Source organism: Emys orbicularis, chromosome 1 (genome assembly GCF_028017835.1).
Source record: "Emys orbicularis isolate rEmyOrb1 chromosome 1, rEmyOrb1.hap1, whole genome shotgun sequence".
NCBI classification, from domain to species: Eukaryota; Metazoa; Chordata; order Testudines; family Emydidae; genus Emys; species Emys orbicularis.
Window position 1 is genome coordinate 64,969,330 of NC_088683.1, and position 72,089 is coordinate 65,041,418.

At 45.5% G+C, this 72,089-nt stretch overlaps 1 protein-coding gene across 1 annotated transcript; it reads right to left on the reverse strand.

Moving 5' to 3' along the window:
* Positions 1 to 8,218: 8,218 nt before the first annotated feature.
* Positions 8,219 to 20,148, reverse strand: AVPR1A (arginine vasopressin receptor 1A). The gene is made up of 2 exons (XM_065422327.1): positions 19,131 to 20,148; positions 8,219 to 8,505 (listed from the first exon to the last, which is right to left on the reverse strand). The coding sequence occupies exons 1-2, from the start codon at positions 20,146 to 20,148 to the stop codon at positions 8,219 to 8,221; spliced, it is 1,305 nt and encodes a 434-aa protein (XP_065278399.1).
* Positions 20,149 to 72,089: the final 51,941 nt, after the last annotated feature.

Consider the following 72,089-nt stretch of genomic DNA (forward strand, 5'->3'; position numbering starts at 1 on the left):
GATAGATATATGACCTTCATCACTGTAGCCTCTGAGTACCTACTAGTGTATGGGAGTTTTGCCTCCTAAGGGCTGAAAGTCACAGTCCTGCTCCAAACCCACTTCTAGGCACAGAGGTAATGAAGCTTGTGTAAGTACTGAAAAGACCAACATTCACAGAAGAGAGAGCAGAGACACATATGCATGGGTTTAGATATGCTCAGAGCATGTCTGCTGGATTAGGCCCCACAGGCGAGACAGCTGTGGGAATCCCTAGTTTGTGAATCTGCTGGGGTTTAGGTGTGAGTTAGGCACCAAATTGCTGGGCACTGTCAGAACTGAGGCAGCAGTGCCCATTCCCTGCCACCGAAATTCTGGCACCTCAGGGACATTAACGGAAGAAACTTAGGTGCTTAGGGACTTTAGGTGCCTCCAAGATTAGGCAGCAGCTGAGCAGGGGGTTGTGAATGACAGTGGTGCCTAAATGTTGGACTTAGGCACTTAGAGTGGCAGCTGGGCACCTGCATCCACCTTGGTGTCTAATGTGAAATGAGTTGGTAGTCTCATCTCAGTTTCTAATGGACAGGGACCCACACGTCTAAAAAACGCCTTAAAAATCAGTGCCCTTGATGACAGTCGCATAAGAAAAGCCAAGGACAAAATGGACTTAAGCACTAACTTACCCTTTCAGACTCCTACAGGTGATCCCTGGAGATCAAGACTGAGGCACATTGACAGAGTAATGTGGAAAAACTGCCCAAGCTGTACCTGTTCTGTAGCTAGAGAACTTCATTCTTCATGGCCATTGAGCCAGCACTTTGCATAGTTTTTTGGGAATGTATTAGTTAAAATATTCAAGATTGGAGCTATAACTGGTTAGAGTTTTATCTGTAGTCTCACACTCTTTTTGCAGCTGCACAAATAAGAAATGTTACTAAGTCTGCTTGTTTTTCTGACTTTTAGTTAATTAACAATAACTTATTAATTGATAAGCTTCATGTCTGTTATTTTAAGAAAACACCCATAGGGATATCACAGCACTTCTGGTACTTGACTCCCTAAAAAAAAAAAAAAAATCTATTTCCTGGTGAACCACCATTATGAATGAAATACATATCTAAATCCCTTCTTACTTTCTCTTGAAAATCAGGCACAGCTTACTTTAGAAAATAAGACAAGACTACATATAAAAAAGGCCAATGTACCTGCTCCTTTTCTTTATCTTCTTTTCTCTATATACATCTCTGTTTCCCTTCACTGCCATACACGTACGCTTTGAAGCAGCAAAGCACTTAAAACATGTAATTGAAGACAATGGGCTTGCTCAGGTGTCTAAAGCTATGCACATGTTTCAGTGCTTTACTGGATCAGCGCCTTAATTCTGATATTAATTCTGCACCGATATATATTTTTTGCTTCATTGGCTTTTTGTGATACCTAGGACCCTCTCTTGCCCCCACTGAAGTAAATGGAAGTACAATCAGGTGATTATTCTATAATTTTACCTATTATAAGGAGAGAGTTGCTTAAATGTGGCTTACTCCTAATCATTCTGAGTGGATTGTTCTCTTTTTTGTGATCTTAGCCAAATAATGCTTTGGATGAATCATTAATAGCAATTTTCTTCATAATTCTTCAAACTTGAATTACCACAAAGACTTAATTTGCCTGTGACTGGGACATAACCTAAACCTTTTACAGATAGTATTGAATGACTCTTCCCTTTTGTAATGTGTTACACTACCTCAAGGACAATGAGGGCATTTGCTCTTAAATTGCATTAATTCCATGTTTATTCTCTCTAGAGTCTTCTACAGCTAATATTAGTATATCCTGAATGATGAGGGAGCATTTGAATTGCGTGCACACAAGTTCCTCGCTAGAATAATGATCGTTTAAATTTAAAAAGGCTGCTGACTCTTTTGGCTCCCTACTTCATCAGCTGCTCCCCGTTGCCACAATGATTATTGCTTCGGAATAGAAGTCTTCCAACACTATTTTTGCCAATGAGAGGGGTGTTAAATCCTGGGATTCGGTCAAATCCAGGCATATCTCTGGAGAAACACATTAGAAAAGAAAAGATTGGCATGCTATTTACAGGGCATTGAGACATGGGGGGGGGGGGAGGGTCTTTTTTAAATACAAGGAAAATACCCCATATTTACAAACTAGCAGATTGTACTGATATCCCTCCATGTTAGTGTTATTCTGTTGCTATTAACCTTTATAATAATGAGCATTTTTTCTCTTTCCACTTGGTTTAATTTTTCAGTAGATTTAAACTTGGATAAGGTCATGGAGGATGTCTATCAATGGCTATTAGCCAAGATGGTCAGGGATGCAACCCTATGCTCCTGGTGTCCCTAGATCTCCAAATGCCAGAAGCTGGGACTAGATGGCAGTAGATGGATCATTCAATAAATTGCCCCATTCTGTTCATTCTCTCTGAGGCATCCAGCACTGGCTGCTGTCAAAGACAGGATACTGGGCTAGATGGACCATTGGTCTGACCCAGTATGGCTGTTCTTATGTTCTTATTTGTAATGACAATCTTCTATTTTATACCTAAGTGTATAAAAAAAGTGACTGGGAAGTGCCCTCTTTGCCTGTACATTTCAGTCGAATGTTGGGTGCTTTAGCAAATTAGGGTAGACTATTATGACAGAGAGAAAGCTGAGCAAGAAAAAAAAATTGCTTGAGATTGTGGTCTGTATTTTGCATCACTGATACTTAACCCTTACACAGCACTTTTCATCCATAGATCTCACAACAGTGTACAAAAGAAAGTATCATGACCCCATTTTACAGATGGGAAAACTGCGGCACACGGAGCGGTGAAGGGACTTGCTTAAGGTCAAATAGTCATTGTCAGCTGGGAATATAATCCAGGCCTCCTATCTCCGAATCAGAACCCTAGACACGCTGATTTAGATTTCTTTGGGAGGAGGGTTGTGAAACTGTTGTCTGTGTATATGTGCTGTATAGTGTTATAAAGCCTAACCGCCTTCTTGCTGTGTGCCAGAATCTGGTGAGGGAGACTCGTACTAATTATTGAGCCGCATTAACTTTCCTTCTGTGTCTTCCAGACTCATTGGAGAGGACAAGTAGGGCAGTCATTGAGTGGAAGACCAGTGACAGCATGGCTACTGATGCAAACTAATGTTAACACGTTGTCACTCTTTTGTTTACACATATCTGTTGGATGTGTAATGTTTTCTAGATCTATTATGTGGCTCAGCTGTATTGGCTTACTAATTTAGATTGAAAGTTTCTTGGGTCAAAGCCCAGGTCTTCCTTTATGGATTTGCTCAGTGCTGAGCAAATAAATAAACCAGCATAAAGACATAAGTCATGTGCACAGCAATGTAAATCACTCGTATCAAAGAGTAACACAGAGTAAAATGTTCAAGAGAGTTTGGAAAAGAAATGTGCTCTAATAAGTGGTTCAGAGACAAAAGTAGAAGCCAAAATTCCTGGGTTCTTTTTTCCCAGCACTGCCAATGTTATATTGTTTAACCTAAGGTAGAAGTGTTTCAAATAATTTCATAGGACTGAGCATCTAAAAAAATTACCAGATAAAGGAGGAGAATGTTGTCTTCAATAGCATTGCGTCTTTTTGAAGTATCTGAGCACAATCTATTTAATAACTAATGATGATAACCCTGCAGCCCTTATTCAGAGAAACTCCTATTGAAGGCAATGTTAGTACTAAATCCTGAGTCCTGCTTATGCACCTGTTAGTACTGTTAGCCCCTTACAGCAAATATTATACTTCCACAGCAGCACAATTGATCTGTGGAATGATTTAATGTATGGTTGAAGGAAGGTAAAAGGGCTCTGAATGTGACCTATGAGCAGGTGGTACAGGACTGCTCAGGGGAAGAGTTAGGATTTTTGTGCAGATTACATCCCCAGTGCCCCTGAAAAACATTCCTCAGACATTGAACAGCCCTTCTCTTCTTTCCCATGCACAGGGAGAGTGAGGCTCCCATATACATCTGCTACTTTGGGGTTGGAAATGGAAGGGCTTATTGGGAGGCTGTTTTCTTCCCTCTCTGAATACTAGAAAATAAAATGAGTTAGACCCTATTCCACCCATAGATGACAGCTCCATTACTTGCCTTGGGCTACATTGCCAGTCAGTCTCCACAGAATACTAATAGACAGGAATGAACCCACCTTCTTATTGGGATGCTGAGGAAGAATTCTGCATGCTCAATACCTCCTCGCATCATCATTCAGGCCCCGGCTGAGGTAGAGGAGAAGACTGGGCATCTGCAAAAATCTTATGCAATCACCCTGAAAAAGTGGAAGGAGGCTCCAGGATTTCATTAGTCCTCCCCAGCTGTGGAGCCCAGCCAAGGACAATTCCAGTGAGCTCTCTGTTATGGAAACAAGTAAGGCCAGGATTTGTCTCCGAGTCAGTGCTGCAGGATTGGGTCCAAATTGGGTTTTGCATGTGTGAGCACTGCAGAACGTAGTCCTAGCTTGGTAGAAAGTAAAAACATCTTCCAAGTACGTATACTATTTACTCACAAATTAGGAAGTGACTAGTGGGGGGGAAGGGGAAGAAGGGAGCTTCTTGCCAACATACCTGTTTCTTATCAAGAAATCAGATCCAAGTCCTTGCTGATTCTTGCATCATGCCACTTATTCCAGTGGTGCCGTCTAAAAACTGCTGTAATCCCAATATCACCACATGAATAGTAGAGTGCAGGGACACCAGTCTGGTCTCACTTCAGATTAAAGGCTCCTGCTCCCACTGAAATCAATGGCAAAACTCCAAATGACTTCAATAGAGCAGAAGTTAGTGCTATGTCACACTTGAGTGATGATATTTATAATATTTAATGGAAAGCAAACTGCATATTCTTTGTATTATTATGATATACACCTCTACCCCGATGTAACGCGACCCGATATAACACGAATTCGGATATAACAGGGTAAAGCAGTGCTCCAGGGGGGCAGATCAAAGCAAAGTTTGATATAACGCGGTTTCACCTATAACACGGTAAGATTTTTTGGCTCCCAAGGACAGCGTTATATCAGGGTAGAGGTGTACATCCCACATGCATTATACATAATATGAAGTCATTTAAAATTTGTTCAGTCCTGAAAACCTTATGTGTACGTAACATTAAAAATCAATGCAGAGTTTGCCTGACCCTGCAGTCAGAGTTTACTGACCCTGACTCTGCAGACCCTGGTATTTATTAATGGTCTTCTATATTTGTTTTTGAAAAAACCAACCACTGTATAATGCTTCTCACACAAATCCAGAAGTTTATTGGAGCAAGTTTATACATTTTAAATGAGCAATTATTTCATCATTGGTTGAAAACAGGAAGAAGAAGAAATTGTTCATTAGCACATGAAAATCTTATCCTGCCATTAACTTCAACCAACTATTAAGAAGCACTTTTGTATCTGTACAGAACACATTAATTTTCACTTTGAAAAAAAATGTTTTTAAGCAATAGAAGAAACTCAAAGTAATAATTACAAAACGTTTGGAATCTCAAATACTGTCCTATGCAGTTTTAACAAATCAGTCACAAGAACTACATAGCACTTATGAAATACAGCTGCATGGGAAATCACCACAATGTAGGCATAGATTTTGTAGCATACTTGGAAAACAACTAAAAGACTCTGCTAACATTTTGAGCCATAATTTATTTATATTTCATTGCCCAACTTCTTTCATTAAGATAATTTCAAAATTTTTATTTGTCTTATCTATTTTAATGTATATCATTATAGAAAAATTCAGGCTAATAACCTTTGATAAAAATACTATAAGCACACCTAGTTGGATAGATGTCATGTACAAAGATAGTAATATTAACAAAAATATAAAATTAGTCAAAGAATAGCATCTTCATATGAGACATGCAACCTAAATATGTATCTGATGCTTATGCAGTATACACTGTGTGTATATATACACATTTTACACACACACACACACACAGTCCCCCAATACATACATCTATAGATTTGGACCAAATTTTATCAACAGGTTCACATACATTTACTCATATCTATATGTTTTATGTACATTTGTGTTAAAACTTTGGTCCTTTAGAGTTTTAAATGCACATAAAAAAACTCATAAAAAGTACAATGTACCATTTTAATGCTCTATGCTTTTTCCCCATATTTTTGTTCCTGAAGAAATAGCTATTATTTTCTATGGGGCTAGCAATGCATGAAATCACTCTTCTCTCTGTCAGGACATAGTCTGCCCTCATTCTTTGCACAAAACAGTTACTGAAATGGATGGGAGCGCTATTAGTACTATGGAGGCAGAATATAGCCTAATTAGAATGCAGTTCCAATTATTTCTACTATTTCCCCATTGGATTCTTAGAGGGATATTGGTCCCAATATCGCTCTGAATGAAAAGCGTATTTAGGGTCGACGTGCCCAATATTTAACTAGCCAAACAATAACTAGGGTTCCAATCTTGTTAAATCCCAAATCCTCGTTATAGTGACCTACCAACAAGAAACAGAGGGAGTTTGTTTCTGATCATAGGTATGAGCATGCATGTGATGCAAGTATATTTATAAATATACCACTGCTCTTCCACTCTGCTTGACTTTTCATTCTCAAGAGCATGCCAGAAATTCAAATAGGAGTCCTGCATATCACCAGCAAAATTATTTAAAACTTCCATACCTGATGTGCTCAAAAGGATGGAGCAGACAGGTAGAACAGCGTGACAGTGTGATAGATGTGCCTGCAAAACCACACTAAAATGATAGGTCTCATTTGAGGCTCACTAGCCTCAATGTTGTCATTTTAAGAGATTCCTAGGACTTCTAACAAACAGCAAAATTTGTTCAAGGAGCTTCAAAACCAAGCTTTCAGGACAATGTGTTATTAAAGTACTCAGATGCTGTAGGAATAACTCAGAGCAAGGCATAAGCTGTAGTGGGATACTGGAACACTTTAAGAGTAGTTATGATTATAAATTATGGTTAGATGTCAGCACACTTCAGTTGGCAACCACAATGCACTTAAAGTCTATGTAGTCACATGAATGCCCCTTCACATCTTTGCATTCAGTGAGCAATTCATTTAGGATTGCCAAAAAGCTGCAATCCTTGCATGTTCTCAGAACAATTGTAAGATTAGCTCTGAAATTCACATCTTGGAATGCTTGACCCTGAAGCTGCTAGGCAATAGTGTCATTCCATTGAACTCAGTGGGACTGTTTGCATAAGTAAGGACTAACTGTGGATTGCAAGGATTGGGCCCTAGCTGTCCTATCAAGAAAACAAAACAAGAGCAGTTTCTACTCTTAAACCAGATGGTTTTTTTGTATTGGTGTTGGTCTGGTTGTGGCTTTCAGTAGCACTTTACCAAGAGCTGGGGAGCAACTAAGTTTGACTTGTAATGTTTTTGTCACTCTGTCTCTGCTTTTTAATTAAAAAGCAGGTGCTTGATCCAGCATCTAATGAAAAAAATCCATCAATATTTATGGGAGCAGGAGTCAGCCCCAAAAATCCAGTCGTGAAGTCCATACCTAGACACGGACATCAATGGAAGATTTGCCAGCATAAAGACTGCACAACTGGGCCCTCAATGAGAAATGTTGGCCAGGTTCAGTTCATTTCATGGTGGTGTTGAATGGTAAAGCAATACGAATAATTAAATTTCCAATAACTCTTATGTGCCTGGTTAACCAAGCTATTCAGAATGTTCGCTGCCCAGTAAGACTGGAATTTCTTCTAGCAATTTCCCCCTGTGGTTTAGGGCCAAATTATGAACTGGTTTACACCTTGTGATTTTCCAATAACTTCAATGGAGGATTAGTGCAAAATATAGCCATTGTACTAATGAGCCATGGAGTTACTCTAGTTTACACTAGGTGAGGAGCTGTACTACCAGTCCTCTACTGTTTTGAAGAAGTCTCAATTAAAATTACGACCATGCAAACAAAGCGTTAATTATTTTATAAACAAAAAATGAATAAAGTTAACTTTAGAAAAATAATGGTCATTAGTACTCTTTCCAGAGCAACTGCCCACATTCCACTGCTTTGTATGTCATTAATACTTTTCATAAAATAATTTACAGCAGTGCAAAATAGTTTATTTAGCAATATGATACTTTTCATTATATGGCTACTGCAGTAGTTCATTTTCCATGTGATGACTAATGCCTTGACAAGCTTAAAGTGCCACACTGTGATACTCACAAGTGCTGTCTCTTCTGTGTAACTGGCTCAGGCTGGAATGGGGGTGAATTTGGTAGATTTTGATGATTTGGGTGAATCCCTCCACATGTCCAAACTGTTTGTTGGGCTTCTGTTGTTGGTAAAAGAAGTCTGTCTTCTGCTAACGCTGTCAGAATCTTCTTTACTCAGCTTTTGTTTTATTTTTTGACAGCAGGGGAAGCTCTGTAAACAGTCTTGCAGGAGGTGTCCACTAAAGAACATGTAGATCCAGGGATTGCAACAACTGTTCAGACTGGCCAACAGAGCAGTGACTGTAATGACAGTGTTTTCAGAATCTATTTTAAAAAAAAAAGTATACTGTTTTAGTAGCAGAAGTAAAGGAACATTGCCAACATACGGTTAATTTCTTCATTAACCATTTGATTAACCACTGGTCTGGCTGGGCGCCCTCTATTGGCAGCCCTTCAGATTGTTGTGGGGGAATCCAGCCTCTGGATCCCCAGGTGTTATAAACCCAAGCACTGTCCCAGTCTTGGGGTCCCTAGGCACATTGTTAGAACGAAGACCCTCTGTCTTACACTCCATCTGGAGAGCTGTGATCTCATGGCACCCTGCCCAGCCCCTGTAACCAGTATGAACTCCTCAGGCTCCCCCGTCTCTTACACACACCTCTCCCATAATCTCACCAAAGGTGAGAGACTTCTAGTTTACCTCTCCAAGGGGCCATCATGTGGAAAGTGTTACATATAACACAGACATACAGTCCAGAGTTCTACAGTGCTGCTGCTCTTCACTTAATCATATGAGAAATACACAGATCCATAGAAAAATAATAAACTACATGCATTTCCCTTCCTCAGTTTCCTCAAGACTCCAGATGATTCTTTGGGCTGGAGTCAGGGACTGTCCAGCATCCTTCTGTTACTTGCATGCTGAAACATGGAGTATTCTCCCCTCAACTAGTCCTCTGACCTAGGTTGTCCATGCCCTTCCTTCCTCCCCTGTAAGTCTTTAGTTAAAGCCCTAACTGGTCACCTGGCTTCCTTTGCTCTGCACCTGGTAAATTTCCATTTTTTCCAGTTCCCCCTCCCCTCAGAGAGGGAAGGTAAAACGGTTTCTCCTTTAGACCAGAGCTCATCCATTCTTCCAAGTTATCATCAACTGAATAGGGTCCTTGAGTTCTATGACCCTCCTTGTATCTGGTCTAGGAGGAAATGATACAGCACTTCTAGCCCATAGTGGATACAACAAAGCTGATACAGCGATTTTCATAGTAACCACTTCATATCAACCAGAATTCAGCAATTGTACAGACAGATCCTCCAAATCATCCTAAGGACATAATCAGGAAGTCCTTAGTCAGGTAAAACTCCAATTGAAGTCAACTGGACTTTTATCTGAGTAAAGATTAATGACTTCTGGTTTGGGATCTAAGAACCCAATACAGCAAAGCACTTCAGCACATGTTAACCTGTAAGTGTCAGCAGTCCCATTGACATTGAGGCTATGCATACCCTACCACTTATGTTGGTAATACTCATGTTGCTCAGGGGTGTGAATTAGCCACCACCCCAAGCGACATAAATTACACTGACCTAAGTGCCGGGATGGACAGCACTATGTTGACGGGACAGCTTCTCCTGTTGATATACCTACTGCTGCTCATTGGGGGTGGATTAATTCCCGTCATTTTAAAGTGAGTACGCTAGAGAGCTTACAGTGGCACAGCTGCAGCTCTCTAGTGTAGCCATAGCCTAAGTGAGTGCTTTGCTGGACGGGAGCCTTAAATCCCAAGCCTGAAGTCCGAATTCGATTAGGTAAGAGTGAAATTGACGTCACTGGCAAAACACTAGCTTCAGCAAGGCCAGGATTTCACCCTAAGTTTTTTCTTCCAAAATGTATATAGGCCCTGATCCAAAGCCCATTGAATCAGATCCATAATGCTAGAGATCAAAGAAAGAGGCTCTGTTTTTTTCCCTTCAAATAAACTTTGTCATAGAAAAAGCTTCATCCCTCCTACCTCTACTAGTTTAAATTGTCAGACTCTTTCAAGTACTTAGTATGTTCAATTAAAACTTACTTTATGAATATTAAGTCTCCACAGCGATATATTCACTGTGTTGTATAGTTCTACAAGATTTTTAGAATGTCTCTTCATATTAATCTCTCTATTTAACACAGTGAAATACCCTGACAGGTTTTTTCCCCCCCTCCTTTTGAAATCAAAATGATATTAGTCTGCCTCAAACCTTCAATTCTATTTATATTCGATCAACTATGTTATGCATTGTGATTTTGGTCTCAATCCCACATTTCTTGTGTAATCAAAGTTCCCACTATTGTCAATGAAAGTCTGAAGTACAAAAGAGTGAAGTACAATACAGTATCATCATCTAAAGTTTGTGGCTTCCAGCTTTCACTTTACATATATATGTATGCGTACTTTATAATGAATGAAAATTACTTCCAGAATTTTATCCATAACAAGGGCAAAATGAATTCACTGTGCTATTTCTGGAATAGACTTTTTAATTTAAAAACAAAGCACACCTGAAGTTTTGAATTTTGGGGGAACATTTTACTAAATTATGTTTGTTCAAATAAATTCAGCAAATATTTTAATCACAACCATTTACCTTTTATTAAATCAGAAAGCAAATGTGACCATTTCCTTCCAGAAGAGCTGATTGTTTACAAACAGCAAATTTATAATCTCTAAAAGCTTTTGTAAAACATTTGAGCTTAGCACTTTTTTTAGGCTGATACTTTGATATTTTCCTTGGCTGTGTACAGATAGCTGAAGTATCAGACACACTGTGAAAACCTGGGAAATGCAAAATTCTCTTCTTTTTCTATGTTTTTTGAAAGGTAGAAGTATTACAAGTCAAACATTTAAGTTACCACAGAACTTTCAAGCAGGCATACAAGACGGTTGGCAGCCTCCCTGGTTACTCTAGGGCAGTGGTTCTCAAACTTTTTGTATTGGTGACCCTTTCGAACACCAAGCCTCCGAGTGCGACCCCCCCCCTTAGAAATTAAAAACACATTTTTTATATTTAACACTATGTTAAAATACTAAATTTTAACCCTATTGCTTAAAATGAATTTGCCGTTTCTCACTGCTTTTAAATTAAGCCTAAAACACATTTTTATCGAATTAAATATAAGTGGGAAAGTTATTTTTAAGTAGAATTTTATTTTAATACTTGACAGCAATTAATGACCTGAAGCAGCCAAAAAAATCAGTGAGATGGATGATGCTGTTTATTTGACACAAGAAGTTTTATTCTTGGTGTTGTTTTAGAAAAGGCGCATCTGATGTCGTCCTTCACATCAAGCCTGTTTCGAGATTTCGTCTTTATTGTGAGAAGGCTGGAGAATCCACTCTCGCATTCGTAGGTAGTGGGAAATGGCAGAAGGACTCTCAGGGCCATTTCAGACACCAGTGGGTATTCATTTGCAACTGAGCACCAGAACTGGTTTGGAGGCAGCTGTGAGAATTTTGCTTTCACTTCATCATCATTGATCATGTCGACAAACTGTTCCTGTGCGTGAATATCGTGAGTAGGTAACTGCTCAGCTGTCCCACTGAAAGGGTTCTTCACCAGGCAATGAAGTGCTTCTGGTAGCGCTGGGAAGTAGTGTGAGAACTCTTCATGAAGGGCTCTCAAATGTTCACTGATCGCTGACTTGAGAGCACTATCAATGTTAACTTCCTCCTCCTCGCTGAACGAGGAAAGTGTCGGAAACATGCCATATCTGTCTGTGTCCAGCTTCCTTCACCACAGATCCAACTTCATCTGGAAGGCTTTGATTTTATTAGTCAGGTCTATTAACGTTTTCTCCTGAAGTGACAGATTGAGATCATTAAGGTTACCAAAGATATCAACTAGGTATGCCAAGCAGAGAAGCCATTTCTGGTCACTTAACATTTTGTTCAGCTCTTGTTTCTGTTTTCACAGGAAAAACTCTGCCATCTCTTCATGAAGTATAAAAATGTGCTTTAATGCACATCCCGTAGAAAGCCATCAGCTTTGAGTGTGGAAAAGTAGAACTTCATATTCACCACCCATTTCATTGCAGAGCTCTCGAAAGAGTCAACTATTCAGAACATGAGCTTTAATGTAGTTCACTGCTCACATAACAACATCCACCACAGCATTAGGGCATATTGGCAATGTCTTTGCAGCTAGGACTTGACGATGGATTCCACAATGAGTGACAATCACATTAGGTGAGACACACTTTACCTTCTGCTGAAAGCCACACGGTGCACCCATCATTGCTGGAGCACCATCAGTACAGGTACCACAAAGATTTTTCCACTCAATGCCATTGCTTTTGAAAAAAGCATTCACCTTATTGAAAATGGCCTATGATGTTGTGGTTGTTTCAAGTTGTTCACAGAATAAGAACTCATCCTTAACATCCCCGGCATTAACATACCGTACGAATGCTATCAGTTGCGCGCAGTGAGTAACATCAGTAGTTTCATCAAGTTGCAGGCTGAACATACTGAAAGCAGAATGTTTAATTTCGTGCACAACTTGTTTTTTGATATCTTCAGACATCTCACATATTCTGCGTTTCACAGTATCATTAGACATGGAAAGCATATTCAGTTTTTTGGCAGTATCATTGCCAACCATAAGTGCCACAATATCTTTGCATGCTGGCAGAATAAACTCCTAACCTACTGTATGCGGTGATTTGGTACAGGCAATGCGTAGTGACACAACACAAGAGGCCTCCACAGTGGAGGACGTTTGCTGTTGTAAACTTCCATCAGCATCAAGCCTGGCCTTCTTTGTTGCTTCTTCTCTGCGTTTGAAAAAAAACCATGTTTTGATTTTTATGCTCAGGATGTCTAGTTTCAAGATGTCGCTGCAGTTTGCATGGTTTCATTGATTCAGCAGACAAAACTTCACAGCAAATGACTCATTGCGGTTTTTCAGTACCAGAGGTGATGATACTGGTAAAACCAAGTTTAATGTAAGACTCGAGATACTTTTGTTTTTTAGCGGTTTTAGCAGTACACGTGGCCATTATTTTCAGGAGAAAGTTTGCATTTGTGTGTCTGACTGTACTTGTTCAGCTGCTAAAGAATCAAGCCCTCTCAGTACCAGGGCCAGCCATAGGAAAAATGGCGCCCTGGGCAAACTTCTATTTGGCGCCTTCTTTGGAGGTGGAGCAGGGCTAGAGGTGGAGTGGAGTTGGTGGTGGAGCTGGGCTGGAGGAGCTTGGGGCTCTGAGGTCCGCATATGGTGGTGATGGTGGCTCACAACCAAGTGCCTGGCCGGGCTCACAGTGGGTGGTGGGGCTTGGGGCTGACAACCCGGTGTGTTGCAGGGCTGGGGGTTAACAACCTTGTGCCCGGCAGAGCTCCCGGCTAATAACCCTCACCATGGCCAGGCCCCGCCTGACAACCCCAGTACAGGGGTCAGGGCTCACAGTGTCGTGGATGCCCCAGCTCACAGCCCCTCTCCTGGTTGGGGTCGGGGAATCACAACACCATGCCTGGCCGGGATTGGGGCTTGCAACCCCACACAGGGGTCGGGGCTTGCAGCCCCAAAGCAGGGCCAAATTAATCTTTGTGGGCCCGGCCCCAAACATATTTGTGGGCCCCCATGGAGGCAACGGAACATGGCGCAGGGAAGTCCCCGGAGCGAGGGGCAATGGGCATGGTATGGCAGGGGCAGCCCTGCTCCACCCAGTGTGCAAACTGGCAGTGCCAGATGCACACTGGCCCACCCAGCCCTGTGCTGCCAGCATGCCCCTTCAACAATGGGGGTGGGCCCATGTCGTGCCACACAACTCCCAATGCCCCCCCCCGACTCCCTATGCCCAGTGCCCCCCCACAAATGCACAGTGCTCTGCACACCACCACCCCACCCAGCGCACCCCCGCTCTCAGCCCAACCACAACTGCCCAGCACCCCACACAGACCCCCCCACTTCCTAGCAGTCCAACATGCACAGATCGCCCCCACCTCCACTGCCCAGTGTCCTTCCCCACAGCCCCACCACCACAACTACATAGCGACCCCCCAACAGACCCCCACTGCCCAGCACCCCAAAGCACACAAACCTCCCCCACTCCCCAGCACCTCCCACCCCCTCACATCCCAGCATGTGACCCATGCCCTCAAGCCCTGCCCCCAGGCCCTGCTGAGCCAGCACAGAGCAGGGATCCCCCCTCCCAGCACAGTGCTAGGGGGCAGGACAGCTGAAGCTTGGGAGCACAGAGCGGTCCTGTCCCCTGGGGCCCCACCCAGCCCTACCCACCTGGCGCTGGTGCTGCCCGTGGCGGAGGTGGCATTTCCTTGCATGGGCGAAGGGTAGCTACCAACTCCCCCAGCCAACCACTTCCGCAGAGCGGCCGGGAGAGGCGCACCCACCCCCAGGGAGCCTGAAACGGATGGTCACTGGCCCGAACTGGCAGCGGCTGAGAAGAGCAAGCAGTGGACGGGAGGAAGGGGTCATGGCACAGGTGCTGACTTTTGGTTTTGCTAGTGGGTGCCCCATCATAGCTCTGCCTCCTCCCCCAAGGCCCCACCCCCCACACAACCTCTTTCTGGCCCCGCTCTGCCCAATCCCCCTAGACCTCTCTGAATGGACCCACAGTATTCTTGCCGCCAAGTTAAAGAAGTATGGGCTGGATGAATGGACTGTAAGGTGGATAGAAAGCTGGCTAAATCGTCGGGCTCAACGGGTAGTGATCAATGGCTCCATGTCTAGTTGGCAGCCAGTTTCAAGTGGAGTGCCCCAAGGGTCGGTCCTGGGGCCGGTTTTGTTTAATATCTTTATTAATGATCTGGAGGATGGTGTGGACTGCACTCTCAGCAAGTTTGCAGATGACACTAAACTGGGAGGTGTGGTAGATACACTAGAGGGTAGGGATCGGATACAGAGGGACCTAGACAAATTAGAGGATTGGGCCAAAAAAACCCTGATGAGGTTCAACAAGGACAAGTGCAGAGTCCTGCACTTAGGACGGAAGAATCCCATGCACTGCTACAGACTAGGGACCGAATGGCTGGGTAGCAGTTCTGCAGAAAAGGACCTAGGGGTCACAGTGGACAAGAAGCTGGATATGAGTCAACAGTGTGCTCTTGTTGCCAAGAAGGCTAATGGCATTTTGGGCTGTATAAGTAGGGGCATTGCCAGCAGATCGAGGAACGTGATCGTTCCCCTTTATTCGACATTGGTGAGGCCTCATCTGGAATACTGTGTCCAGTTTTGGGCCCCACACTACAAGAAGGATGTGGAAAAATTGGAAAGAGTCCAGCGGAGGGCAACAAAATGATTTGGGGTCTGGAGCACATGACTTATGAGGAGAGGCTGAGGGAACTGGGATTGTTTAGTCTCCAGAAGAGAAGAATGAGGGGGGATTTGATAGCTGCATTCAACTACCTGAGGGGGGGTTCCAAAGAGGATGGAGCTCGGCTGTTCTCAGTGGTGGCAGATGACAGAACAAGGAGCAATGGTCTCAAGTTGCAGTGGGGGAGGTCTAGGTTGGATATTAGGAAAAACTTTTTCACTAGGAGGGTGGTGAAGCACTGGAATGCGTTACCTAGGGAGGTGGTGGAGTCTCCTTCCTTGGAGGTTTTTAAGGCCCGGCTTGACAAAGCCCTGGCTGGGATGATTTAGTTGGGAATTGGTCCTGCTTTGAGCAGGGGGTTGGACTAGATGACCTCCTGAGGTCCCTTCCAACCTTGATATTCTATGATTCTATTTCAGAGTAGCAGCCGTGTTAGTCTGTATCCGCAAAAATAACAGGAGTACTTGTGGCACCTTAGAGACTAACAAATTTATTATGAATGCCTCCTGCCTGCCGCCCACTCCTTTCTGCCCCCTCCTGCCTTACAGGCGAGGTGTGTGTGCTGGAGGGGTGCTCTGCCAATTTTGAGGGGAGGCTATTTTCAGCATATTTATACACTTTCATTCTAGTTTTTGAATGTGTGTCTATCATTGGTATCTCCCCTTCCTGATGTTTCCCACTTCTTGCTCTCCATCTGTGTCCCTTTGCCCATCTTTCTCTCTCTCTGCTCCCCATCTCCTGGTGGCTCTGTCTAGCAGCCGCTCCCACCCACGCACTCAAAGAAGCTCTGTCTCTCCCTAACCCCACCCCCTGCGGCCAGCCCAGAAACTGCCCGCCCTGACACAGAGAGAAATTTAATTCAACAGCCCAAGAGAGAAATGTCCCATTCATTCATCCTGCTGTGTGGCTGCTGTGTCACTCCAGCTCCTCCCAGTCCCCGTTGTGGCAGCCCACGCTGGCTTTGAAACTCGCTCGCTGACTCCCTCACAACACTGTGCAACTTTTGTGGGGGGGAGCCCATGGTGGGACCATGGCCAAAGGCAAGGGGAGTGGGGGGTTTGCTTCCTCCTCCGGGCTGCTGCAGCCCAGCATCCTGATGCAAGACGAGCTCAGGTGTCCCAAGGTGAAGCAAGGCAGTGTCTCCTGACTTGAAGCTGATACGGGGTGGGTGGGTGGGGTGGATGCAACGGTAGGAATTCCCTGGGAGCTGAAGGAGAGGCGGGGTGTAGATCCAGGAGAAGGAAATCAAACCTTCCTGACGCGGGGAGGAGGGGATGCTGATCTGGGGTGCGGGGGGATAAACTTCCTCTCTGGGAGGAAAAGCCGCTCAGGCAGGCTTGATCTGGGCGGGGGCGGGAGGGGGGAGAGTTGGAAACAGCTTTGAGCTGGGCAACCGTTACTTTGCCAGGCATGAGAGCCAGCCCTGGAGAAGAGCCTGCAGGGAGGATGCAGCTAGAAGTACTGGTGGTGCGTTGCCCCCTCCTGTCCCTCCATGCACGGGGAAAGGGATGCGGTGGCCTGGAACCTAGGTCAGAACCGTAGGGGTTGGGAGCTCCCAGAGCCCGCAGGGGAGGGGTCTGGGCACGGGCAGGGGCCGGGCTGGGAGAGGCTGCTCATTTGTACTTGGGGCTGCAGTGAAGCCCCTCTCACCTTTGGCCACGGCTGGGCGCACCTGACTGGCTGGAGGGAGCACGGGGAGGGGGCGAGCTGCTGGCCCCAGCCCAAGTTCACACATCAAACACAAAGGCAAACTTTTCTTAAAGGAGCCATGTTCTTTGGTTTGTCCCCCTGCCCAGCACTAAGGGGGTCTGCAGCTGATTTCTCCAGGTTGGAGGGGGGCACAGGTCCTGGGGGAGACACTGGAGTGGACTGAGAATGGCTGGCTTGGTCCTTGAGAAACCCCCCAGCCTGTACTCCCCCCAGCAGCCCCCCGCGGCCAGCCGAGAAGCTGCCCACCCATCTCCCCCCAGCCAAGAAGCTGCCCACACCCAATCTCCCCCACCCCTCCACAGCTAGCACAGAAGCTGCCATGCCCTGGCTGCTTGTCCCCCTAGCCCAGCTCCCTCTGCCCTGAAATAGCTGATTGGCAGTTGCCAACAGCTGATCTCCCGGTGGCACCTGTGGGTCATGGGGTGGGGAGGAGCCCTGGGCTGGCCAGCTGAGTGGAGTGAACAGTGGGGGAGAGGAGCCGGGGGGTGTAGAGGAGCCAGCTGCTCTTGGTACAGTGCAAGTGAGCGGGCCACGCCAGGGCCCCTTTTGAGTTTGGGCGTGGCACCACTGTAAACCCGGTACTGCCCCGCAGCCCTGCGCCTGGCCGGAGCTCACAGCCCCGCTCCTGGCCAGGGTTGGGGTTGGGGCTCGCAGCCCCTCATCAGGGTTGCAACCCAGCGCAGGGGTAGACACTCATGGCTCGCAGGGGGTCACGGCTCGCAGCCCCACACAGTCGCTGTCGGGGCTCGCAGTTCGCAGCCACGCGCCGGGGTCGGGGCTCGCGATCCCCCACATAACCAAGTTGCAACCTCCCATGGGGTTGCGACCCTTTGAGAACCAGTGGTTTAGAACTATCACTTAAAACAAAAACAAACAAACAAAACCAGAAACCCTTAGTTACTTCGTAATAGAACGGAGTTTAAGAGGATTTGCTCGTGTCAACTGAACATTGCGTTTTGATCTAACCCAAGCAAAACAGCAAGGCATTGCACCCAGTCCTGCAGTTCTTATTCATGGAACACACTCACCGAAGTCAGGGGTATTTGTCCATGTACTGTACGATTTAGCCCCTCAAGATTATTTAGCTGTGGTATACTGTAGAATCTTTCCTAGATCTCCAAAGGGCCGGATTCTGCTCTCATTGACTTCGGTGAGAGCAGGATCAGGCTCTAGGTTTACACCCCTCCCAGACACAAACTTTAAAATGAAATGGAATCCCCAAATTAGTTATTTATTTTCCTCTTTTAACCTATTTGAATGCAGGTAAGTGGCAAAATTGAAACGCATACAAGACTGACAGGAGAAAGGCTTTCCAGGGTAGCAGCTGCATTTCATTATTGCACCAGAACATTAGGTCTGTCACTCAGTAGCAAAAGCAAAACAGTAAGTGGGAAAACATTATTTAACTCATACCTGCAATATAAACACAAATAATCCTTTAATTTATGTAAAACTTTTTTAGGAACATGATGATTTTTATTCAACATGTTTCCTTAAAGAAATAATTGAGGTGGAGACAAATCATGCCATCAGTTTTTCAGCAGAACTCCACATTTGTTTTACAGGGGAGAGTTGCTTAAAAATCAAAAGCCCTGTTATTCAAATTGTTCCTCAAGAACAACTGAAACAGCGGGGTTTCCTTGTCAGAGCTCGCACTGTCATAATAGCAACTATCAAGGGCAAACTATTTAAAAAAAGGCAGGGTTTGCTGCTCTGAGTGAAACTAAGGTGATTTCCCCATTATCATCTAAAGAAATAATCCTTGGTCTGGATCGCCCCTCTGCTCCCCCAACACACCAGAAGGCGGGGGGGAGGGGGGGAGTACTTTACGTCTCTCTCCCTCTCATAATCTGTTCTGAGTTACTTCGGTGTGAGTGCGGAGTCACTCCGGATGGCAGCAAGGTAAACCAGAGCACCTCCCTTCACCTACCGATCCAGGAGAACTGCGGGTCCCAGACGGACCACATCTGGACGGTGAAGAAGGGCGCCCAGCAGACGATGTACGCCGAGACGATCACGAAGGTCATCTTGACGGTGCGGATCTTGGCCCGGGAGATGGTCTTGACGCTGCTGACACACGGGGTGGGCAGAAGCCCCCTGCGGAAGGCGCCGCCGGGGGGCCCAGCCGCTGCCCCCTGCTTGCGGCGGGCCCCGCCGCCCCCTTCCCCGCGCCGGCGGGTCTTGCCGCGGATGTTCCGCCAGAGGTGGCCGCAGATGAAGCCGTAGCAGGTGGCCAGGACCAGCACGGGCGCCACGAAGATGCCGCCGGTGATCCAGGTGACGTAGGCGCGGGGCCCCCAGGGCTGCACGAAGTGCGCCCAGCAGTCGTAGACCTGCGAGCCGCGCTCCACCTCGCTGAGGGAGAAGATGAAGTACTGCGGCGTGCTGAGCAGCAGGCTGAGCGCCCAGGCGGCCGCCACCATGGCGTGCGGGCGGCGGGCGGGCTGGCGCAGGGTCTGCAGCGGGTGGCACACGGCCACGTAGCGGTCGGCCGTCATGGCCACCAGCAGGTAGGCCGAGGCGAACATGCCGAAGACCTGCAGGTGCTTCACCACGCGGCACAGCCCGTCGGGCCCGTGGAAGCGGTAGGTCACCTCCCAGCACAGCTGCGGCAGCACCTGGAAGAAGGCCACGGCCAGGTCGGCCAGGCTGAGGTGGCGGATGAAGAGGTGCACGCGGGAGGCCTTGCGGGCCGTGCGGCGCAGCGCCAGCAGCACGAGGCCGTTGCCCAGCAGCGCCGCCGCGAAGATCAGCCCCAACACGGCGATCTCCAGCTTGGCCAGCTCCTCGTCCCGCCCGTACGGGTCCCAGCCGGCCGCGCGGCTGGCGTTGGGGGCGGCGGAGCCGGGCGCCGGGCTGGGGCTGCTCCCCGCCGCCAGCCGCCACTGGCTGCCGTTCCCGGCCGGAGGCGCTTCCCACGAGGGCCCGGGGCTGGCGGCCGAGCGCATGGTGCCGCCTGGCGGGACCCTGCCCTCGCACTCCCCGCCCGCCCGCCCGCTCGCTTCGCCGCTGCTGCTGCTGCTCTGCCCTGGCTCCCACCGCCTCGGCTGCCCCCAGGTTCTCTGTGAGCGAGCGAGCGCCGGGGGCCGGTGCCTTTATCCGGCGGGGAGGGGCGCGCCCGTCTCAGAGGCTGGTCAGCGCTTGACGCCAGCCGCCCCTTCCCCCGCTTCCCTGTGCAGCAGCGCGGCCGCCACTGGAAGGCTGCCCCGGGGCACAGGAGCTGAGCTCTCTACCCCCTTTCCCGTCCCCCTTAGGTACCTTCCTCCAGCCCCGCCCCGTGGTTGTGGACCAGGTTCTCTTCCCCCTCGGTCACTCCCAGGGGTCGCTTTTTTCTCTGCCCAAGGAGAATGAGGGGAGCGGACCCCTGCAGGGGGATGGGCTCTGTCCATCAATGCAAGGAGGGGAAGGCGGGGGGCGATCGGCACCTTCACTCCTTAGTCTGGAAAACTCCCTTTGCCTGCCCCCGGTCCTCAAAAGGTGTTTTATTGCGCTGGGGAAGAGTTGCTGAGCGGGGCAGCAAGAGGGAAAGGATCAAAGACAGGCAGGGAGAAGAGCGGAGAGAGACAGTAGCATACAGGTGTGGGGCAGCAGAAGGAGCAGGACGGGGGGGGGGGGGGGCAGAGGCCAGGGCAGGAGAAGGGGTAGAGGCAAGCTGGAGCGCGGCGGGGCAGTGGCGACACCTTGCAGGGATGTAAGAATAAGAGGAGACATGGGAGTGGGAGAGAAAGGAACTGGGCACAAGAACAGCATCGGAGGGACGGGAGAATGATCTGCTGGCTGTAGGAATGCAACCGCTCTGCCTCTCCACTGTGGAGCCTTGTTTTTGTCGGGGGTTGTATCGTCGCTTGGAAGATTCTTCTAGGTGAGCAGCGAGATGTATCTGATGGCATGCAGTTCTGGGAAATGTCAATTTCCTTACTCCGAGCCATCTCTTTTGAAGAGTTACCGTGAAGAAAAATATGATCTACAGCATCATCTATTTCCTTAAATCCAAGAGAAAAACAAAGCAGCATCCCTCAAAAACAGTCTATTACTAGTATCTATGAATTATTATTTTTTCATTTCCAGAATGGATTCTAATAACGTCTGTTGCCCAGGAGGTTGTTTTATGGCTTTGACACTGTCTTCCGAATTTATCCCTTGTACCCTTTCCTGTTGCACACACAGAGAAGAGATGAAAGTGAAATGTGTTGAACTGTTACTCTCCATACATCCTTAAAAGCCACGGGATAGAGTTTATTACAGAATTGAGTTTTAGAAGAAGGCAATAGTGAACAAACAGTGTTTTCAAAATGTTGTCACAACTTTGGTTATTTGGGATAATCAAAACAATATTTTAGAGGAAATGTCTCTGTTATTTTTCCCTTGTGTCCCGCTAAGCCGAGGATGGAAAGTGATGTTCTGGCATTTAGCCGAGTACTGTCTGGTCCTCTCATGGAGTATAACAATTGTACTAGAATAAAGCCCAGAAGAGAGGGGAGGAGAATCAACAGCACAAACTGGAAACAAAGGGTGAAATCTTGACCCCCTTTAAGTCAATGGCAAAACTCCATTTTACTTCAGTGGGGCCAGGATTTCACCCCTGATGGTAGAAATTCACCTAGAATTCAACACAGAAAAAGACAGCATGGCTCTAAAACCTCCTCTAAAGTACTGTGACTGCAAACATATTTCCATAGTTGATCACTTTAACTTTAATCATTTCTTAAATATAGAAACTAGCAGATAAAGATTTTCCATTTTCTTGGTTTCATAGATTATTCTGGATTTAGGGCAAAATTCTGGCCCCATTGTAATACATAGGGATTTTATCATTGATTTCAGTGGGACCAGGATTTGGTCCTTATAACCTAGAAACAGCTTTCATTCTGTCATTTGAAATAATACTTGAGATTTAAGGCTAGATCTTGCTCCAATTCAGTTCACTGGTAAAATACCCACATTGTCTTCCATAGAAAATCCTGGATCAGGTCCTATCTGACTGGAACAAAACTGTGTTTCTTGGGCTGATTTTTAACTAAAACAACTTTAAGAAGAGGAAAAAAAATCTGCTTTATAAAACAGGGTTTAAAGAATAAAATTTATATTTGGTCTTTCATTAAAAAGGCAGTTTTGAGATTCTGGTTTTAGAGGACTCTTCCAGATTGACTGTAGATGAAAGACTCATGAATTATATACTTCAGGATATACTAAATTACTTTCTGGACTTGATCCTGCACTTTGTACCTTATTTGAGGCTTGCTATCATAAAGCGCTCACAGCAGAGCTTTAGAGCTTGGTCCATTGAAGTCAGTGTCAGAACTCGCATTAATTGCAGTGGCAGAAGGAACACGCCCTTACTTCACATCTCTGATTCTATCCCACTGTGTTAGTGATTTTGGGAGGTCTTTTCTAGCGGAGGAGGGAAGCCACCATGAGTTTTGCCTGTATAAAGACTGCAGAATTAGGCCCAGACTACACTGAAAATTTTTGACCAGCTCTAATTTATGATTACAAGATTTTTTCATTAAAAAATGGCCTTTATTCAAAAATGATTTTTTTCATGAAAAAAGCCATGCCTTTTCCCAGCTTTTTTATCGTAAGCATTATTGAAAGTATAAACCATTTGATAACATTTACATAATGCTTTTTGATAAGTTTTAAACTGAAAACCAGGTCATTTAAACTTTTTTCATGATTTTTTTCCAAAACATTTTGAAATGGAAATGACTTTGAAATGTCAACAATTTTCACAACAGCTATGATTTAAAAAAAACCATGGACCATATAATCTCTGCAACTACGCAGTGTGGAAAAGAGCAGCTAAAATCAAATGGGACAAGGGTTGAGGTCAAATACAGAGGAAAAAAAGAGGCTACATGGTATAATTCCCAAGGTAGCCACCAATGACTCCTCCAGATTAAATATGTATGGTCTGCTGTGGTAAGAAATTTGGGAACAGTCACTCCTTTCAACATTGTTTTCCTGTGATCCAGGCATGATTTACAAGGGGAAAATTGCCTAAATTTAAGCTCATATGAACAGAATTAACTTAACATGTGTGTCATGTATATGTGTGAAACTCTGTATCTACATGGGGAACAAATATTTAATGAGCTCTTCAAACTAGCAGAGAAAGATATAACACCATCCAATGGCTGGAAGTTGAAGCTAGCCAATCCAGACTGGAAATAAGGTGTACATTTTTAATGATAAGAGTAATTAACCATTGGAACAACCATGGATTCTCCCTCACTGAGTATTTTAAAATAATGATTGGATGTTTTTCTAAAAGCTCTGCTCTCGGAATTACTTTTGGGAAGTTCCATGGCCTGTGTTATACAGGAGGTCAGACTAGATTCTCACAATGGTCCCTTCTGGCCGTGGAATCTATGAGTCTATGAATCTGTGGTTAGCCGACTGAGGCTGTGTACCACATAGGAGAGAGTCAATCTTTCGGTTATCCAGAACGCAGACCATTTAGGGACTGATAAATAAAACAATACATGAAATACCACTTGGATACTAGCAGCCAGTTCAGACACTGGAGGCATTCATACTAGTAGTGCTCTGGTTTAAAAGAAAGGGAGTTGTTGGCAAGCCATTCTTTGTGAGAATCCCGATTCTGATTTTTGACTCTGTATCTTGCTTCCCACTTGGTCCAGTAGAGCTTGAATACCTATATCTTCCTTCATTTGTCTAGATTCTACACTAAACAGTCCAGTTCTTTACAATCTCTCCTTATATGGAAGTGTTTGTGTGCTTCTAATCATTTTTGTTATCTGTCTTTGGGCTCCTCTTTCTGCTATATCTGAGATGGGATGATTAGAACTGAACACAGTATTCAAGTCGAGGGTGTACTTAGGCAGTAAGTGGCATTACCACGTTTTCAGTATTATTTTTTATCCCATTCTTTCTACATCCTACATTCTGTTTGCTGAGTTGGTTTGTTTATATCACTATCGTGCATCAAGCAGTTCACAATGATACCCAGATCTTTTCCCCCAGTGGTTACTGTTAATGTAGAAGGACATAGGATGGTTGATTGAGAGTTATTTATAACAAAATCACCAAGTATCAATATTTATTAACCAAAATATTACTACTCTATAGCCACAGGATATGGTGGTCACAGAGCAATTGCATAATTTGATAGGCTACCTACCCTGTAAGAATGTAGGTTTAGAAGATTGAACAAATGCTTTACAGTTTTACTTATACTAAATGTCCACCCATGCTTGTTTCAACTCAATCCTACCTAACGGCACATTGCTTAGTTATAATCAAATTCTTTAGTAAGAGCCAGATCTAGCAAAGCACTTTGAGCATGTGCAAAAATTTCAGTGTGATTATTCATGTGCTGAAATTTAAGTGCATTGTTAGACCAGAGTTTTAATCTCTCTAAAACTGTTAATAAAAATAAATATATCACTGAATTACAAGTATACCTTGATACTAAAACAGCTGCTGTACTCTTCAAAATCACATTTTAAAATCATTAATATAGTGTACACGTATAATATGCTGATAGCACTTTTAACTATAATGTGAACAAATAATTTTCAAATCTAGCATTATAATTTTGTTGTAATAGGTGAACTTTTAACATTAGCTTTTTTCAATCTGTGTTTCTTTACTATACAGAAATAAAACCTATTTACTGTATTTTACATTTCCTAAATAAATACTCGGTGGGTAAGTATAATTTAACTAAACAGTAATATTGAGGGCAAAATTTGGCCATCAGAGTGGAGTTAAAGTAGAGTAACCCCATTCAAGGTAATGGAGTTATATAACAAATAGTAATAACTAGTATGAAACTGGTGTTAAGTGAGATGAAAATCAGGCCCAAAGACTATAATTAATAGTGATAGCATGAGCCAGAGTCAGTTCAAGTAAGTTATATAATGGGGATGGCCAAACTTACTGACCCTCTGAGCTGCATACGATAATCTTCAGACATTCGAGAGCTGCAAGACACGCACAACCTTTACACATGCATTTTAAAAAATATCCTACTTACTATATCATGGCTAATTACTGCTAGAGCTAGATGCCTTGTGGGTCTCCATCCTGGTTGTAAGTCTTTGGAAATCTGGTTGATACATTGTCAAGGCAGTACAGAGGAGCTCTGTCAGATGTTGATTTTTAAGGACTGCACGATGTTTTGATTTTATGAACTTCATCACAAAGTACAGTGATTCACAGCAGTATGTTGTGCCAAAAATTTAAATGAGTCGCATACTAGTCTTCTTGAGTTGAGGATACTTCATTCCTGGAACTTCTTCCAGAGCTCAGTTGTAGACTGAGATTTATGCATCATCTTTAGAGCCTGGTCTTTCTGGAGTTCCAATAGTTCCATTTCTACAGTAGATGTTTCTACTGTAGAATCAGTTTTGGGAATCAGACAGGCATCATTAATCACATCAACTATGAATGGGTTTACAAGGAAAGTGAAGCAGGATCTCAGCTTCTGCAAGTCTTCAAACATGGCCTGAAAGTCATCAAGCAGTCCTTGTAATTTACCTCTGTATTCCTTGAGTTTGTGATCTACTTTGATTTCAGGGAATGTGTTTACCCTACTTTTGAGATGGGAAAAGTGGTTGAAATCTCTTGACACTATGTCTCTTTGCAGAAACTTTAACTTGTTCTGGAAGCTGAAGACTGTCTGAGTAAGGTCAGAAATAATCATATCCTTCACTTGGAGTGCCAAGTTGAGAGTTTGCAGATGCTGCATAATATCAGAGAAAAACATCAGATTCTGCATTCATTGCTCATCTTTCAGTTGTGGATAGGACTTTTCCTTTTCTTCAAAGGAAACACTGATAGGCTCCAACAGTTCCACAAACCTATATAAAAAATTGCTGGTTGATTACCACCTCACAATACAGTAGAAAGAGACGTTGTTAGGTTTGTCTTCAAGATCCAGCTCTTCAATGAAATTTTTGAACTGTCAATGAGTCTTCCCATTGGAGCGGATAAAATTGACAATTTCTAGAACTATTTTCGTAACATTTTCATACTTGAAGTATCTGCCTGTGAGATGTTCATGATGGATGATGCAATGAACAGGGAGAAACTCTGGAAATTTGGGATCACTTTTCAAGAGTCTGATAAGGCCTACTTTCGCCCCCTCCCCCCCACCGTTGCAGGTGTTCCATCTGTTGCAACACTGATAGGTTTATCAAGTGGTACATCGGCATTTGTCAATGCTTTGTCAAGTGCGTTCTTTAGGTCAACACCACAGGTTGTTTCTTTTAGCACCACTAAGTCCAACATTTCTCTTTCACAATTACATCTGCGGAAACATAGCAAACAAATATTGGTAGTTGTGGTTTATCTTGAATATCTGTAGATTCATCAACATCTAGGTTGAATGCTAGAGAATTCTTAGATCATTTTGCATATTGCCTGCAAAATCGGCACTGATCTGGAAGATCCACCTCGCCGTAGTGTGGCGCAAAATTGGAATTTGCTGTATTAGTCATTGAAGTTTTGTGTTACTTGGATCTAAAATTGAAACCACTTCTGCAATATTCTTCTTAACAAATTCTCCATCAAATTCAATATGGACATTTAGCATGAGTGATATTCCATGCCATAACAAAACTACTTCAGTCGTTGTGTCAGCTTCCTTAGAAAGTAGTGTCTGTTGACTGTTGAGGCATAATTTTAATGTGCTTAGCTGGTTTTTTCGTAATTCTGATCCAGGAGGGTACTTAGATGAAAATATATTGTGAGTTATTTTGTAGTGACGTTTCAAGTTGCTTGCTTTGTAGTGAGAAAGTGATGCATTGCATATTAGGCACAGGGGTTTGCCACTTTTACTAGTGAATGCAAAATCTTCCTCTCATTCTGGCTGAAAACTTCAGTTTTCTTCTTCATATTTGCGTTATTTACAGTTTGAAGATGTCATTGTCATCCACAAAATTAACTTAGGGTTAGCACTTAAATCTAAAACTATTCAAATGTGACTTATGAACAGTAAACACAGCCTGTAGTGTGCAGCATGCAGGGAGATCACAGCACATGAGATCTGTACATCACTACAGTGATGCAATTTCTGATTATAGCAAGTATGTGCAGCTGAAGTTGGAGCCTAGGCCATAGGCGTGCGCACGGGGTGTGCCGCGTGTGCCCTTGCACACCCTAATGCCCTGAGCTCCGGCTGGGAAGGCTGCACCTCCCCCCCTCAGCTGTTTGCCGGGCAGGCTCAAATCAACTGCTTCCTGCCTCCCTGCTCCGGCAGAGGGCCGAGTGAGTCTCACACACACACACACACAAAAGCCTTAGGTTAGGTGTGGGCGGGAGTGCGGGGCTATCAGCAGCAGCACAGCCAGCCCCTGCTCGCCTAGGGCTGCCCCGCACCTCTTGGGCTGGTGGCCACATGGCAGCCACGTGTATGGCTGCTCCCTGCCAGCCAGGCTCCACTCCGGCCACAGCAGGCAGCAGGTGACCCAAGGGAGCCCAGCTAGGCTAGGGCTGGGTGCAGTGGGAGAAGCTCCAGATACCGGCAGGAGCCATGCAGGGGTGGGGGAAGAGAAGCCCCAGACGGGGCTGGAGCCACGTGGGGGGAGGGAGTGGGGGTGGAGGAGAAGCCCGGACCCCGGCAGGAGCTGCCCGGGGGGAGAAGAGGAGAAGCCCGGACCCCGGCAGGAGCTGCACTGGGGAGGAGGGGAGAGAAGCCCGGACCCTGGCAGGAGCTGCACTGGGGGGGCGGAGGAGCCACACTGGGGCAGGGAGGAGAAGCTCTGGACCCTGGCAGAAGATGTGGGGTTGAAGTCCCCGTCTCGGGAGCCCCCAGCTACTCTAGTGGCAAAAGTTGCAGGGCTGAAGCCCTGACCCCACTCTGTTTGGAGCTGGCCTGAGCCCCTGTCTCCCATCCCACCTGTGGAGCTGGGGCTGCATGCTTCTGCGGGGCAGTATTTGGCTCTGCGGGGAGGCTAGGCCCCTCATCTCATGGTAAGGGGTCCAGGACCAGGGGGGTTGGATAAGGGGTGGGGGCAGTCAGGGGACAGGGAGCAGGGTGGGTTGGATAGGGGGTGGGATCCCGGGGGGGTGGTTAGGGGCAGGGGGTCTCTGGAGGGAGCAGTCAGGGAGCAGGGGGGGTTGGATGGGGCATGGGAGTCCCACGGTCTGTCAGGGAGCAGGGGGTGGATAGGGGTCAGGGCAGTCAGGGGACAGGGAGCAAGGAAGGTCCTGGGGGGGGCAATTGGGGTGTGGGGTCTTTGAAGGCGGTGGTCAGGGGACAAGGAGCTGGGGGGGTTGGATGAGTCAGGAGTTCTGGGAGGGCTGTCAGGAGGCAGGGGTTGGAGAGGGGTTAGGGGAGGCAGGGAGCAGAGGGGGTTGTATGGGTCAGGAGTTCGGGGGGGGGGCTGTCAGGGGGTGGGGAGCGGTTGGATAGGCGTGGCAGTCCTGGGGGTCTGTCTAGGGGCAGGGATGTGGATAAGGGTCGGGGCAGTCAGGGGATGGGTAGGGTTCTAGGGGGGCAGTCAGGGGACAAGGAGCAGGGAGGCTTAGATAGGGGGAGGGATTCTGGGGGGCAGTTAAGGGCAGGGGTCCCAGGAGGTGGTAGTCAGGGGACAAGGAGCAGGGGGGGTTGGGGGTTCTGAGGGGGGCAGTCAGGGGGCGGGAAGTAGGAGGGAGTGGATGGGGGCAGGATGGGGGTGGGGCTAGGGCAGGGTGGGGCTCCCTGGGTGCACACCCTAATGAAATGGGCTGTGCACGCCTATGGCCTAGGCGCCACCTCCAGGGCTGAAGCCCCCAGCACCAACTCATCTCCTCCTGTGAGGCTAAAGCCCTGAACACTTCCTCACTGCCTCCTGCAGGGATGAAGCCCGCTGCGGGATGAAAGCCTGAGCCTCCACACCCTTCCCCCGCCGGGCTGGAGCCATGAGCACCAGTTCATCCCCGGCGGTCTGAAGCCCTGAGATTCCGCGCCGACCCGTAGGGCTGGAGCCGCGAGTGCCGGCTCTCCCTGCTGTGGGGGGAAGCGCTGAGCCTCCGCACCCCGATGCAAGGATGGAGCCATAAGTGCTGGCTCGCCCCGCTATGGGGTGAGGAGCCCCGAGCCTCCGCGCTCCCTTCCCCTCCCCCCCGCACGGGGCTGAAGCTGCGAGCTCTGTGAGCCGCAGGTGACTTGTCGAAGAGCCGCATACAGCTTGCGAGCTGTGGTTTGGCGAGGTCTGTTATATACTAAAGAATTGAGTTTTCATTCTTGTTTTTTCATATTATAATTGGATTTCAAGAAAATTAATATTTCTTTGTCTGCATTAAATCATATTATTTGAGCTGAAAACAGAGATGAGGTGTAATCATAATGACTTTTTATAGTGCATAAGGTTAACATTATCTTACTTAGGCCTGGTCTACACTACAGAGTTAGATTGACATAAGGGAGCTTACATTAACCTAATTATTAGTTATTTTCAACACTAAGAAACAAAACATATACTAGAGACTAGTATTAGAGAAACTAGAGACTACTTAGGTCTAGAGGAAGAGACTACCTAAAATCTTTCTGAATTTAGGAACAGGTGGGGAAGCCTTGCACCTGCTATTTTCAGATCAGAGGGAAGACTGACAGATCTGTTAAGGAGTGTCATGCAGCAAAAAGGCAGTGTCATTTTTGTCATTGGACCCAATTCTACTCCCACTGATTTTAGGCCAGTGTAACTACATTGACTTAAATGAAATTATTTTTGACTTACACTGGTATGAGATCAGAACTTGGGCTATTATTTTGAAATTACTCTTTTCTAAAGTGAAATAAACAGGTGAAGTTCTGCTTTCTGTTACCTTGGTGTATAACTAGGGACACTCCTTTGTCTTCAGAGTTATTTCAAATTTGCAATACCAGAGAGGAAAATATGCCCCAAGCATTTCAGAGGACTTGAATGACTTAAATAGTTATTTGATAATGTTGCACGCAACTTCTGGATGCCGTCCTTATATATTTAAATTTTAAAGAGGAAGACATCATATCTCCTCAGATCTCTAAATTTAAATGTGTTTTGATATGATAAATGATGTTTTAAAGTAAGAATTTTCTCCTCACAGCAACAAAGGATTTCAAATGAACAGCTTGCTCATGTAAGTGGAAAGCTTCACTCCCAGACACCCGAGTTCAAGAGGAGACCAATTGGCTGAGAGATCATACAATGAAAGACACCATTGTTGATTTGTGGCATTACTTCTGACTTAAGACATATTGATTCAAAATCAGAAATTGCCCCAATATTTTTCTAACACATCATTAAGGCATCTTAATGCTTTTACTTGAATATAAAAGAATATCGGCATACAACATATATTCGCAAACAACAAAATCATATGCTGTGTATGTGGCTATCCCAATATGGATAGTTACTGACAAATTGTTACTGCAAGAGGTTTTATAAATAAAGTAAATAATAAACATCCTTGATGCATGCCACATGATAGATAAAGCAAATAATAGACATCCTGTTGCAGTGTTTCCCAAACTTGGGATAACGCTTGTGTAGGGAAAGCCCCTGGCGGGCCGGGCCGATTTGTTTACCTGCTGCCTCTGCAGGTCCAGCCGATCGCAGCTCCCACTGGCCGCGGTTCGCTGCTCCAGGCCAATGGGAGCTGCTGGAAGCAGCGCAGGCCGAGGGACATACTGGCCGCCACTTCCAGCAGCGCCCATTGGCCTGGAGCAGCAAACCGTGGCCAGTGGGAGCCGTGATCGGCCGGACCTGTGGACGCAGCAGGTAAACAAACCAGCCTGGCCCGCTAGGGGCTTTCCCTGCACAAGCAGTGTCCCAAGTTTGGGAAACACTGTCCTGTTGGAAAGAAATTGGATGAACTTTCATCACCTTAACCAGCAATGAAGTTCTTAGTGATGCATACAATAATTTAATGGCCTTAATACAGCCTGGTTGGAAGTTACATTTTAAAGTTATACTTAAGTGATAATTCCAGAGAAATCAGCAAAAGACCTTTCTGCATCTAGTGCCCACAGAATGACCTCTTTCTGGTGATCTCAGGTATGGTGGATAATGTTCAGAGTTCTGAAGTTACGACTTGTGTGTTTATCTGGCTTGAATCTGGATTTCACTGGCTGAATTAATTTTAGCAATATCTGTGAGAGCTGAGTTGTCCAAATTAATCTAGAAATTGATCAGTATAATTGCAATTTTCTAAATATTTGTCCTTTTTTAGGATGAAGGTAAATGATGTCCTGAGGACTCGATTTGGGAAGGACTCTTCTGTGGAGAGAACACTGGAACATCAGGAGTAACTTGGAAGAAAGCAATAGATGAAAGGACTTGTAGAATTCACTTCTGAACTCACCAGGACCAGTTTAAGCTGACATTTAATGGAGAAAATTGAGTCTTTTCTTAGGCAGAATGAGCATCTCTCAGCTATCTACTAACAAAATCCTGTGTTTTGCCCCTACTTTATATCAGCAGTTGAGACAGTAGCCAAACAATGAGTGACATGCAAAATAGAAATCCTGGCAATCTTTAGCCTACAGAGACCAAAGTCTAGCTGGAGGATCATGTGGCTTGTCCCTAAATTCAGTCATTTTCTTTGCAAGTGTCGTAGAAGGTTGTGTCTTACTAGGGCTTGTCTTCACGAACAGCGCTACAGTGGCACAGCTGCACCCATAGGCGCCGACTCCGTGGGTGCTGTGGGGCTGGAGCACCCATGGAGAAAAAATTGTGGGTGCTGAACACCCCCCAGCAACTTCCCATCAGCCTCTCCTCCCCCCCCCCCCCCCCAGCGCCTCCTGCATGCCACAAAACAACGGATCATGGCGGGCGGACGAGTGCATGGTGCCGCCCGGCGGGACCCTTCCCTCGCACTCCCCGCTCGCTTCGCCGCTACTGCTGCTGCTCTGCCCTGGCTGCTGCCGCCTCAGCTGCCCCCAGGTTCTCTGTGAGCGAGCACCAGGGGCCAGTGCCTATATCCCGCGGGGAGGGGCGCGCCCGTCTCAGAGGCTGGTCAGCGCTTGACGCCAGCCGCCCCCTCCCCCGCTTCCCTTTGCAGCAGCGCGGCTGGCACTGGAAGGCTGCCCCGGGGCACAGGAGCTGAGCTCTCTACCCCCTTTCCCGTCCCCCTTAGGTACCTTCCTCCAGCCCCTCCCGTCCCCGTTCGTTACCATGCGCCCCGTGGTTGTGGACCAGGTTCTCTCCCCCATCGGTCACTCCCAGGGGTCGCTTTTTTCTCTGCCCAAGGAGAATGAGGGGAGCGGCCCCCTGCAGGGGGATGGGCTCTGTCCATCAATGCAAGGCGGGGAAGGCAGGGGGTGATCGGCACCTTCACTCCTTAGTCTGGAAAACTCCCTTTGTCTGCCCCTCAATCCCCAAAAGGTGTTTTATTGTGCTGGGGAAGAGTTGCTGAGTGCGGCAGCAAGAGGAAAGGATCAAAGGCAGGCAGGGAGAAGAACGGAGAGAGACAGTAGCATACAGGTTTGGGGCAGCAGAAAGAGCAGGACAAGGGGCGGGCAGAGGCAAGGGCAGGAGAAGGAGTAGAGGCAGGCTGGAGTGTAGTGGGGCAGTGGCGACACCTTGCAGGGGTGTAAGAATAGGAGGAAACATGGGAGTGGGAGAGAAAGGAACTGGGCACAAGAACAGCATCGGAGGGATGGGAGAATGATCTGCTGGCTGTATGAATGCAACCCCCGTTGGGACTGCAATGGTTAATTCCTGTCTTTGGGCCAAGGAGGCCACATCCCCTTGACCCTGCTGGGCATGCTTCAGCTGGAGGCCAGGTATAAAAGGGAGCAACCCAGTTCATTTGGGGCTGACTGCTGTAGGGGAAGGAGATGTGCTGCAGACTCCTGCTGAAGGACCACCAACGCCAGCCAGATGGCAGCGACCCACAAACCCCAGGCTCTGGACGCCACAGAGGGAAGAGAGACCAGGGGAACCATGAGACCACAAGCTGCAGAGAAGTGAGTAGGAAGTAACCCAGGGAGGCTTTGTGGGGAGATGTTTGAGACCTGGAGATTAGCTTGGCATGTTTTGTCCGGATCTCCTTCGAGCTGGTGATGGACAACCCCGCCACCGACAGGGCTGTGGGTTGGGACCTGGTGGAAAGGGAGGGCCTGGGTGTCCCTACCACCCAACCAGCCCTACTGACTCTGGCCGCTAGACTATGCATCTAATTGCGAGGGCCGCTCTACTGCCTCTGGCCCCTAGGCCGCACAGCCCTGATAGGGCAGGTAGATCAACTTTGGCTGTTAGGTAGGGTTACCATATTTAACAAATAAAAAAAGAGGACCCTCCACGGGGCCCTGGCCCCGCCCATTTCCCACCCCCAGCCCCGCCCCAACTCCGCCCCTTCCCCGCCCCAACCCTGCCCTAACTCCGCCCCCTCCTCCCTCCCACTCCCAGCCACGCGAAAAGGGCTGCCCGAGTGCTACCGGCTTCACGGTTTGCCGGGCAGCCCCCAGACCCTGCGCCCCCGGCCGGCGCTTCCCCAGCGCAGCGGAGCCCGGGAGGGGAAGCGCCCAGCCGGGGGCGCAGGGTCTGGAGGCCGCCCGGCAAACCGTGAAGCCGGTAGCGCTCGGGCTTCGGGCAGCCCCCATGTCTCCGGAGCCTGCGCCCCCGGCTGGGCACTTCCCCTCCCGGGCTCTGGCGGCGCAGGGTCCGGAGGCATGGGGGCTGCCCGAAGCCCGTAGCGCTCGGCTCTTAAACAGAGCCGAAGAGTCAGGGGAGGAGCAGAGCCGCCGCGGCCGGAGGCTCTGCTCCTCCCCTGACTCTTCGGCTCTGTTTAAGAGCCGAGCTGCCCGAGCGCTACCGGCTTCGGGCAGCCCCCATGCCTCCGGACCCTGCGCCGCCGGAGCCCGGGAGGGGAAGTGCCCGGCCGGCGGCTGGGGTCCGGAGGCAAGGGGGCTGCCTGAAGCCCATAGCGCTCGGGCGGCTCGGCTCTTAAACAGAGCCGAAGAGTCAGGGGAGGAGCAGAGCAGCCGCGGGAGGAGAAGTGCCCGGCCGGCATTTTTCCCAGACATGTTCGGCTTTTTGGCAATTCCCCCCGGACGGGGGTTTGATTGCCGAAAAGCCGGACATGTCCGGGAAAAACCGGACGTATGGTAACCCTATGTTAGGCCACATTACTCCGAGAGCCAGAGGGGTTGCACAGACTTGCCTGCAGGCCTATAATGACCTATGCCTCATCCCAAAAGGGGACAGGGCGTGCATGACCTGTGACACCCCCTATTTAGACAGCACTGTGTCAACAGGAGAGCTCCTCGGGAAGGTGGATTAACTACGCCGACGGGAGAAGCTCTGCCATCTGCGCAGTAGTGTCTTCACTACAGTGCTACAGCAGCGCAGCTGCACGGGTGCAGCTGTGCCGCTGTTGCACTGTACATGACGACAAGCCCTGAATCTCTTTATGTTACTAAGGAATTGTCTGAGTTAGTCAAAGTTGTAGCATCTTCAATTCTTGAAGACTATGGTGATTGACATTTAACAAACATATCTTTTTCAACAAAAAAGTTTTTTTTGAAAATGAATTTGTCATGGAAAACTGACTTGCAAAGTTTTTAATTTGTGAAATTGGTTTCTTTTTATTGAAAACACTATTGAATTATTAATTTGTTCAAAGTGAACACTCTAGTTGCAAAAAAGTAATATAAGTAAAAAGATCAAGCCTCTATACCCAAAAAGTTCTGTCACACAGAGTCAGGGGCAGGAGTGTTGCAAGAAGAAATTAATTAAATGTTCATGAGGCACTCAGATGCTATGGTGCTGAAGACCATTTAAGTACCTAGCTATTTTCTGAGACATGTCTGCATTAGATCAGTCTATTTGTCTGGAGTGGTTGAACATAACCTCAGGCCCTATGTGTGTTAGTGGTGGAAAAAGCTATCCTTTGTTGCCTAAACAGAAATAAAAACAGAACCACCACCAATACAGAGCAGCAATATGTACTTGGGGTTCCAATAAATTTTACTGCTAAACATTTATTTAATGCAATAAAATACTGAAAAATTACCCAAGCTACAGGCAATAGAGTAAGCTGGCAAACCAACAGAGCAGCACACAAATTCCAGCTCTGGAAAGAAAATTAATGAAAATACAGAGCTAGTACCTGTATTCAAACAAACCACCAGTGATTAGTACTTGAGATGAAATTTACAAATAACAGCTGCTTAGCTGTAAAAAGCAAATGTTGGCATATGGAGTCTCACACTACCATTCAGCTCTAGTGTTTGTTTATTAGCTGAAACTATGTCAAGTTCCATAGCAGAATGTTTGTGTACATATGTATAGTGTGGATATACAACTGTGCCTGTGTCATACCCTCCCGGCAAAATGGAAATGTGTGTCTGGACTATGAAATTGAAAATGGTATCAGTCAGAGCAGGCTGTACAGCCAGATTGTTGTTAGAATGGCTAGTGATGCTGCCAGCTTTATTCCATTTGCTTTGTTATATAACCTCTGAGGCCTGACTGATAGTGATCTAGGCCTTTGGAAGCCAAAATAGAAAGTGACTATTTTAACTACAACATAGAAATGTTGCTATAAAGCTTCCTAATTCTTGCTGCAGTTTGTAAAAATGAAGTAGTAGTGAATAAGGCATCAGCTGCATTTCGACCTTGGCATGTCCATACCAAGGGGAAGAAATCAAGAGTTAAAGCTTTTCCTGTTGTTTTCCCCATCATGCTGACTTTCATACATACATAACAAATGCTGTATGAGAAAGACAGAACCTGACAGTAGTCTGAGCCACTGGTCTTTAGTATCTCTAATCTGGTGGATTAAAACCACAAGGGCACTGACTCCCCAGCTGCTGGCATTGGCAGTAAAGGTAAAGTTTAAATTTTATTGGATTTCTTGTTGCTTAAAAATTCACCTTGAAGTGCAATACACCAGTAAAATGATATAATTTTTATGGTTGTCTTCATAGCTTTGAAATACACTAAATATAAATTATGTGCTTTTATAGATAGCACATCACTATTCTTGCTTTAAACAGAAAGTTTGCTGTTTTATCTCTAAATATTGTTTTTCAGAATAATTTAAAGTCTGTCTTTTATGTTCTCTAGTGCAGTCGTTCTCAAACTAGGGCTGCCGCTTGTTCAGGGAAAGCCCCTGGCGGGCCGGGCTGGTTTGTTTACCTGCCACGTCTGCAGGTTCGGCCGACCGCGCCTCCCACTGGCCATGGTTTGCCACGATCGGCCAATGGGGGCTGCAGGAAGGGCGGCCAGCACGTCCTTCAGCCCGCACCGCTTCCTGCAGCCCCAATTGGCCCTAGTTTGAGACTCACTGCTCTAGTGTGACTTCAACCAGCTTTTCAATTATTTCCATCAAGAACATAATAAAAGCCATATACTTGAGAGCCACAGCAGCTGTGATAAAGTACCTATATCTATAAGCCATAGTCAATATCACTGCATTAACACATCTCATGCCTTTTCATTCCAATACTATGTGTTATTGATTCATTTGGAAGTAGCTTGATTCTGATGTTCATGGTCCCCATAGGACCTATGCTGACTGATATCCAGTAAACCAAACTAAAAGAAAATCAAAATAATAGACTATAGGATTTGGGAGCAAAGGTATTTAGTAAAGAAACAAATGAAATGTTCGTGCTTATTAATAAGATTTCCTCTTTGGCATCACTTAACATAATGTGATGTGATTCTCTTACAAGAAATAATAAATATTATGTAGTGAAATACTTTGTTATTGCTATCTTGTTTGCTTTAAATTATTATAAAAATATGGATAACCATCAACCATTTTTCAATAAGAGGCGTACTGCAACTGACAGTGAAGTTATGAATGATGATAAGAAACTGCTCCATAACAACTGTGTTGAAGCTAATCATTATAAAAAATTGCCTTCTATATAGGAGATATGCCAAGAGCTGAGGAGTTATTATAGCTAAGGAATAAATTGGCAGTGTGTTCCTGCTTCTAGCTACTTTCTGCATCATAATTCTAACTGCAAAGATCATTATCCTTAAGTGAGGGGTAGATGGAAAGATCGTCCCATTTGAATGAGATGAGGAGTAAACACAAAGCAAAGGTTCTTATCCCTTGGTCAAATTTGGGCGCAAAGGTCATTATCCCGCTATAATCTGTTGTGGTGGAAGTTTTTGTTTATTTGTTGTAAGTTTTAAGTAGTCATAGGAACAAGTTTTGTTCAATACAAGAAGGTTTTGATGGGTTGCGCAAGTTCTTGAAAAGGTATAGGGTGGTTGCGAAAGAGAGGAGGGTTATTGGCTGGTTGCAAAAGAGGAAAAGGTTATTGGCTGGTTGTGGAGGAAAAATGGGCCATTGGCTGGTTGCGGTACAAATAATAGCAAGATGACCACAAGGGGGAAACAGAGGCACAATGACATTTCAGAAATAAGGTTGGGAAACAGTATGGAGGATTTTGTTAGAAAAATAAGACATGGTCGATGGAGGAAAAATGTGTTTAGTGGAAATGGAGCCTACCAGCAACTATGTAAGCACTGGGAACAATGGGCACAACCTAAGAAGAAAGGTTGTTGTCAGGAGAACCAAGCAAAAAAGAAAAGAAACAAGCTGCTTTACAGGGATTGCAGGCTGCAGCTGCAACCCTAGATGCAGAAATTGAGAAAGCATTAAAGGGAATAAGAGAATTAAGAAAAGAAAAAGAACAAAAGGAAGAAGAAATAGTTAATTTAAAAACAGAAGCTGATAAGGAAAGAGAGCTAATTTCCAAGCAGAAACTTGGAGAGCCATTGAGAGAGAACATTGAGAGCCACCATTATGACTCAAACAGTACAGATCATGGAGTCACAGAAAGAACTAAATGAAATAAAAGAAGAGCAGAAGAAGTTAATAAAAGAAATTGAAGAATGGAAAAAGAAGGCAATAAACAGACAAGCTGCAAAGAAATTGGTGTAAAAAGATGTAGAAGAGGAGAAAAATTAATCATGAAATATGCAGAAGAAAAATTCATGCGCTAAAAGAAGAACTGAAAGCCAACAAAGGAGCCACAGCAGCAATAAAATCTCTACGTGATGAAGAGGTGGAATCTGATGAAGAAGATATTGGGTCCTCCTTGTTATGAGTATCCCAAGGAATGCATTCTGGAATTTTATAGTATACCAAGAGAAGAGCTGGAAGAATATCAAAGGCTACCTCCTGTAGCTCCAATTATTACCTCCACAGTGACCAAAACTACTGCCAAAGGAAACAGAGGGGATACAGAAGAGAGGGTAGAGGAGACCCTACACCCCCGAGCAAATTAGAGCTCTAGGAAAATCTATGGGTCACAGGAACTGTGATTGGATGGCTAGTTAAGACAACAGGGATACCTGGATTAACAGGAAGTGATCTCTCTGCATTAATAAGAGTGCATGAATTCAGATGAATATGACATCCAGGGAGGAGGAGAAGGTGATACTGATTTAATAGGAAGAGAATTTTTGAAGTTTTTCTTTCCTGGAGAAGATCCAGTGGTATGGCTTCATCAGGAGAAGCAAAGACCAAAGGAAAGGCCTGACCCATATATAGCTAGAAAGAAATTACTGTACAAACATGTGGGGATTATCCCATTGAGATATCAATTGATATGATTCCCCACAATTTAAAAGAGCATTAATGCTGGGGTTTGATCCCATGATCAGAATGGCAATGGTCTCTGATGATCCTGTGCAAACACCTTTGCACATTATAGAAGTTAAAGTAAAAAGACTGTATGAAATACAGAGAGAAACAATGCCACCTCCAAAATCACTTCAGAAAGGAAAGCCTGAGAAAATGTCAGTAATAACCTTTTCCAGTAATGGTCCAAAGGGACAAGAAAACCAGCAGAATAAACAAAATAAGGAAGGAGTAAATAAAGGACAAGATAGAAATAGAAGCTTTGTTCCCTACGAACAAAGAGCCACTGATACATTAAGAAATTGCCTGTGGAGAAGATTATTACATTATGAATCTAAACAGCAAATTAATGGGTTACCTATAGAAGAACTGTTTTGAAGACTAGCCAATCATGAGAAAAACAGACCTAAGGCTCCACCCAGTAGAGATCAGGTATAGGGAGGCCGAGTGCCCCCATCTCCCCAATATTGGCAAAAGAAGATCCTGTTAATTTAGTGGCATATTTACAAGCACATGATGGCGGGAGATCCACTGTATATGTGGAATTTAAATAGGGGAGCATTCGGACAAAATATGTTAATAGACACAGGTGCCACATTTTCTTTAGTTAGCATGAATGATAAGAACTTATTTGGATCTCTTGTAATGATCAGGAAGTTGCAGGGACTTAATGAAGCAAGAAGTAGAGTACCATTTAGTGCTCCAGTTTATTTTCAGTTGGGAGAAAACAAGGTAAAGAACAGTTTGGTTTGATGAATTTAGATGGTGATGGAATAATTGGTATTGATGTATTAGGTAAGCTTGAGGTTACAGTGGATTTGGTAAATAAGGTATTATGGGAAATTTCTTCTGATCTTATTAGAAGGTAAGATCAACCAATTGTTATCGAGGCAGGATATAGGTTAGCTGCCATCAAGGCTGCTGAAGAGATAAAATGGCCTAATTGGTCAACAGAGGTTCTGGAAATAGCACAAAAGTATAAGGAAATCTGGACAACCAATAAGACTGAATGTGGAAAAATAGACACAAAAGTCTTGATCACTGGACCTGATCCCCAACCTCAAAGACAGTACAAGTACCCTAAGGAAGCAGAACCTAGTTAAATGAAAACTATTCAAGGGCTTTTGGATCAAGGAGTACTTGTAGAGCAACAAAGCACAAATAATGCTGCTATTTGGCCAGTTTTAAAGGCAGATGGTAAAACTTGGAGATTAACCATAGATCTTAGGCCATTGTAAAGGGTAACTCCAATGACTGCTCAAGTGGTACAAAGTATCCTGAGGTGATTGCTTCTATTATGGGAGGAGTACGATGGTGCACTGTCCTGGATTTAGCTAATGCCTTCTTTACAATCCCTTTGCACCCAGACTTTGTAAAGGTACAAATTTGCCTTTACTTTCCAGGGAAGACAGTTCTGTTTTCATCCAAACTCCACAGGGATTCTATAACAGTTCTGCTATCTGCCACATGCAGTGAACAAAATGTGGGATAACATGCCTAATAAGGATAGCATCATATTGTATGTAGATGATATCCTTATAAGCACAAGAACTAAGGAAGAAAATTTAGAAATTTGACCAAGTGTTACAGAAAATAAAGGAAACAGGGTTTAAGGTAAGCCCAGAAAAAGCCCAAGTATGCCAACAAGTAAATTACCTAGGAGTAACATTGGGATAAGAGAGATGATCACCAGATACACAAAGGGTAGAATTGTTGCAAAAATTACCAGCTCCTACAGATGTATGTTCTCTAAGGTCATTTTTGGGTATGACAAATTTCTCCAGAGAATTTATAGAGAATTATGCAGGGAAAGCCAGCCTACTGTATAAGTTATTTAAAAAGGGTAATAACTGGAAATGGGGAGTAGAGCAGCAGGAAGCTTTTATGCAGCTTAAGAAAGCATTAGCACAAGCCCCATCTTTAGCATATCCAAAAGTAGGACAACCTTTTGTGCTTCAGTTGGCTACTACCAGTTCTGGAATGAGTGCTGTATTGAGTCAAGACCATGGTACAGGTCTTCAACCAATGGCATATGCCTCTAAGATTCTGAATGGAGTAGAACAAGAATGTGTTCCTTGTGAAAAAGAGGTATTAGCCTTGGTTTGGGATTTGCAACATTGGGAGTATTTAGTAGGACTATCCCCAGTGCTTCCTAAGACATCCCATTCTCCCATGAAATATGTATTTACAGGAAACATTAATGATAGACATGTGTCTAGTCCTAGATAAGCAAAATGGACATTAGTCTTGCTAAATAAAAATGTAACAATGGAAGAAGTCCCAAGTTTATAACCAGTTCCTTATGGTCTCCTAACGGGGGAACAACATGAATGCCCCTTACCAGAGATTCTCCCTGCAGGATCTATATCATTCCAAGGTGGAACAATCCTAAGTGAGATCATAGATAAAGTTGATGTAATTTGGTTTGTGGATGGGTCAAGCTTTTACGAGGAAGGCAAGGCACACACGGCATACGGGTAATTGGTACATCTCCAGATGGATTACAACCTAGGGTGTTAACAGACCAATGGATTCAGAAATTACTAGAATCTATTGCTGAAATGCATAAACAAGTAGCAAAAGCAATTAAAGCAAATGTTCAACAAATGGATAGGAAAATGGGACCAATGCTGCATCCTCAGGAATGGCAGATCGGCAAAATGGTCATGTACAAACACATAAAAGAAAAAGGCCATGTCTTAAGCTCTATTTGGGAAGAACCAGTTAGAATAGTCAATAAAACAAGCCCTGCAGTGTATCAACTGGATATTTGACAAGGAAAAAGGTGTCAAAATGGTTTCACTCATCACAGTTGAAAAAGTGGAAAGGAGAACAAAAATAGTTATAATATCGCTTATTATAGGGTCAGAAAAGATAAGATAGGAAAGAATGCAGAAAGAAAGAGTATTGAACGAGATGTGGGATGAGGAAGATTGGTATCCAGCTGCAGCTTCCTCTACCTAGACAGAGCAAGAGTTAGATGAGTTCCTGGAAAATTTGCCTGTTCTTGAACCAGCTAGTCAAAGTTCAATGGTGGACAATCATCCCAAATGGAAGCTATAGTTTACCAAACAGAAGGACAACCCCTTCAAGTTGTAACTTCATTAGGAAAGGATCAATGTAGGAGACCAATAGCCCAGATGAAATTAGAGGGAGGAAAAATGTGTCAGATATCTAGACACAGGATCTTTGTATTCTGTGTTGAACAACATAAATAACCCCTCAGATTTCTTACCCTATATTTCCTCAGATGTAGCTGAAGTATGAGGAATATTGGGAATAAAAAGTGAGATTCCTGTAACAATCCCATTGAAAGTGAATATAGGGAATAAGGAAATACATAATATACATTCTGGAGTTGGGACAGAATGGACTCAGAATAATAGGCATGGACATCCTTAATGCATTACGCTGTATAATAGATTTAGATAAAAATATCCTGTGGGCAAAGTGAAAAGAGTGTTGCCAATAAAATATATGTACATATGAGTAAAGTAGTGATTTGTCTTTATTTTTATTTGATAGAGAAAGAAAAAGGGAAGAATAGAATAGATAATTAAAATGGCAGCTTGGTTTGAGGAAATTCCAAATATGGAGGAAGATGAGATGGGAGATTTAATGGATGATGAAGAAATAAAGAGATTTATTGAATGTAGATTTGCCGATAGATGAATTTATAAGCCTAGATACAGCAGTGAATGAAAGAGATACAGATGAAGAAAGTGGGATTGAGGAAGAAGAGAGAGCTCTCACTCTAATTGTGTCCCAGATATATTTAGACGAGTACATGAGACCAATGGTTCCAATCCAAGTTATTGAGGCAGAAATTGAAATGCTCTGCTATATGGATACTGGGTCATTGGTTTTGATAATAAATACAGCGGTAGATGTGGATATTACACAATATATGTCAGGAGACACATATACACTTACAAGACTATTGGGAAAACAGATATTTATTCCCGTAAGCATTCCTCTATCTATTAACAAAGGTATTCAATGGCTAAATGTGTGATTTGGTTTAACAAATATGGGAGTCGGTAGTAGGGGACTCATTGGTATAGATATTAAAAAAAGGTTAAATTGTATGATAGATATAAAAGCAAAGGTACTATGGAATGTTGAATAGGGCGATAAGAAGCAAGAAAAAGAAAAGTATGATATAGAAGGTGCAAATATTAATAGATAGATATTAGGTATAGTAATAGGAGTAGTTATAAATATAGAAAAAAGTGTAATAATAAGATATAAGTTAATATTATTATTAAACTTAACAATACTAATAGTAAGTATAGAAATAAGTTATACTAATAGTAAATATAAGATTAAGTTGAACTAACAGTAAGATAAATCAGTGATAGTAGAGTAATACTTTCATTTTAAAATAAATAGGGAAAGAAAGAAAGATAGGAAGGAGAACACCAAGTCGTGAATAGAAAGATAAGAAATGGCAGGTGAGTGGTTCCACAATTTGCCAGACTTAAATGAGGTTGAAGTGATATATTTAATGAACAAGCCTGATGAAGACCTGGAAGAAATAATCGAAGGCATGAACAACATAGAAGAGGATAGTGAAGCAGAGAGTGGAGATGGCGGCATAGAGGAGGAGTCAGAGAGAGAGGGAGATGAGGCCCTACAGTTATTAATTGCACCCTTGCTGTTAGATACCAACAGGTGACCTCTAGTCCCTGTAATTTTAAATATACATGGGATAAGAGTAGGGTTATTTTGCCAGATTGATACTGGATCATCAATGTCGATTTGTAATGTGGATGTAAATGGTGTTAATCTGGTGCAATACGCGACAAGACATATGTCTTGTTAATGGGATAGGAGGTCAATTTCCAATTACAGTAAGTGTACCCATTATCCATTAATATTGGCAGTCAGCGAATAACCTCTTGATCAGTCTTATGCATCAAGGAGCAGATGGGTATGGCATAATTAGGGTCGATGTCATTGAGGTCTTGAACTGTCTCATTGATGTCAATCACAGAGCATTATGGAATACAGTTTAATTTGAGTGATGTTCTAATTAAGGATAGTTGAAATTTTGATATTATAGTTAATATATGTATTATAAAAGAGTGGGGCAATAATTAAAGTTAGAAAAAAAAGTAATAGGAAAGAAAAAAGTAGTATAGTATGTTACTGTGTTCGTCTACAAGTTGATTTAGAAAACAAAATAATAAAATATTTTGGTTTTGAAAAAGAAGAGTATTAATTGAATTTTGTTAATAAAATAGAAAATAGAAACTTTTTATAATTGTTAAAATAAAAGATGAATTTGTTTAAAGGTTTTTACCAAAAGTTATATATAGTTAAAATAAAAATCAAGCTTGTTTTCAAAAGGAAAGACACTTTCATTTTCTTTATACCTTTCAGAAGGGGAAGCCAAATGGTAGAAGATGCGGTTCTATTCAACTTGGCTCTTCTGGGTATTTGTGTCTACAGGATTCTACTATGGTGGTGTGAATTTGGACACACCACCAACAATCCGATGGGCCAAATCTCATCCGAGTGATAAGGTTTTGGCTAATAGTATAGAGGAATGTGTCTTCACAATTCTGAAATTAAGAAATACATGCCTAAAAGTAGTAATGGGACCTGTTCAAATTATAGAGTTTATGGCACAGAATCATATGGGTAGGGGTAGGGTAGGGTATTCATTACAGATGATGCCCACAAATTTGATATCTTATTTAGAGATCAAGGAAAGGGAGTACCGATGTGGTGAAGGTCTGATGAGAAATCACCACAACTTTCAAATTGTACATGGAAGTCTGATGAAGGAATAGGAACTATACGTGGTGGAGTAGTTAGGGTTGGACCATGGCAGTGTGCACTATTAGAGGGATTAAAGATAATTGCATGCTCACCAAATCTATCAGTAAGTGCAGAAGATAGGATGGATTCAGGTATAGAAACCACAACCCCCAGAAAATGGTTATGAAAAGACCAATGAAGGCAAACACAAAAACAGCAATACAGTGTCAAGGTTCCTTCCCCACTCTGAACGTTAGAGTACAGATATGGGACCTGCATGTGAACCTCTAAACTGAATTACCATCTTAGATCTGCTTTTGCTGCCACCACTCCCAAGTACTAACTCCCTTCCCTGGGTAGCCTTGAGAGACTTCTCCACCAATTTCCTGGTGAGTCCAGATCCAACCCCCTTGGATCTTAAAACAAGGAAAAAATCAATCAGGTTCTTAAAAAGAAGAGGGGAGGGATAGCTCAGTGGTTTGAGCATTGGCCTGCTAAACCCAGGGTTGTGAGTTCAATCCTTGAGGGGGCCACTTAGGGATCTGGGGCAAAAATCAGTACTTGGTCCTGCTAGTGAAGGCAGGGGGCTGGACTCGATGACCTTTCAAGGTCCCTTCCAGTTCTAGGAGATGGGATATCTCCATTAATTTTATTTATTTATAAGGCTTTTAATTAAAGAAAGAAAGGTAAAAATCATCTCTGTAAAATCAGGATGGAAAATAACTTTACAGGGTAATCAGATTCAAAGAGCCCAGAGGAACCCCCTCTAGCCTTAAGTTCAAAGTTACAGCAAACAGAGGTAAACCCTCTAGCAAAAGGAATATTTACAAGTTGAGAAAACAAAGATAAACCTAACACACCTTGCCTGGCTGTTACATACAAGTTTGAAATATGAGAGACTTGTTCAGAGATTTTGGAGAGCATGGATTGATGTCTGGTCCCTCTTAGTCCCAAGAGCGAACAACCCCTAAAACAAAGAGCACAAACAAAAGCCTTCCCCCCACCAAGATTTGAAAGTATCTTGTCCCCTTATTGGTCCTTTGGGTCAGGTGTCAGACAGGTTACCTGAGCTTATAATAATATATGGAGATATACCTATCTCATAGAACTGGAAGGGACCTTGGAAGGTCATTGAGTCCAGTCCCCTGCCTTCACTAGCAGGACCAATTTTTTGCCCCAGATCCCTAAATGGCCCCCCTCAAGGATTGAACTCACAACCCTGGGTTTAGCAGGCCAATGCTCAAACCACTGAGCTATCCCTCCCCCCAGGTAAAAGGATTTTGGAGTCTCTGGCCAGGAGGGATTTTATAGTATTGTACACAGGAGGGCTGTTACCCTTCCCTTTATAGTTATGACACAGTGGATCAAACCTAATATGGCAACTATTGTCAACAGTATTCAAGGATGTGAGTTCACAATTCAAAAGAATGATAGGGCAAAAGCAATAACCATTATCATAGGTCCTATAAAAGCCATAGAACAAAGTGTGGAAGATAAGAGGTGGAGGTTTGTTACAACCTATTATGATGCTCATCGGTGTTCTGTTGTGTATGCCTCTCAAGGGCGAGGACACTTAATGACCCATTCAGATTATCATACCACACCAAAGACATCAAATTATGATTGGGATGCTATTGATAATACAGGTATAATATATAGGAAAGTAGTAAGACTGGGACAATGACAATGCGCCGTAATAGAGGGACCAAATGTGATGGCACGATCAGATAATTTGATCATATATCCAAATAAGAATTCTTCCTGTGCTGTCATAGCATGGTATGTCCCTACATGGAGTAAAGAAAATTCCAAAACAATACTCATACAATGGTATCATAATTTTGTTCATTTGACAGAAACTCAATTTCAAATTATAGACCCACAAGGAAGGGTCAGTAGATTAGATGTTCGGTGTGAATTAGAAGTTGAAATTGTATATAAAAATCAGATGACATTACAGATACCATGGTATGCACACACGATAGAAAGTGATAAGTGTGAAAAAGGAAATTCAGGTCAAATTTCATTTCATTATTGGTGTGAAGGTACTGTAAATATAACTAGAAGGTGAGGAAGTGGGACATGGAGAACTAATGGTCATTTTAGTTATCCTTTCTTTTGTAGATGAATATCTAAACCAGCGTCAATGGGCATTGGTCCCTATGTCGTAAAAGAGGACATTAAGAAACACTTGATAATAGATCCTACCTATACTCTAAAGAAAGTAATGATAGATTTAGTGTATATGAATATTTCACACCAAAATCTTCAATGTAAAAAGTACACTAACCCATTATTTGAGGGATGGAAGAAGTGGATGGAAACTCAACTTCAGTTGAAAACTCCAACCAATAGAATGAGAAGAGATTTGATGGGCACCGTATTGGGAGGAACAGGTGTTAAAAAGCATAGGTATTGGCTAACAAATTAAATTCAGTAGGGCAACATTTGGGAGCAATCTCAAAACTTTTAACCACATCTCTGAATGATATGAGTGTTAATCATCATTTTATCACAAATTTGCTTCCTGGCTGGGAAAAGTTGCAAAGAAAAGATCATTTGACAATTTTAAAAACAGTAGAGGTATTGCAAGACAATGTATCTTTAGCTTTAGCATGTATACCGGCACAAACTAGGACAAATGATGTGGTAAAGGATATTATAAGAGATGGAATGAGTGGTATTTTTCCTCTTGAAATAAGAAGCATTATGTGGAAACATGCCTCTGAAGCCAAGAAGAGACTGTACTCTTGGTGGAGGATGGTAAACTTCACATACAATCCTTAATTAAACCAAGCAACCACATTCATAATTATGATGTCTAAAGCCCATATTGAATGGATATCTCTGATTGTATCACTTGGGTTAAATGTTAACACAAGTGTACTGCAACCAATTGAGCATAGACATTGGGCAATAAAACAGAATCAAACATGGAAAACTGGAACTTGAGGCATGTATGGAAGAACGAGGAATTGGATATATTTGTAGTAATGATGCGATTCAACCTTATGATGTGTTTAAATGAAGAAAGAGGAAAATGCCATTACCAATTAGATCCTTTTCCATTTAATGGTTCAATTGTTGTATGTTGGTGTAGTGAGGTGGTGTGGTTGCCCGCCGTCCCGGAGAGGGACAAGCCCCTCTGGATGCCAAAGTTGGCGGAGCCAGTGGAGCCTGCGCCCGCCCCCCAGAGGTCAGAGCGCAGGACAGGAAGTATAAAAGCCCAACCCCAGAGCTCACAAGGAGCCCGGCCACCGGAGAAGCCAGACGCCTGTGGCCTAGCTTCCGGTGGGGAGACTCCTGCAGTCTGCGACCAACCCGAGGACTGGCCAGACCAGCCAAGGCCTGATGCCAACCAGACCCCGGGGAAGCTGTTAAGCTTGCCTGTGGCAATTATCCAGAGGAGCTGCCAAGCCTACCGCTCGCCAAGTACCCTGAGGAGCCCATGGTGCTTGATTCCGTGGAGGACACCGTCCAGCCACATGTACCTCTAGAGGGGGCAGCTGACCCTAGTTTGGCTGCAGCACACCCAGAGCCCATGTCAGTGTGTTGCGGCCAGGATTCCCACTGACACAGCAGCAGGCCTTCTGCCACTGTTAGGACCCCGGGCTGGGACGCAGTGGAGTGGGTGGGCTTGCGTCCCCCCTGGCACCCAATGTGCAGGTGGCAGTCTCCCCCTCTCCCCAGGCCCTTCGGAGCCAGGGCCTAGGCCTCCTGAATTCATTTGTTTGCTACCTAGAGCGGGTAGCTGCGGTCCTGAGATCCCTGTGGGCAGCACACAGCATAGCAGCTGACCCATGATCCCAGATGGCAGCTGGAAGATTAAATGTCAGGATGATTCTAGACCTTGCCATTGATGAATGAAGAGAGAGGCGCTTTGTGTCTTGCCCTGAACATGGCAGGGAGGAGGTCAGATGTATTTCCAGTTGGATTGAATTCCCACAGTCTCTAAAGACCCCTGCATAAGGGCCTGAGCCATAGACTCTCTACTGCCCCGCCCTGATCCAGAGCTAGGGCCTGTGTTAAAACTGTTTGCTCAGCTCCTGCCTGTGGACCTGAGCCAAAGACTCTCGACTGCCCCACCCTGAACTAGGGCCTGGGTCTGCGGAATAGAGCTGTTTGTTGGTCTCTACCGTTGCCGCAGCGTGAAGCCCCACAGCCAGGCTAGTTGCCCTGAAATAACACGACGGATGTAACGAGGCGGTGTGGTTGCCCACCAGCCCGGAGAGGGATGAACCCAGCCAAACCCTTCTACATGTGGTGAAGAACGTGGGCAGCGATCCCTGAATATTGATGCGCTTCTTCTGGCCTGGCGTACACCAGGATGTGAGGAACTACTGTAAGTCCTGTCCGGAATGCCAGTTGGCTGCTCTCCCGCAGACCCCCAAGGCCCCCCTGGTCCCCATGCCCTTAGTCGAAACCCCATTCGAGCGTGAGGCCATGGACCTGGTGGGTCCCCTCCCAAAAAGCATCGCCAGGTTTCAGTATGTATTGGTCATGGTGGATTATGCGACCTGTTTCACAGAGGCAGTACCCCTCTGGAGCATCACGGCCCGCACCATCGCAGGTGAGCTCGTGAAGGACTTTGCTAGCGTAGGCCTGCCCCGGGAGATTCTCACGGACCAGGGCACCAACTTTACTTCCCAGCTGTTGTGACTGGTGTGTGAGCTCCTGGGGATCAAGCAATTGCGCACCTCGGTCTACCATCCACAAACCGACGGTTTGGTCGACGGTTTAACCGGACCCTAAAGGACATGTTACGCAAGTTCCCCCCAGAAGACCTCCGCCGATGGGACCAGCTACTCCCGGCGATCTGGGAGGTGCCCCAGTCCTCTACAAAGTTTTCCCCCTTTGAGCTGTTATATGGTCACCACCCACGGGGGCTGCTGGACCTAATGCGGGAGACATGGGAGCAAGCCCCGTTGCCAACCCAGGGCCTCTTGAAATATGTACTCCAGCTCCAGGAACACTTCACTCAGGCCGGGGCCCTGGCTCGGGAAAATTTGAAGGCTGCCCAAGAAGCTCAGGCAGGCCCAGACCTACAACCGGGACGTACGGGCCCGTGACTTCCAACCCGGTGATCAGGTTTTACTCCTTCTGCCCTCAAGTGAGTCAAAGCTACTGGCCCGCTGGCAAGGGCCTTATGAGGTAGTCCGAAAGGTTGGGCCCATCACATATGAGATCAACCAGCCCGACCGGCGCAAGAAAACTCAAAGGTACCACGTCAACCTCCTCAAACCCTGGCGGGAGTGAGAGGGACTCTTAATTAACCCTTACCCACCGGAGCCCGAGCTGGGCCCTCACGTAACACGTATGGAGGACCCCACAGGACCCCAGCTCGGGGAGACACTGACTGAGGAGCAACTTAAGCGGACCCAGTGCCTTCTACAGGCATTCCCGCGAACATTCACAGCCCAACTGGGATACACAACCCTCGTCCATCATACTATTCAGACGGAGCCTGGGTGGTGATCCGGGGGGCGACCAGGCCCTTGCCACATCACATGCGGCAGGTCATTGAAGAAGTAGTACAGGCCATGCTGGACCTGGGAGTCATCGAACCATCGCAGAGCAAATGGCGCAGCCCGGTAGTACTGGTACCTAAGCCCGATGGCACGCAATGGTTCTGCATCAACTTCTAACGCATCAATGTTATCTCAAAGTTCGATGCGTATCTGATGCCCTGGGTAGATGAACTGCTGGGCCGGTTAGGAGAGACCCGCATCATCACCACTGTTGCTCTGAGCAAGGGATACTGGCAGATCCCCCTCGATCCTGCCTCCAAGGAAAAGACCGCCTTTGCCACCCCCACGGGCCTGTATCAGTTTACTCAGATGCCCTTTGGCTTCCATGGGGCCCGGGCAACGTTTCAACGGCTGATGGACCGCCTCCTCCAACCCCACCGAGACTACGCTGCCGCCTACCTTGATGATGTGGTTGTTTACAGCCGCCATTGGGAGGACCACCTAGAGTGGGTAGCGGTGGTCCTGAGATCCCTGTGGGCAGCAGGGTTAATGGCTAATCCAAAGAAATGCCGCATTGGCTGGCAAGAGACTACCTATCTGGGGTATACCATCAGGAAAGGACAAGTGAAGCCCCTCCTGGGAAAGGTTCAGGCCATCGCAACCTACCCACCACGAAGCACCAGGTGCGCCAGTTCCTGGGACTTGCCGGCTACTATCGGTGGTTTATTCCCCAATTAGCGTTGATTGCAGCCCCCTTGACTGGGCTTTTGACCAAGGACAGCCCCCAGCGGGTAGTTTGGACCCGAGAGTGCGACAACGCATTCCAGACACTCAAAGAAAGTCTCTGCCGTGAACTGGTCTTATATAGCCCTGATTTTGACCGGGAGTTCATCCTCCAGACGGACGCCTCGGAGGTAGGACTTGGGACCATCCTGTCCCAAGAAGTGGATGGGGAAGAACACCCGGTCTTATACATTAGCCGGAAGTTGTTTCCCCGGAAGAAGAACTACGCAGAGAAGAATCTACTGTTGTAACTTGTGCACAATTCTGTCCCTCTTGAGCTCCATGTATGGCTTTTAACTTTTGGGTCAGCATAAAAGTAAATCCAGTATCCCATTCCCTGGTTCCCTCTGGCACACCCCCAGTTATACTCTCCAAATGACCTGCTCAGGGCCAGTGCCAAGCCCCCACCTCTGAATGCAGGCAGTACAGAGCTGCGTCTGCTCAGTCCATGAATTCCCTCTCCATAGAGACGCAATAAGGGGTGGGGTGGAAGAGTTGTTGAATTTCATCTAGAATGGAAAAGAACATTAAATTTAATATAGAGACGACTGCATATTTGAAGGGAAACTTTTTGAGGCGGCACCTAAGTAGATATTGGTTTTGAAACGCTTGATTTGCAACAAATGTCATAAAAGATTTATTTCTGTTGCCTTTGTCTCAGCTGGCAACTGGTTTCATCACTTTCTTTTTTAGGCTAGGTCATGACTGAAACTAAAGTGATGTTTGTTATTCACAGTGAAAGCTCGCTATAATATTTTAATGTATATTTATCAAATATGAGCTTGTTTTAAAATTCTCTTACTTGCTCTTAGAATGTTTTAAAGCTGCTTCCTTTCCACACTTGGCATAATTAAATCAAGGTTACTGATATTAATTCCTAATATTTGTCAGCTTCTAATTTCACAGACATAGTTGCCTGACTTTTATGGCTTATAAAAGTGATATGAGACAGTTTTACAAAAACCTATGTCACCATATGAAGGAGCATCGTAAAAAGCAAGTTTGTGGGAGTATTGATCAATCTAATGATAAGTTATCAGTTCTATGTACTGCAGCTCATCACTGTAGTATCTGAGCAACAAGAAAACCCTATGGTAAAGTTACTTGGGACAGGAATGGACCTTGTCACTGAGTCTGCATGTGTTCAAGTGAATGGCCCAAGATGCACCAGTACTATTGGCTGAAGTTGCACTAATACTACTTACTTGCCTCTATCAGGGTTTGAGGATTAGAGAAGTCATGCTGTACTTTCCTAGAGGAGCCATCCTTTGGCCTTGCCCCTACTCTCACCCACGCTCTTCATGCTGCCATGCCAGGAGCCCCTTTGGGGTGAGGGGCTCATGGCAGTCTGCAGAGAAAGCCTGGGAGGGCAGGGACCACTGCTGTACAAACAGACTGGGGTTGAGGAAGCAGTGTTCCTGAGCCACAGCATGCGCATATCACAGCCCCCACAAGGCTGCTGCTTTGAGATGGGGAACAGACAATGTCATAAAGAGCCTTTAATTCCTGATGCATCAATGGTGAGACACTGGCCTCCCTCCTCAAATCCCCCTTAACCAAAATCCTATTTCCCCATAATTGCCATTAGCCTTCCTTGCCCTCACATACTATGCATCCCCTCCCATGTCCCCGTCTCCCTGCGAATCCCTCCCAAGGTCCCCGTCCCTGGCAGCAGGGAGAGGAGCATAGATGAGGGTGGGGGAGCAGAGAGGCACAGGGGGATGTGGGTAAGGTCTGTGTTGTGGGGTCTGGGGATCTGGACAGGGGAACAGGGTTGTGTAAGTGGGCTGGAGTTGGGGACAACGCAGTGCTTCCATATTGAGGCATTGGCACAACAATGGCTCCCCTGGTGCTGCTGCCTCAGCTCCCCAGTGTTCAGGATGAGAGTGGAGTTGTGGCAGTTGTGGGGTGATGGTAGTGGAGGAGTAGAAGGAGAACTAAAGCGTGGAGTGTACACAACATATTGAATGTCTTAACTCTGCTTATTGCCTTGCTTTTGAAAGTTTGTGGACTCTGGAGTCTAACCTTAATCCATCTGTAACAGTTTTTGTGTGGAAACAAAGCCTAATAAGCAAAATAATGTCCAAAAATTCCAGGAACACTATTCACATAAAAACAGGACATGACATATATTCAGGAAAGAATGGAAAGAATTAAATACATGAAAATAAACTTGTCCTTAGCACTAAGTGCTTGAAGAAATCAGCTCCTTCCTCACTTCTTACACACTTGCACCACATTAAGTGTGTCAGGAAGATTCCTGGTTCATCCAGCCCTTCGTTCCCATTCCATGTTTTAAGGGAATATCCCCCCCTCTTACTGTGTTCTGTTCAGTAGGATTGAGAGACTAGAACTCAACGCCTCCTTTCATGACAGGAAGCTCGCTCTCTCCTGACTTCTGAATTTCCAAACACAAGCCTGCCATGATCCCTTTCTTTAGTTGTGTCTTGGCTCCATTTCATTTCTCTCTCTCTCTCAAAAAGTTCACTGAAAGATGTCAGCACCTGCCTTCTGGTGGTGTTAATGCTCCAGTCTCATTGATGAAAGTGTCATAGGTCTGAGAATCTTCATTCTATCACACTACTAATTGTACAATTTATCCTGTCATGTAGGGGTCTCCTTTGTTCTTCCTCTATGAGAAAACTAAGCATTTTAATGAAATGAAAAACCCTACAGAAATTTAGATTAAGGACAATTTTAGGGTATAGCCACCACATGTGTTAGCACCTGTTATTAATGGGCAATGCGCAGATCTAGAGGATATTATGGACCAAATTCAGAGACAATGTGTCAGTGATATCACTCAGTGTATGTAAGCTGGTGTAGGGTAGTCAAACTGCATCTAAGGGAGTTCAAGCTGTGTAACTTATATCAAAGGATCCTTAAGACACAGTACCATTTAAAATAGTTAACTTCAGGAAGTTTCCTCTGTCTTGTATATTTGCTTCCTGTTTTATACTTTTGACTAATATAGTCTTGCCATTTTTAACCTCAAGCTACGTTGTGTACTTGATATTTTTGCACAGTCCCTCTGCTCTTCTCTCATCTCTGCACTGAATAACAAAATTTGAATGAACACCTGGTCATACATCTTTCCACCTTTGGCAGTTTCCATGACCAGATGAAAGTTTTTCTAAAGCAATACATTATGGGATGGAGGAGATGCCAATAAAGCAAATAAAAGGAAAAGCACTCCCATTAGCTAAGGTTAGATCTAAGCCATCCATGTCAGAGTGTATAATTTTATACCCTGTGGATGGGCATAATTTTTAACAGCTTAGTGGTAACGTCTATTATTAGGTCACACACCACAGGTGGGAAGATTGAGTAAGGAAATAACTGAATCTGAAGCTGTTTGTTGGGACCACAGTAAACAGGAGTGTCATAAGTTTCGCACTGCTGCTAGCCCACACACAGATATGAACCCCATTAAGTGAAGCAGAGCAGCAGGGAACAGGCAACACTTACAGGGGATGGGGGCAGGGAAGTGGGAAAGAATTCAGAGCAGAGAACTCAAGAGGGAAAAACTAGCATGCTGAACTTTGTTGCATTTACAGGAGTCTTGCAAAATGATTTTTTTTAAATGCAAAGTATAAAAAGATGTTAAATTGAATGTGTCTGAAACCCGAAATAGGATTATTCTACGACTGATCCTAATGATTTTTAATACACCCTGTCTTCCTTGTTGCTAAGCATCTTTATCACTTTATCACTTGCTGTAAGATAAAATGTAATATTTCACTTGCCTGTATTTTCATTGAGGCATCTCTAGCTACTGTCAGTTATTGTAATGTGAATGACATCTTATCTTGGAAAGTCAAAGGAATTACTAAGGGTACGTCTACACTGCAAAGTTAAGTCCATTAAGGCAGCGTACTCTGACCTAACTATGGAGGTGTACACACTGCAGTGCTCCACCTGGTATGCTTACCTAATAAAACCCGACCTGGACAAGAGGCATAGACAGAGCTTAGGGCAATGTAGTTAGAGCAACACAGTGTCAGTGTAGATTGTCCAGGTGGTGTCCCACACTGCCCACTGGGACCACTCTGGTCACCGTTTTGAACTCTGCTGCCCTGCAGCCAGCTACACAGGTATACACCTCTCCCCTTTTAAAGCCCTGGGAAGTTTTGAAATTGCTTTTCCTGTTGGCTCAGCGTGGAGAGCTCATACAGCAACTGCCCAGCTGAGCATGCCAGCTCCATGCAGCAAACACACTCCTGCTTGGAGTACCCAGAGGTGGTGGATCTCCTGGGTCTATGAGGAGAGGAGGCTGTGCAGTCACAGCTCCGCTCCAGCAGCAGGAACTCTGACAACTACACCCATATTGCTCGGGACATGGAGGCGAAGGGCTTATCAAAATCAAAGAGCTACTGCAGGCATACCAGAAGCAAAGGAGGCAAATATTCACTCTGGTGCAGAGTCACAGACATGCCGCTTTTACAAGAAGGGTTCTAGTGTCAGGGTGGTGGTATATGGGTGGGTGGGGGCTATTGGGAGGAGCAGTCGGGGGAGAGTCAGGAAATTCATGCTGTAAGAAAAGAGGGCATGGTTTTAAGGAAGAATGAAAAGAAACAATTAAAACTTTCCCTGGACAAGTAAAAACAGATAACACTAGCATTCAATTTTTCATATAGATATAAACTGCACCGGGTTAAATTACTGATGAAGCGTGGGAAATTGGTACAATTTTTGGATGCCAACTGTAGATTATTCATTAAAGAAAAGAGATTTACTTCTCAAAGAAGGTTTTTGTGTTAAAACAAAACCCAGTTTTCAAGACATCTTTACGTTAGTAAGCATGTTACATTAAAATAAATTGCAGCATTACATGGCTCTGTACAGCGTTATTAAAAGTGAGTCTGTGTCATGTGGACAGATAATGAATTTCCATTGCATTGCACATATTAATAATTGGAATGAACTTTTGTTATCTGGACAATATGACTTGGTCTCTACCTCCACAGTGATCGTAGATGCACAGTAGTATCCTTTGGAGTCTCACGTCTGTCAAAAGAAGAAAGGGGATGTCTCAAAAGCAATCAGGTTTCAGAAAGAAAAAAAAAGGACCAGTGCCTCCAATTTCAAAAATCTGTCTTTCCAATGCACCTGTATTTATTTTTGCTCTGATATGATCTTTTGAATTGCCTGAATTCTGTATTGGAGTAGTACTGTACTACTGAAATGTATTTACATCAGAATTCATAAGAGTTAGTAGCTGCAGAAAAATCATAAGCAAAGGGATCTAATCCTTTCCTCTCTGCACAGGTGCACAAGTCCTGATATAAAGAGAACTCACTGTGGGGAGGTGGAGTGGGGGAGACAATCACAAGAGAGTTCTCTATATACTTCAAACTGCAGTGTGCTGCATGTGAGTTACAATGCTCTGCAACAAATGTTAGATAAAAATGTAAATCTCTGTAATGCTATGTATAATAAATGTGACCATTTATATCAACGGCAAGAAATCGGATACAGAGAATGTCATGTAAGGTATCAATAGAAAAGTTATGACTTGCTAAGTATGATTATCCTGTTTATATGCATGTTGTGACGTTGCACTCTATATGTTTCTGGAAATATGCTTATGAATGTAAATATGAAATAACTGGAATATGCTTTATGCTAGATATGCCATGTAACATATCTTTGCAAAGGTTATGATCTACTGAATATATTCATCCCATTTGTATGCATGTATCATTTTTATATCTGAAGTTATGAACGTTGGCTCTATGCTCATATTTGAAGTGTTTGCTGTAGGAAACGCATAAGGGAGGTTTGGCCAACATATTGTGAAGGGGCTATTAAAGTAATTGGGAGTACTTAACTAACAATGGACTTTGGGAGATGCCAATCCACATCTGAGCTTTCCTGGGAACATTCAAACTAACATGTAAACAATGGCATCAGCCTGCAAAAAGCGGAAGCATTCATGGACATGTGACTTGCCCAGGTGACTACAAACTACATCTTGTTGCTGTGATTTTGCACAGAAGAACAAAGAGGTTTCCACCCACAAGAGAGAGAATATAAAAGGCCCTGGAAGCCTCTCCATTTTTGTCTTCAGCTGGCTCAAGAGATGGCCTCTCCACCCCAAAGAGATGCCTGAAAAACACTGTAACAAAGGACTGTAACTACAGGGGTGTGAGTGATTGCTGGACCCAGGCCATAAACTACAACATTGGTCTGAAAAGGATTGTACCTGAGAACATCTAGGGTGAGAAGTTAGTATTTGTAAGTAGATCCTTAGTGTATTAAGTTAGCCTTGTGTATTTTGATTTATTTTACTTAGTAACTTACCTTGTTATGTCTGTTATTACTTGGAATCACTTAAATCCTACTTTTTATACTTAATAAAATCACCTTTTGTTTATTAATTAACCCAGCGTAAGTGATTAATACCTGGGGGAGCAAACAGCTGTGCATATCTCTCTATCGGTGTTATAGAGGGTGGACAATTTATGTGTTTACCCTCTATAAGCTTTATACAGAGTAAAAAATATCTATTTGGGGTTTGGATCCCATTTGGAGCTGGGTGTCTGGGTGCTGGAGACAGGAGCACTTGCTAAGCTGTTTTCAGTTAAGTCTGCAGCTTTGGGGGCATGGTCCAGACCCTGGGTCTGTGTTGCAGCGGGCTTGCGTGTCTGGCTCAACAAGGCAGTGTTCTGGAGGCCCAAACTGGCAGAGAAAATGGGCTCAGAGATAGTCTCAGCACATCAGGTGACAGTCGCAAGGGGGTCTCTGGGACTGAACCCGTCACACATGTATCATCCCATCTATGTACTGATTCCTTAATATTTATAAGGAACCCTGTAAACTTCCTTATGATAAAAAGGATCACACCTAAAACTGTCTTGCATCAAAACTATTAGGGAAATTAATGTTCTCTTACTAAAATGAATTTAACATAAATATATGGAATTATTAACTGACTAAAATAAGTTTCTTGATCCAAGCTACAGAACTGGGTTAAACTAGTATCAAAATGGAAAAAGTGTATGCAGTATTTTTCCTCCAGGGTCTTTTGCTTGGTTTCACAAGCCAACAATTTCACACTAAAGCACCATTTGACAAGAAGGAAAACAATTGGCTTGAAGGCTACTGCAAGCATGTGTTAAATTTGCAACACTTTCTATTCTTATTGTTATCATTTCAGAGACAGGACTTTACTTATGTTATTGCATTATCTATTAAAATTGCCTTAGTGAGAGATGACTCAAAAGGCTTGGAGTTCTGCTTAGTTTGGGAAAGCATCCAGACTGGATGCTTAACTATCCATTCCTTATGAGACTGAAATGTTTGCTGCTGTAAAAGCAGCCGTTCCTGCGTTAGTTTGACACTTCTGGTTCCAATCTCAGCTGGAGCCTGAAAGTACAGAGAAACACAAAATAAAAAAATAAATAAAAATAGAGGAAACTGATTATTTCAGAACCTTCAGAAAGGTTCGATTTGGAATTTAAGATTAGCCGAAGATTGGGGATGAGAGATTATTTTTCTGAAGTAGTACACAACATGGATCTCATTTTCCTCTACAAATTTGGTATCATAATTGTACTGACTCAGAAATGGCCTGGTTGTGCTGTTCTAATCAGATCTTTTCAACTTTCTATATTTTTTGCCTGGCTTGTTCAACTCCTTCCCAGCTCCCACCCCCACTTTGGGCAAAGGGGGGGGGGCATGGCCAAGAACTCAGAGTATTCTGTAAAATCCGGCACACTATTTTTCCCTCCCAGAATAAATGCCTTGGATAAGGCAGCCTGGCCAATGTTTTTTTACCCCAAGAATAATCTGTGCTAGTGTAACACCGACAGACTCTGGTTGTTGACAGTCAGGATCGAACCTGGGGCCTCTGGAGTTTAGTGCATGAGCCTCTACTGCATGAGCTAAAAGCCAACTGGCTGTTAGGTAAGGCTGTAGAGCACTCATTTTATCTCTCTCTTTAGGTGGTCTCAGTGCCACTAGATGGGACAGAACTCCCCGCCCAGAAGGTGTGTGGTTACATTACAGTTAAATTTGTCAATGGAGAGGTTTCCAAAACAAGGAAATTAAGTTTTTAAATTTTAGATTATTTTGTTCTGGACTCCAAAGAGCAACTTTTATCAAAAACACATCTTGCTGGTTTTTGTCTAGAGCAAATATACTCCCTGTTTGTTGTCTGAGAGAATTAGAATTTACTGAAGACTTACCACATTACATTGGCAGGTGTTGTTGTACTGCTTAATGGATATTTGTGACCTCCTCTTGAAGCAAGTTAATACTATTTGACCTGCGACTTTTTTTCATAATTGTGCCTGACAGTCCATCTGTGATTTTCTATATGTTCTGTTTAGCACAAAAGAGGGTTTATATAATCAGTTGACCTTTGTTTTGCACTTGTAGTTTTTTTCCATCATTGGATTGGGCCTGCTTCCTGATTCTTGTTCCGATTTCTAAAGCTCATACCAACTGAGATCCAAGTTTCCATTATGCTTCCAGTGTTATTCCCACAGTAGTCAAAAGAACCCTGTACACAGTAGTTTTGAAAAAAGGATATTGGGAGTTCTAGCAGAAAGTTGGAGCTGAGAAAAATTTAACTTTTTCCTTCTCATCAAAAAGAGGTTGTTCTGAAGAGAAGAGACACTGATATTTTGACTTCAAAAGAAAAGACTTTAATAAGGTCTGACTAAGTCTGTTTTGCATAGTCACTCAACCATGGTTGCAATATAAATGCTTGTTCTAATTTCTTGTGTTTAACCAATAAATATTCAATTTGAATGAATGCTTCTGGGTGTTTGCCAAGTAACCTAGAAAAACCCAGGGCCCTGTTTAAAAATAACCCCAACCCTATCAATCAGTGTTTAGTGTTAGACAGTGAGAGAGTTTATAAACACCTTTAACTCTTTGATCTCAAAGGCCCAAGATCCATACAACAACTACTAGAAGTAACTGCTGAGCATTTAGGCCCATGTCCTACAATGAGTTCCTGCATCTATGCAGAGCTCATTACAGGTCAAGGCTTTAGTCGTTTAAAAAAATTCTTATAAAGAAAACATAAGATATGGAGAACATAATGAAAACTTAAGTTGTTCAGAATGATGTCCTGTATTCCTACTGGTTATGTGTTCCAGCCATTATCTGCCAACAGAAAACTGGACTGTGAACAGAGAGGAGACAGAACTCAAGGTGCCAAAAACTGGAGTTCAGTGTATCTTGAATAAATAACAGTAGCCCCATGATATTGATCCTGCAAACACATATCAAAGAAAATTCAGGATAGCATAAGCATATGCAGGATCATTCCCATACAGTTAGTGATCAGCTGAGTCAACGGCCCAATCCTCAGTGGTACCTATATTGCTACAGCATGGTGCATAGGGTGAGCATCACGGAAGAATAGAAATTATGGAACTAAAAAGAAAAGGTTTCTTTTGTAATATTGTGTGTTGAATGCCTTCTCCCTAGCCTGATTATTGGCGGTATTGAGTATGTATCACTTACACCAATGTCATTTGTGTATTTTCTCTGCTGTTCACATTTAAAAAAGTAGGACTACCGTTCCACCTCCCACTCCCACCCCCACCCATTTGATGAGAAAGAGACAAAGGAAATACCGTTTAAGTAAAATTGTACCTAAAACGGTTCTTGAGAATTCATCTGTGTGTGTGTGCAGGAAGATGCTGACAAACGAAGAGGATGTTTGTGCTAGGATGTAGCTGAGTGCTACGCCACAGCAAGCTTCCATCTGAAGGGCTTAAAATGACACATCCAGCAAAGGAAAGGATAGAAACCCTAAAATGTGCACACACATAAGAAAAGTGTCAAAGTAGATGGGTATTGAATTTGGGGCAGGTGTGGGGGAGGAACCCATCGGTATAAAGGATTGAAAGAAACATTTAGAATAAAAAAAAAATTCCCTGTGCTAGACAGGAGAATTTTGATACTAAATCACTGGCAAAAATCTTTCAGTTGAAGTTTTACTTATTAACTGGAGAAAGGTTGGCCGGTATATTTTGAGTAGAATTCTAACTTTTAGATTTGAGAGAGGTTTGTTAGTGCTGACCATACACTGGAGGTTATATGAACCTGACCGAATAATAGCCTAGTCACAGCCCTCATTTAAAAGTGCTCAGCTCTGAATAAGCATGGAGAACTGTAGTGTGTTGTCCCTGGAGATGATCCCTTTCAGTTATGTGTCAGGCAGCGAGAGAAGGTTGCAGTACTGTTGTCTGTGGCTAAGCAGAGCATTGCAGTGTCCAGTACTCTCAGTCCAGAAAAAGCCTTTCACTTCCCAGGTCAGAGAGAGCAGGACTGACCTTTGCCAGTGGGGCTGTGTGGGGCTGAAGCCTCCCCTGGTTCTGCTTGTGTTTACGTGTTCCCCACCAGTGTGAGTAATGCTGACTCCTAAACACTTCCCCTTTTTTGTCCACAGTATCACTGAGACGCTTGGACTATAAGGTGAAACAGAAGGGTCTCTCTCTCTTACACACAACTGAAATCTGTGCTGGCTGCAGTGATCCATCCCAATCAGACCTACTCCATCCCCAGTCTGACCACATTTGACAACTTACAAGCAAAAGGCTTGGGCTCATAAGAAAAAGGGGATGATCCAGCTTGGTCAAGAGAAGCAGAGTCTGAGAAAGCAAGAGGGTTGTTGCAGGAGGGTGAGCCCCCTGAGCAGGGGTAGGAGTCAAAGGCAGAGAGGTTGGAGGAGTGGAACACTGCAAGAGGAGGAGACCTCTGTGGGAAGATCTGCGTAAAGGCATGGAAAGACTAATCCCTATCAGGCAGGGAGGGCTGGACAGCGGGTCCCTGGCTCAGGGGCCAAAGGAACTGAGAACAAAGTGCTGCTAATGACTCTTGAGTGGGTGACTTGGAAGTGATGTCCCAAACCAGCTGTATGTTTGTTTATTGTGGAGATTGGAAGATAGTTTTACTATAAGACTTTGTCAGATATGGAGAGACTGTTCCCTTCACAGGCAGAACAAGGAAGGGCATTGTTTCATGGCCTGCTCCAGGTGACACCACCTTATCATAAGGCCCAAGAGCAAGTGAGGTGGAATTGCAAGGCAGAAGACCACAGTGTATATGATGGCCATAAACAACCTTAACTGAAATTATGTGGAGAAAGAAACATATGCTCAGTACATAGGCAGGAAAAATAAAATAGTTGGATAACAGAGGCAGATTAACATCAGCATAAATGGTCCAGGAGCTAAGAGCAGAGTGACATGTTGGCTGCTTTGTTTCAATGAGGAAGGAAGCAGATGATGAGTAGGAGGTATGGAGAAAAGCCAGCAAGGATGTCACATGCCACATGGCATGTCACAATTGTACCAAACAAGCTCATATTGCTCTAGTCACTGCTGGATATAGGGACAGAAATGAACTAGGACATCCTGTTCCTATGCCAGAGCAGGAAGATGGTAGAGGTCTGTTGCCATGACATTAGTATTAATCTCAACAGCCATTACCAAAACCGTCTGAACAACAATACTTCAGTAGTCTCAGCAGGGCCATCCTTAGGATTTATGGGGCCCTACGCAGTACTATTAAACTGGTGCCCCTATGCCCGACTTGGGGCACAGCCACTACCACCACCCATGGACCCCCAGAAGAACACCCCCCCCCCCATTGCTGACACACACCGAGCTTCGTACGCAGCAGATACTGCGGCAGCCCAGGCGGAGAGGGATGAGGCAGCAAAGGATACTGAGCTGCCCGGTCCGCCTCACGGTGGCGGACAGACAGTTTCCCGCAGAGACCCCCCCGTACCCGCTCCCTCACGTAGAATGCGCCACGCATTCGGCTCTGTGAATATGGCCCCTGACTAAGGAGACTGCAGCATGCACTGGGTGTGCGGGAGCCAATCCACTCTTACCTGCTGTCCCAGTGGTGCCCCAAATTTTTGGGTGCCCTACGCAGTCGCGTATGCTGCATATGCCTAAGGACGGCCCTGAGTCTCAGCCTGGATCAAGGATAACATGTATACTATCTGCTTGAAAGTTTGCCACAAACAATGGAAAAGCCAGACAACCTGAAACAGCCACTAGGGCACGCACTAGCTAGCTGTGAGAACCAATGATTTATGGGGAAATTTGGCCAGCTTTTAGGTTGGCTGGCTAGTATCAGCTCCTAGACCCTCAGGAGTTCTGGAAACCAGATTGTTTATTGGGAGAACTATGACGAGATCAATTTCTATTTTATAAGATTTATTATAACTGAAACTAAAGGCAGATCAAGAAAACAGCAAAACTAAGCCAAGCCATTAATACTTTACTAAAAACTGCAAAACACTATCAAATACCAATCAAACTAGTTTGTCTCAACACTGAATTAGAGTTAAATCAAATTAATACCAAAAATATTAACATTTCTATAAGGATTAATAAGAGTCCAAGATGGTGATAGTCTATTTAGTAATAAATCCCAGCTAGGGGATTTTATCAGTCACTCATAGCTATAATTTGAGTCTGATTAAATAGCCTAACACTGAAATCAAAGGTTACAAAGTAGCAGCCGTGTTAGTCTGTATCCGCAAAAAGAACAGGAGTACTTGTGGCACCTTAGAGACTAACAAATTTATTTCAGCATAAGCTTTCGTGGGCTACAGCTCACTTCTTCAGATGCATAGAGTGGAACACACAGACAGAAGATATTTATACATACAGAGAACATGAAAAGGTGGAAGTACGCATACCAATTGTAAGAGGCCAATCAATTGAGATGAGCTATCAGTAGCAGCAGAAGAAAAAACTTTGAAGTGATAATCGAGATGACCCATAGAAGGTGTGAGGAGAACTTAACATGGGGGGAAAAAATTCAGTTAGTGTAATGACCCAACCATTCCCAGTCTCTGTTTAGGCCTAAGTTAATTGTGTCTAATTTGCATATTAATTCGAGTTCAGCAGTCTCTGAACACAATTAACTTAGGCCTTTTCATGTTCTCTGTATGTATAAGTATCTTCTGTCTGTGTGTTCCACTCTATGCATCTGAAGAAATGAGCTGTAGCCCACGAAAGCTTATGCTGAAATAAATTTGTTAGTCTCTAAGGTGCCACAAGTACTCCTGTTCTTTTTACTGAAATCAAATTATTATCTTATTCCGTCAGAATCACAGTCTCTTTCTTAGAATTCAGTTCTTATGTGGTGGCTAACCCTTTTCTCCCCCCACAACTATTGGTCTAGTCACTCCCCCTCCCCAGAAAAATATTAGCAATTAAGATACAAAATGAACTTTTGTGGGTCAAGTGTATTAAAAAGACATTGTCACCAGTTGATGAAAAATTCAGTCCAACTCCCACTATAAAAATAACTAACAGGAAAAACCCTAGCACAATAAAAACAGTCACTCAAATCTTCATCCATCAGAAAAATAAAAATATATATTCAGACTTATAATAAATATCAGCTCCACTTTCTGCTCTGCTGATTTCAAAACAAATGCATGCTCTTTTTCTTCTTGCAAACAAGGCAATTACAATAACATTCCTGTTTTGGAATGGGGTTGTAGTTCTGGCAACTTATCTTCTGAAGTCTAAATCTTGGAGAAAAATTACTTTAAAGCTCATCAAGGTGAAACCCATTTGAAACAAAATTTTAACTATGACTATACCAACTATTCTGATCACATAACCAAAAAATACTTTTAACGCAAGATATTTACTTGTTACTTAACAGGTAAAAGCTGAACTGGAGCGTATTAAGCAGAGATAATGTTTTATTAAACTGAATCCCTAGCTGACATGATAATTGATGCCAAGAGGAAGAAGCACATCATCCATGCAGAGATTTGATCAGCTAAGGAACTGCTGGGCTTCAGTCCAAAGTAGGAAACTAGTAAATTAAACAAAATCTCTCACACTGATCATGTTAGTCAAGTTCCTATTGAATGCTGGAATGAAAACAAGCTACAGGAAAAGTTAGTATACTTGGGTGTCAGAAGAGTCAATCAATGCTTTGACTGTGAACAATAAAAGGTAAAATAAAGCTGATGGAGACATCTGATCAATGCGGTTAGTGGTGCATTCTCCATAGGTTCCCCTCCAAAATGAGATAGCTTGGTAAACTGTTTACAAATAACTTAGCTATCAAAGCAATTGTAGTTGACAAGAAAACCCTGGAGACCTTGACAGATTGCTGTTATAGCTGCATTGCTACAAAGCATGTAAGAAATGCTGTTTAAAGTTGGATGCAGTTGCAGAATGGCAGGGGACCCCAATCATTCCAAACCAGGCAAAAGGAATACAAAAATCGCAGAGCACTGTCTGCACCAAATCATCTCCCTGAACAGCACAAGAAGTGCTGGGAATGCAAGACTCCAAAGGAGGAACCTGTGAGAGACATGGCAGTTTCCTGCATTTTGGGGAGACCTTATTGAATTAAGTTTAAATATCTTTGGGGTCCACTGTACTAAATGAGTGGTTTATATAGTATTGTGGGCTGCAATTGCTTGTAACCTCTTGAGCTGGGAGATGTGACTGATATGAGATTTGGGAATTCAGAGGACTATCTTGAACAGCGTCAGACAAGAAAACAATTTTTGTTCAAAAAATCCAAAGTGTTTTTCCTGGGGAATATCTAGATGGAGGTGAATGTAAATTCTCCACCTTCAGTTATGAATAAACCCAGCCTTTAGAAACTAACCCGCCCCCGGGAGAAGACTATTGTCTGCTGCTCGTCTGTTAAATGAGGCTAAGGTCAAAGACCTGACCTGAATACAGGAAAGCCTGAACTATTCATGGTTGTTCTGGTTCTGAATCTAAGAGGGTTATGAACTTGTAACCACAGAGGAAACCCAGTTGTAGGGTTTAAAGGACTGAAACAAACCTCTGGTAAGCTTTTTGCCATGCATGTGTGACACTGCACCCCATATTCTTCACAGTAATATTATGATGATAATGACATAATCATAATGTATTTTATGCAAGATAGGTCATGTGAGATATCATTGTAAAGTTTATGATTTACTGAATATGATTATCCTATTTATATGCATGTATCATTTTTGTATCTGAAGTTAAGAATGTTGTCTATGCATTGTGGCAAGGCACCTCCTTCATCTCGCCAGACTTAGCACTTCTGCCTCTGGCGATGGCAGGCCTGGGGTAACTTAGCCCCACTCTGATCAGTGTTTGCCTTCCCCCTTCTGTGCTCCTTCGGTTGTGTTTTCAGGGTAGGCCCCAGAGTCAGCCTAAGGGGTGATCCTTCACTAAACAAAAAGGAAACAGTCTCAAACACAAAACCAAAAGGGGATACCGTTCCCTGCCTCCTCATTGGGGCAGGGTGTTGTCCTGTTGCTTCCCCTGGGGTGTCAGTCCTTCCCCTAGCAGGCACTTAGGTTTGGCTGTTCCCCTGTGGGAAGCCACACAGCCTCTCAACCTGGAAAAGCGTGTTTCCCTACTGCTACTAGTCTGGCAGTAGCTTGTCTCTCTCTCCCTCTTTGCTCTCCCCAGAGGAGGGGTTTTTAAAGGCCTCACAGCCCTTAATTGGATGCAGGGTGTCCCTAATTGACCTGAGGTAACCCCTTCTCAGCTTGTAGGAAAAAGGGCCTTTAACATTCTATGACTAAAATGTTGGCCTTCGAGGACCCTCTTGCAGGGTTTCCTAGCTGATATCCAGAAGCTGGTTCTGGAGTTCTTTTGGTCAGGACTGCACTGGGTCTCTGCGGGGGTTCTCCATCTCCCCCTGGAGGAGGGAGGACAGGGCCTGATATGCTTGCTTACTCAGGTCTATGTCTTCCACCTCCAGGCCCTGCACAGACTCCTCTATGGTGCAGGTAGTCCAGCTTGGAGCACGTTGGCGCACGCCTTCCTGTGCCACTTCTGAAGGCTCTGATATGACCGGCAGCTCCTTTATCTCCATCTGAGATGTCTTCCGCAAGACCTCTTTGGGCTGCCAGTCTTCTACCAGGACCTCCTCCAGACCTGGAAGCTGGCTTCGGCGACCAGGTCCATGGCGGCCGCCAAGGGGGCAGATCTCTTTGCAGAGCCCCGCTACACAATCCCCAACTGGTCCTGACAGAAGTCACCAGAATCGGAGACCTCCTGTACTACGAGCGGGGAGACTGGGTGGATCCCCTGATGCTCACTCAGTGCATGGGGCTCTCCACCCTTCGTATTCCCTGGCACGTACTTCAGGAGGTGAGGGCAGCCTTACTGCCCACTGCTCGGGTTTACCTCGACCGGGTCATGCAGGAGGGTACTCCCCACCCACCCTGCACCCTGGGTCCTCTGGACCTTTTCATTGGGTCCCTGCCCCGTGAATCCCCCTGGCCGTCCCACCCGTACACCGCAAGCCGGCTGCATGACTTGCAGCCGGTTAGTTTCTGTACCATACCAAGGAAACATCTGAACGCGCTCGTGCTCCACATCCTTCATTTCCTCACCCTCATGTTCCACCCTGATACGAAGTGGCGGGATCTATTACCACCTCTTGAGGGTGAGGAACCCCGGTGGGCCAGCCTATATTCCACCCTAGTCCCAAGGCCCGCTGGGGGTACTAGTTGGCAGCTCCTCCATGGAGACATGAGCATGGGCGTGTACTTGGCGCGGTTCACCCCCGTCCCTGACGCTTGTCCCTTTTGTGGCGTGAGGGAGACCCTGGCGCATATATACCTGGAGTGTGCCAGGTTGCAGCCCCTGCTCTGGCTCCTCCTAAACATCCTTTTATGTTTCTAGCTGCACTTTTCCCCTCACCTTTTCATATACACCCACAAAGTCGCGGGATCTCCTTGTCAATCTCCTCCTAGTGCTGGACAAAGTAGCCATCTATAAGACCAGGGAGAGGAGGTTGGCTGAGGTGGTTTCCTGTGACTGTGGGGCCTATTTCTGATCCTGCCTTTGCTCACGTATCCAGGTGGAGTTCCTCTGGGCGGCATCCACTGGCTCCCTTGACACCTTTGAGGAACAGTGGGCACTGTCCGGGGTTCTCTGCTCCATTTCCTCTTCAGGTTCCCTCGGTTTGGCCCTTTGACCTTCACAACTGTCCCTCCCTGTTACATTTTTGGTTGCCCCCTGTAATTATTTGAGTTCCTGGACCTTGCAGATCCTCCCCACAGGCTGGGGGAGGGTCCTTTAGAAGTGGGACCCTGGGAGGTCCCAATATGAAGACCCTCTTGCAAGTGTGGAGCTACTGCTCTTTTGCTTCAGCTTCTCATCTGGGCCAGACCCCTCCCGCCTCTGCTGCCTTGCTGGCCGGTGACCTCCCTGGTTGCTGCTGCTCCTTGGGGGGGGGGGGTAGAAGAGAGGGAGTCTGCTGGCCTGCTCCCCTGAGAGGGAGTGAGGGACCCCGCACCTGCTCTTGCTGATACCACCTGAGGGTCCCTCCTGCCTGGTTGCCAGACTGCCTGCTGGTGCTGCTGCCTCTGCTGCTTGGGAGCCTGCTGATACCTTGAGGAGGAAGAAGGAGACCTCTGTTGCTGGGGGAGTGTGCAGGAACCCCGCAGTACACTGTGGAGGGGGCCTCCTGAAGGACTGAGTAACTTTCCAACTTTGCTCTTGTGGTGGGGGTCTTGACTGTTGCTTAGGGTTACCATATTTAAAAAATAAAAAAAGAGGACACTCCACGGGCCCTGGCCCCGCCCCCGCCCCTTTCCCACCCCTGCCCCAACTCCGCCCCTTCCCCACCCCAACTCCGCCCTTTCCCTGCCCCTTCCTCAAAGTCCCCGCCCTAACTCCCCCTCCTCCCTCCCAGCCACGTGAAAAGGGCTGCCCGAGCGCTACCGGCTTCATGGTTTGCCGGGCAGCCTCCAGGCCCTGCACCCCTGGCCGGCGCTTCCCCAGCGCAGCTGGAGCCCGGGAGGGGAAGCGCCCAGCCGGGGGCGCAGGGTCTGGAGGCCGCCCGGCAAACCGTGAAGCCGGTAGCGCTCAGGCTTTGGGCAGCCCCCATGCCTCCGGACCCTGCGCCCCCGGCCGGGCACTTCCCCTCCCGGGCTCCAGCTACTCTACTCCTCCCCTGACTCTTCGGCTCTGTTTAAGAGCCAAGATGCCCGAGCGCTCCGGCTTCGGGCAGCCCCCATGCCTCCGGACCCCGAGCCGCCGGCCGGGCACTTCCCCTCCTGGGCTCCAGCTACTCTACTCCTCCCCTGACTCTTCGGCTCTGTTTAAGAGCCAAGCTGCCCGAGCGCTACCGGCTTTGGGCAGCCCCCTTGCCTCCGGACCCTGCGCCGCCGGAGCAGAGCAGCTGGAGCCCGGGAGGGGAAGTGCCCGGCCGGCGGCTCGGGGTCCGGAGGCAAGGGGGCTGCCCGAAGCCGGAGCACTCGGGCAGCTCGGCTCTTAAACACAGCCGAAGAGTCAGGGGAGGAGCAGAGCAGCTGGAGCCCGGGAGGGGAAGCGCCCGGCCAGTATTTTTCCCGGACATGTTCGGCTTTTTGGCAATTCCCCCCGGACGGGGGTTTGATTACCAAAAAGCCGGACATGTCCGGGGAAAAACGGACGTATGGTAACCCTACTGTTGCTGTGGGGAGACAGGGATGTGGCGTGAAGCCTGGCCCCTGGTCCATCTGTCCCCCCTACCCCCACCACTACCACCATTGCCCCCTCCACCACTCCCACGTACCATCTGCCTCCGCTCCTTACTCTGGGATTCACCTGCTTGCCTCACCTCTCTTTCCACCACTTGGGCCTGTAGCAGCAGCCAGCAGAGAACTGCATCTACAAGCGCACGTAGGTGCACGTGCCTTCTCCCTCCCCTTGGACTGGCCCTTACCTCTCCTGCTGCTTTCAGCGGGTGGACTTTCCCATCCTCTGCCTTGTCTATCAGTCTCCCTGCAGCAGTTTCCCCCCATTTCCCCTTCCTATTGTAGTAGGAGGATTTTATGTTTGTATTTTGTATAATTTAAAATAAAAAAATCATAATGTAGCATGTATTAAATGTATTGGCATATAATTTAACCATATCCTGCCAGCCACCCTTTTTGAATAGCAAAAAGGAATGGCCTAATGGGCCATTGGTAGAAATGCATCAGCCAGAATCTGTGTCTGAGCTAATTTCAAGGCAGTAACAGACCTTTTAGGGTCACCACTTTGTTGTAGGTTTAGCATTTTAAAATAAGTAAAAAAATGCAATAATTGCAATGCAAAAGAAAAACAACTTGACATTCCTGTTCAAATGTTGTGTGTAAATCAATTTGGTTGTGTGTGTGAATGAGGAATGTGTGTGTTAGAAGATAAGTGTAAAGGCCATCACCGAACCAGATGTTCTAGGAAGAAACCGAGAACAAATGCAAGAGCACCAGAAAATTACAACACGCCCCTACTGAAATGTCAAAAAAGGGCAAATTAACGACTCTAAAGATAAAACAAGCACCTATCAATTGGAACAAAATAGCTGTAATCATAACCAGCATGGTGTAACCCCCTAAAAAAATTAATAAAAACACAAAATGAAAAATAAAAAAATAATTTAAAAAAACAAGCACTCGTCAACAATTAATTGTTGCAGCATGACGGTGCAAAACTCATTAGTCCCAATGAAAAAAAAAATCACTATATAAACAGGGTACCTTGCCATGAAACTTTGGGTTCGTCCTTCCAAGACTTCCCCGAAGCATCCTGTCGTGACCGACAGAACCCGGCTCCTCCCTACCCATGATCAACCTAGCTGGCCACCCCTAAAGCTTTTCCTTTGCTTGCCCTGCCCCCAGCCTGTTTCCAGCCTATTTGTTTCTCCCCATTCCCTCCACAGTACCCTTGCCCCGGCGCCCATGTCCCACTCCTACGTGCTTGTGCCCCCCCTTTTATGTTGAACCCTGGTATTCACCACATTCACCAATGACATTATAGTCCCCTTCTTCCCGTAGTGCAGCCGGAGGAGCCAGTAATTCCGTCTAGTGTTGGTGACTGCCCCACCCCTCCTTCCCTGCCTTGATAGGTGCCCCTGTGCTCTCCCCCCTCTCTTGGTGCCCTCCTCTTCCACTTGCAGCCTAGCGGGGAGGAGCAGTCGACCTTCACCCCTCTTCTCCATTCCCCCCCTTCCGGTGCTCGTTTCCCGTCCCCACTGACTATGGAAGGGGGAAAGGTGGGTGGGTCCCCTCAGGCGGTACCCGCTGTCCCTCCTCCACCTGGCCCCCTCTGTGGCTACCATCTCGACCACTGCTGCTGAATCGCCTGCCATCACCCCCACTGGGGCACCTGCAGCGGTGGCGGCGGGCACAGGGGTGGACTCTGTTGCTGCCATGCCCCTTGTCCCCTCTAACGCAGGGGGAGCCCCCGCCCTCAGCTGGCAGGAAGGGCCGGGGGACTAAGACAGGCAAAAGCCCCTGTGTGCAGTCCGGCGGGGTTACCACCAGGCGTGGGAAAGGGCCTGCCCTAGGGGGAGCTTTCCCTTCCCCATGCTGCCCTCCACTACCCTCCCGACACCCCGTACCATCGCCCTTAACCCCTGGCCCTACCCCTGCTAGCCAGCCCTCCGATAACACCTTAGAGGACTGGGTCCTTGTTCGGGGGAAGTGTTGCTTTGGATGCCGGCAGAGAGGCCCCCGGGGTAGTGGGTGGAGACTTCTCCTCCATTTTCAAGGAGATCAAGGCCCTGGGTCTGACCCCAGTCACCCAGGGGGAGGATGACCCTCTGTCAGCAGGCCTCAATCTGGGCGGCTTCACGCCCCCCCCCCCCCTTTACCTTCCCTCAGCTGCTGCTCTCACTCTCACTCTTGGGGAGCTCCCAGAATCATCCAACTGCTCAGCCCTGGCCAGCACCCCACTAGTGGCCGCCGAACCCACTGTAGCAACAGCCAGTGCCATGCGGCTGAGCCCTGAAGCATTGGGGGTGCCCCCTGTTGGAAGGATGCAGCAGATTTCCTTCCCAGGTGGGGGCCCCGCTGTTGAACTTCCATCCCCTGCTGCCGAGGCTACGGGCTCAACATCCCAGCATCACTGAGGGCCCCTCTCCTGCTCCTGTTCCCCTAACCGATGCCGATCCCATTTCTCCCCCCTCTACTTCCCATGCTGCTGCCACCCCTGGGGACATCTCAATCCCCTTTCTGTCGGATGACCCTCAGGGGGCAGCCTTCATGTTCCCCTGTCCCAACCCCTTAGAGTTTCCCTCTGCTGCCCCCTCTTAAGCTGGGGTCTGGGATGGGTTGTGCGGCGCCGGTACAATGGGTGCAGTGGGTCTGCCCCCACGTGCCTGTCTCAATAGGCCACGGGGCTGTCATGGGGACCCCACCAGAGGACGGCCAGGGGGCAGTGACCCCATCCCCTGATGCGCTGCGAGAGGAGCTGTGCATTTTTCTCTGGGACATGTATGGGTCCCGGAACACGGTGCAGCTTGCTCTACAGCACTGGGAGGATTTCCATCAAGTCCTCCAGGCCATGAGGGCCATTTTGGGGGAGGGTAAAGGGACCGGGAGG

Bases quoted from the DNA above. Each gene is read 5' to 3' on its own strand.
- AVPR1A (XM_065422327.1), bottom strand. From the start codon at position 20,148: ATGCGCTCGGCCGCCAGCCCCGGGCCCTCGTGGGAAGCGCCTCCGGCC. The intron at 8,506-19,130 runs GTAGGTGAAGGG...TTTTTAAAATAG, and splicing joins CCCGCAGTTCTCCTGGATCG to ATTCTGAAAACACTGTCATT.